Source organism: Numenius arquata, chromosome 1 (assembly GCF_964106895.1).
Source record: "Numenius arquata chromosome 1, bNumArq3.hap1.1, whole genome shotgun sequence".
Lineage (NCBI taxonomy): Eukaryota > Metazoa > Chordata > Aves > Charadriiformes > Scolopacidae > Numenius > Numenius arquata.
The window spans coordinates 134,782,836-134,854,695 of record NC_133576.1 but is presented as its reverse complement, the minus strand read 5'-3'; the positions used below and the strand labels follow the sequence as shown (position 1 = coordinate 134,854,695).

At 42.4% G+C, this 71,860-nt stretch overlaps 2 protein-coding genes across 6 annotated transcripts; one reads left to right on the top strand and one right to left on the bottom strand.

Annotated features, from left to right (window-relative positions):
- Positions 1–36,632: 36,632 nt before the first annotated feature.
- On the top strand, positions 36,633–47,868 carry HIKESHI (heat shock protein nuclear import factor hikeshi). Of its 5 annotated transcripts, none has more exons than XM_074152126.1 (6): positions 36,633–36,748; positions 37,155–37,399; positions 37,524–37,761; positions 42,996–43,147; positions 45,648–45,766; positions 47,622–47,862. In XM_074152126.1, the coding sequence occupies exons 3-6, from the start codon at positions 37,611–37,613 to the stop codon at positions 47,674–47,676; spliced, it is 477 nt and encodes a 158-aa protein (XP_074008227.1). In that variant the 5' UTR covers positions 36,633–36,748; positions 37,155–37,399; positions 37,524–37,610; the 3' UTR covers positions 47,677–47,862. The 5 variants fall into 5 exon arrangements, with proteins under 5 accessions (XP_074008227.1, XP_074008202.1, XP_074008219.1 ...); XM_074152118.1 differs by having other exon boundaries at positions 36,647–37,068; positions 37,155–37,263; XM_074152101.1 differs by lacking the exon at positions 37,155–37,399 and having other exon boundaries at positions 47,622–47,868.
- A 4,319-nt stretch (positions 47,869–52,187) lies between these two features.
- EED (embryonic ectoderm development) lies at positions 52,188–69,450 on the bottom strand. Its single transcript, XM_074153699.1, has 12 exons — positions 69,310–69,450; positions 65,762–65,914; positions 60,417–60,509; positions 59,466–59,531; positions 58,622–58,747; positions 58,422–58,503; positions 56,752–56,843; positions 55,682–55,815; positions 54,560–54,665; positions 53,661–53,819; positions 53,490–53,563; positions 52,188–52,517 (listed from the first exon to the last, which is right to left on the bottom strand). The coding sequence occupies exons 1-12, from the start codon at positions 69,436–69,438 to the stop codon at positions 52,391–52,393; spliced, it is 1,341 nt and encodes a 446-aa protein (XP_074009800.1). The 5' UTR covers positions 69,439–69,450; the 3' UTR covers positions 52,188–52,390.
- Between the last annotated feature and the right edge of the window lie 2,410 nt (positions 69,451–71,860).

Genomic DNA, 71,860 nt, shown 5'->3' with positions numbered 1-71,860 from the left:
GGCTACAAGGAAAGAAATTGATTGCTTCTCCTCACAAAATAAAAAATACATTTTGAGGAAAGACAAGCACATTATACCTCTGGTAGGACTCTAGGTGCTGTTAATAAATTGTTCTAAATTCACAATCAAAGGCCTGAACTTGTCATTATTTCTAGATGCCTGGATTTGCATCTAGACTTGAGCCAGATGAGTAGGTAGGCTAGAATACACAATGTTTATTTTTGTACAGGAATTAATTTACCTTATGCATCTCCATAGCATTTCTGGTTACTAGACTACAAGAACGTGGGTAGGAAAACATGAATCCCACACTCAGCATGTGAGCTACTCTTGATCAGGTGAGCCTGGGTAGTTGCGTGCATGCCCTTAGCAAATGGTGAATACAGGGTGGATAATTTCACATCCCCCAGTGAAAACAAGTTGGGCAAAATTGCATTAATCACAGACTAAGCAGGAGAGCAGGGACAGTGACTGCAGCTCAGCTAATGTACAATGACGTGTTAAGCCATTAATTGTCAACCATCTATCAGCATGGTGAGATGGATGGGGACATAGAAAGATCCACCCCCCCCCCCAAAAATAAAAGGGACTCCCAAATATGTCATTCTTCTCCTACCTCTTTTACCCAGCCTGACTTGTGTGTTCTTTCTGTTTTCAGCTACACTTGGTAAAAGCCCAGTTGTTTTATCCTTCTAATGGTCCTAAGACCTATTGTGGGTTTTTATGCTCAACATTTTGTTTATGAGAAAAAAGGAAGCACACCTGATACATATAAAGCCAAGAAACTACTGTTAGTAACTGAAATCTTACCCATCTAATCACTATTACTCCAGATCTAATTATTACAGAAAAAAAGAATACTTCTATGCAAAAAAGTTCCCATAATAACCATAATAATACAGTTAAAATTGTTATACACACATCTTAATTCCTACGCCTTTTCTTGATGTTATGCTCACCCTTATCCTAGTCTTCTGGGTCACAGTGTTGGTAGTTTCCTTCCAGAGGTGGGAATGGAGCTCCTTATGGTGAGCCATCAGCATCTGGATTCCTTGACAGGGAGGAATATGATCTTCATATTAATGGTTTCCTCCCTTTAGGATCCATTTGATTTTTGGATCCATTTTGTATGGTTATTAACATACTTTTACACCTTGCTCTTTCTTAATCTGTCTGCAGCTCCATGTCACATCTAAATTGATTATATATCATGTCTTTGAGGTATGTCAGATACTTGTTCCTTCTTACCCCTAAAACCAGGTTTGACTAGCTCCGGGTCTGCATTTCATTTAACTGAAATGTTTATAGCTGTTGGGTTCTCCAGTCTCAGGCTGTGCCCCATTTCATCATCATCTCCTGCCCATGCTCCTCTGTGCTGTGTCCTGTTTCTCCACTTCTCAGCTCTCCTATCAGGCTTATGCTTCTCTACCCTACATCAATACCTTGAAGTCATAAAACCATGGAGGTACAACAAAAAGACAAACAAAAGTAAAATAAATTGGCTGTGGACACTTGGTCAATTAGAAAAATTGCTGTTACAGCTACACTAAATAAAACAAAGCTCAGGCGGGTCATGAAGAGTTCAGACAAAGCAAACCTGACACGGCTTGGCCCTGCAGCCTTGCAAATTCAGCACAAAGCTTCTGGGCTGTTACTAGCAGAGGCTATAGCGTATCTGTCAGAACCCCGTGTAGAAAAGCAGTAAGCTCTAAACTGAGCACGTGTCAATGTAAGGCAATCTTCAGCCCCACACAGCACCGGTGAGACTCATTTAGATGGGTCACTTCGCAAAATCCACTGTTCTTCTAGTGAGATTCAAGGCCCCTTTGGTTGTTGATAGCCACACCATATCGTCTCTAGTAAAGATATAAAGTGAATCAAGTGAGAAAAGAATGAAAGGAATTACATGGCTCACTTTGATTACCTTGCACATTTTTACCATGAAGGATTTTCTATGGAAGAGGGAAATCCAACATGCAAGAATTAATGGCTCCAGGATATTAATACCATCTAGTTTTCGTTCTGTGCCATTTCCAGTCAATGGCTTCAGTCGTGCAAGCACTTACCAAAGTACTTAGCATCATATATTCAAGTGGTCCCAAGTGTAGTTATGGGCTCTTCAAACAAAGCTAATGAAAATAGCAGGATAAGGGACTTCATTCCCAAAGGCTGGCCGATCCTCAGTTCCTATTCCAAGACGAAGCCAGTGAGGAGCCTGATCCCTCCAGCTGGGTGCTGTGACACCATTCCCTTCTCCCAGAACTACTAACAGGAGTGTAAGACACGACAGATCTTGTCATCCTGTTTCAGAAAAGTCATCTAGACTCAAGAGACTGTTCCTGGACCATGAACCCGGCTGACAGAGCTGTGTGCTGGCTCGCTTGGGTCCACCACAAGCCCTGGCAGTTGCTAACACGAACACATTTCCTCAATATTCCTCTGCTCGGGCTGGCTCCTCTCTCAGCATTTACGACATTTTCTGTGGTAAATAAAGGGCACTACACAGAGTGTGAGGTATTGACTGTCAGAGTAAATTAAAATTAACGGGGCCCAATTAACACTTGTTGCTTTTGCTAGTTTCATTTCTGAACAAAGGCCACTAAAATGATGACAAACCTGTGCGTGCTGCTCAAGCAGAAATCAATACGGAGACAGAAAATGCTGTTTCTGACTGAAATTGCAGTGATAGCTTTCTTTCAGAAAAGCCTAGCAGAGGAAGTGTTGCTCCAAATACCTTACCCTTCAAACACAGCTTGAAAGCGATTGCACCTACCTGTGTATTCTTTTCCCAGGGACTTCTTCACCTCCTTGGTTAATACTTTATAACATCATAGTTAGTGCTTACACAGATCACTTTCATCAAGCCAACATCAACACTTTATCACGTCATCGTCATTATTGTACATCTCAACCTTGCACTTCATTACTAACCAACACCAACTTCAGCAGAGAACCCAGACATTAAAACTGAATTAAAATATCCTGCCTTCACTTTGCTTTTTAACCAATAACCGAGGTCACTTTAATCTTGCTGGAATGGGATGACTTCTTTTTCTCAGCATCCTAATGCTTTAATTCAAGCACATTTCTTTGGCTTAATGTTTTCCTGCCTGCATTTCTGCATAATTAAAGCACTTCAATGTGGTCAACAAAGTTAATAATATCCATTTATCTTAGGTAAACTGGCAAATGTCCAGTAATCACCCACTTGTTTCTATCAGCAGTTCCTGTCTCTCCTTCCCTTCTGTTTTCTCACCAAATACGCTGGAAGTTGAGCCTGGATTCTACAGCAGGTAGTAAAATAGTAATAAATATATTCTCAGGAAGCTGTGGCTGTAAGGACTCCATTGCCTACAAAGTCATTGTAAATTATGCATTGCTGTTTAGTATCCTTGACATTTTTAGTAAGTGCAATAAAACACCTTTATAGAGTTGGAAAGAACTGTATGTCAGCTCAAGGGAAAAAAAAAGAACAAATGAAAGACATAATTGTTTTATCTACAATAGATTTCTTTAGTAGATTACTACTGAGATGCAGAGACTTTTTCCTTGTCGGCTAGGCAGGATTAAAACCTGGAAGGCTCCATATGTCACTCAGCCAGCCATTAGACTAGAAAATAAGGTGCAGAAAGGAAAACCAAAGAAAATTGCAACTGCTAAGCTCAGACCTACAGCAAGGAGTTACATTTGCCACCGTTTTAAAAGGAAAGAGAGGGATAAGAGGATGAGCAGGTGTCCATCAGCAGCTCTCCAGGGCTCACCTAAATCCTCACTTTTTTATGCCAAAATCTAGGACTTAAAATTAGGCTTTGAGCAAGATAAAATATTACTTAGAACCAGAAGTAAGAAACAAGCTAACAGACAGACCTCAGATTTCTGTCAGCTCTGAAGCATAAGCAAGCCGTGCTCTGCTCTCCTCGGTGATCACAGTCCCAGGGACCTCTCGAACGTCACGGTCAGGGCTGCGGTGAAGTCTATAAAGTAGATTTTCATTTTTGTAGGCATGATGTGAGGTTGCATTTTCACACCTACTATTAAATACAGGCATCAATCTGACTGCATCATTTCCAGCTGCCTGGTAACAAGAGCAAAGTAAGCAGTTAGAAATCCAAATCACTGCTTTTCCCTTGTACTTAGGGTCCCTACAGTTGTGCTGACATTAGAGTAAAAGAAATTGTTAGATTATTACCTGTTAAATCAGTTCTCTGTATCCTTCCTGAACTAACTGTATGTGTACCATATCTTTGATGCCAGCCAGAAATTCACTCTTTTGGGCCCCAAAATAAATGTATAATAAGGTTCAAATTGTGAAACTGAACTTTAGCTGTACTAACAGAAGTTATACCTTGAAGATGTTTCCCCCTGTTTCCTGTATAGAAAAAATTACCCTGCCTTTTCATACATACATCCCTGCAGTAATTTCTTCTGCTCCTGAGGAAAACTTCTGGCCTGCACTCCTGTTCTGGCTTGGAGAACGCAGTCTTTGAGGCAGAACACTGTCCTGTCAAAAGAAAAAAAGATTTCTATATATCTCCCCCCCTACAACATTATTTCTCTTCTGCTTAATAACAAACAAAACCTCCAGACCTGAATGACACAGTACCACCCCTCTGAGTCTGCAGACAAAGTAAAGTGAAAGATTTCTATTGCAGCAGAATTCTTTCTGGTACCTGGGCAACAGGAATCCTGATTCCTTCAAGAACAAGAGCATCTTTTTAAGGTGGTGCCCATTAAAACATGAACCTTCCTACATTCTACTCAAAAGAAGGTGCTCACTGAAATGTCATAATTTACCTGCAATATTAAGTTGAGTGGGAAGGATGTTGTGAAATGTCTTGTGGATCATCTGCTTCAAGAGCGCTACCTCATCACCAGAAAGAATTCAGATGTGACCTGAAAATGTCTGCAAACACCCATCACTTGCTCTCACCACATTTACATCAATAAGAGGGACATTTATACAACAGACACACCTATTTCATGCTGCCCTCCGCCCCACACATCCATCAGGATTTAAAAATGCCCCAAGCAAAATCCCCACTTGAATTTACTTCAAAAGTCAAGGTCTGAAGGAGAAGTACTGGATCTTCTTGAGCTTCTGCTATATGCTGGTGACAACCTGTCTGCACAGCCTTTGCACAGATATGCACCCACTGCCTCCTCCTCTCCAGGCCAGAGGACCCAAGCAAGTTGCCACAAAGCCAACCCCAGAGCTCCACAGCCAGTGGATGGTTGTTTCCCACTGAAGCAAAGATGAAGTAAGCACAGGTCTCCAGAAGGACAATGCCAGCTCCTAACGTGAGTAATGGTCATAGCAAGAAGTCAATCTGCACTGAATTTTGCTGTTGGACTCCAAACCAAGCTGGACACATCAGTTTCCATTCCAAATATTCATCCTAATGCTTGTTGTATCAAACTAATCACCCAGACGGTGAATCTGTGCTTGTTCACATCTTCCTGGCTTGGCATTCCAGCCGGATGGATCCAGGCAGAGACCAGAGAAGCAGACTGAGCCTTGCCGGAGGCAGAGGCCACAGGCAGGTCTGAGTGCTCCCCTCCACTCTCCAGGTAACTGTCCATAAGAATGTGGAGGCTGCCTTCACATTAACAAAAACAGACCATAATCCCCCCCCGCCCCTCTTCTGCTGTAGCAAGATTAAAGAAAAATGACTCATCTATCATAGTTATTTTCAGAATCAAATAAATGTCACGCGGTCCTAACAAATGGCCGGCATTAAGTAGTCAAACCTGGAACATTAGATGTCTAGTGTCACTCAGCAGTGGCTTTGGTTTGTTCCTGTATTTTTCCCCTTTAAAAGGTGTTTGGATGGCCTGTGGATCTGCTTTTCTTGGATGAAATGAATGCCCTTCATTTTAATTGTCATTTCAATTACTTTAAGTCTGTGTGATAATAAAGAAAATTAAAAAAAACCCAGTTATTATTTAAATCATAGAATCATAGAATGGTTAGAGTTGGAAGGGACCTTAAAGATCATTGAGTTCCACCCACCCTTGCCATGGGCAGGGACACCTCCCACTAGACCAGGTTGTTCAAAGCCCTGTCCAGCCTGGTCTCAGTTTTTACTTCAGAGAAATGTGGTTTTCCTTAAAATAAGCCATTTGAAATTATGAATATCTGTACTGAAGTCTGAACTAATATAAGGAAATTAATTTCAACATGTACTGCTTAAATTTCTATAGCAATGCAAACTGATGAATTGGTTGGAGTTACCAACTTCTTACCTAAAACCAGAATTTTCTCGTTATAAAACTCTTTTTGACATTTGGACTCTCTTTTCCTGGTGCAATTTTCCAAAGTAAAAACAATTCATTCTCATTTAATCAAGTATCAGTTCAATAACTATTTCTTTCAAAATATGGATAGAAAACGTAGAACAGTTTCTCTTCTTCCTCTGGTTTTGGACAAAAGACACAATCAGAGCAGATGAGATCCAATATCTTAAAGGGCATGACGACAAAAAAATAACAAGATTTTCTAATTAATTAATGGTAATATTTCATTTATTTATTAAATGACGTTTTGAATATGAAACAGTTTTCATTAACTTTTTTTCCTTGATAGATCTACCTCACTGAAGGTAGTTTTATTAAATTAATAATTCAAATGTTTCTGTGTGTTTAATTGAATTTTATTCCCATTTAAATGCAATTTGACACAAATTGCATATAAAACATTAATCATCTAGTAGAAAGGAAATGTATCATTTATCATCTTATATAGTGAAAAAGTGAGACATAACGATCAGAATAAGTATATGTTAAGCTATTTTACTACTTAAAGACGTACAAAATCACACACGCATTGTATATATGGGTACAGATGTATGTTTCTGCATCCACATACCTATGGTGTATGTATACAAATATTGTCTTGGTTAGCAGAAAAACACCAGATTTATTCTAAAGATTTATTAATTCCCAAATCAAGTTGTTTTAATGGTTATTCATGAGTAAGGACTAACCTGCCATTTGTAAAATAATTATAATTATAAATTCAAAACCAGATTATAATAGATTATTTAAATCAAGGCTCCCCACTTACTGATTTAAATTATTATTAGGATTGGCAATTTACATCACTATGAATTAAACTAATTCAGTCACACAAGGACATTTTTTTGTCATGAAAGTGTTCTAAAAGATTTGCAGAAAATTGAATTAGAATGCTATCTACTCAAAAATTCACAACAAAATAACTCAAGTTATTTAGAATTAAGTATCTTTGTATTAAACATGTTGTGTAAATATGATTCATAATATGAATCATTTTGGTTCAAGTTAGCATATTCCAGAGCCAGGAAGTGTGGTGTTTCTGAAGACCCTCTGAGTCCTCCTTTGCCCTATGTGAGATGGACTATTTTCTACTTGAAACATTATTTAATATGCATTTTCTGTTAAAGGATGGATCTAAGGCAAAATAGGAGAATTTAGAAACTTGTTATAACCTGACTTTCCCCAGGCTGCAGTGGAATAGAATTATTCAAAATGAGAATAATCAATTGTGCCTGTATCCAAGCTCAGATCTGCAACAAGCAGTCAGGGCTTTAGCATCCACCTGACCTTCATTTTCATCTCTTGTTTCAGGAACTTTTCTACTTCAAATTAAACCCCATGACCAGCATCTGACTAGACTTGGTACCAGGGTTGTACAGGCAGGACCATCTGCAGGTCTTGGCTCTGGTGCAGCAGCAGCTCCCTTGGATGACCAAACTGGTTTTGGATGTTGACTTCCCCACTGCCCCCACAGCTGCTGTCCCCATCACATCTGGATTTTCAGCCTCTGAACAATGAAGGTTCTCACTATGAGCAAAAAAAGAGGCTTGTGGACAAAAAGGAGGACATATGCCATGCTGTTCAGCAAAGGTCTTGTACTACTCACCACTGCGAAAGACCTGGATGAAGGACAACAGAGTGTTTAATAAGCGTGTGACACTACGCTGGAAGGAACTGACAGTCCAGTGAAGGACAGGATTGTTGTTGAAAATCATCTTGAAAATTGGAGAAATGTGCTGGGAGGAAGAGAAAAGTCTGCTGTTCAGCAGGATGAGGCTCTTGGGCAGGAGTAATCAACAGCGTGCGCACAAAAGGGCTCACACTCGGACTGCGGTTCTGCAGAAACAATCTATGCATTGCAGCGAATTGGGGTCTGAAAATAAGCCAGCAACGGCATGAGCAAGGCAAACAGCAGCAGGAGACATCAGCAGGAATATACTCTCTGAGAACACATCCCATGGTGATACCTTCTGCTGGTCTGTTCTCTCCAGGTTTTCACCTTGTAACTCAGGAAAGATGTGGACTTTGGAAAAAGTGCAGAGGGCAGCAATAGAAAGAACCCAAGTTCGAGAAAAGAGAAAAAGAGTTGAGGGATATTTAGCCTGAAGACAAAGCAGGGTGGTAACCAGTTCACCCATCCATTTCTAAACCCATTGTGGCCTCCAGCGTCCTAGGAGTTACAGATACGCTGTCCCATCAGTGACACCATTCATTCTGTAACGTCTTGTAATTCTAAGAAAACTACCAAGAAACTAAGGTAAGATTTACCTCACCAAACACAAACATTGCAGAGCAAGCACATTGCAGGCTCTTTTGATACACAGAGGGAAATTCATTCCAGCCTCAGCAGAGGTCCATGCTTGTTCCTGAGAAGCGTGACTTACAAATACACTTCATTGACTATAAGGGGAACCCAGGGGGATTAGCGTGGGCATACGTTCTTAAATGGCAGATATCTACTGAGTAGAGACAAACCCCACTCTTAGTTATTCAGGAGAACAGTACAAGAGACTGTCTTCAAAATTACAGCTTTTGCAGAATTAGAGGTTGTGTCTGTCAAAGGAACTATATTTTTTTCTGCCAGTATCTGAAAAGTGTATGGTCGGCTGTGCTACCACAAAAAGCACTTTTCATATTCAATACAGCTAATTTCAGTGTAAATCAGCTAAATACAACAAATAAACAGAAAGAAACAATGACTTACTGTGGTGGGTTGACCCTGGCTGGACATCAGGTTCTCACCAAAGCCTCTTTGTCACTCTGCTCCTCAGCTGGACAGGAGAGAGAAAATACAATGAAAGGTTCACGGGTGGAGGTAAGAACAGGGAGATCACTCAGCAATTATTGTCATGGGCAAAACAGACTCAACTTGGGGAAATTAATTTCATTTATTACCAGTCAAGTCAGAGTAGGATAATGAGAAATAAAACCAAATCTTAAAAACACTTTTCCCCCACCCCTCCCTTCTTCCCAAGCTCAACTTCACTCCCCGTATCTCCATATCCTCCCCACAAGCGGCACAGGGGGATGGGGAATGGGGGTTGCAGTCAGTTCATCACATGTTGTCTCTGCTACTCTTTCCTCCTCAGAGGGAGGAGGACTCCTCACACTCTTCCCCTGCTACAGCATGGGGTCCCTCCTACAGGAGACAGACCTCCATGAACTTCTCCAACATGAGTCCTTCCCATGGGCTGCAGTTCTCCACAAACTGCTCCAGCGTGGGTCCCTCATTGGGTCACAAGTCCTGCCAGAAAACCTGCTCCAGCATGGGCTCCTCTCTCCACGGGGCCACAGGTCCTGCCAGGAGCCTGCTCCAGCACAGGGTCTGTGGGGTCACAGCCGCCTTTGGTCATCCATCTGCTCCAGTGTGGGGTCCTCCATGGGCTGCAGGTGGATCTCTGCTCCATCATGGACCTCCATGGGCTGCAGGAGCACAGCCTGCCTCACCATGGTCTTCACCATGGGCTGCAGGGGAATGTCTGCTCCGGCACCTGGAGCACCTTCTCCCCTCCTTCTTCAATAACCTTGGTGTGTACAGAGTTGTTGCTCTCACATGTTCTCACTCCTCTCTTTGGTTGCAGATGTCTGTTGCAGTTTTTTCTCCCTTCTTACCTATATTATCCCAGAGGTGCTACCACCATCACTGATGGGCTTGGTCTTGGCCAGCAGTAGGTCCGTCTTGGAGCCAGTTGGCATTGGCTCTACTGGACATGGGGGAAGCTTCTAGCAGCTTCTCATAGAAGCCACCCCTGTAGCCTCCCAGCTACCAAGGCCTTGCCACACAAACCCACTCACTGGGATTCAAGAAAGCACTAGGATGGAATACGCAGTTCATTTTCTATTAAGGAAGTACCAGCCAAGTACTACGAGGTGTGCTAAAATGAATGTTAGCTTAAGTATCTTCCAAGTTAATGAACTCCAGTGTTTCAGAGCAGAAAACCCTGGTCCTCTGGGAGTTAAATGGCAGTGCTTCTTATCTTGTAGACATATTGATAACTGGAACAAATAAGACGGTGCACGCAAGAAAAGTCAAAAAGGATCTGAAGACATTACAGAAATATTGGGCTTGCTGCTAAAGAAAACAAACCATACTGTCCTTCAAACATATGAAATATAGCAGAGATTTTAATCTTTTGGACCAAAATGTAACTTCCAGAAACCAGTTCCTCTGGAATATATAAATTAGTACCCCTTTCAGTGTCTCTTCTCTCAGAGTGACCAGAGCAGGTAGATGCTTACTGAAACCCAAAATCCAATATTTACTTATCAAAGAGTTTCAGAATCGAGAGTCACTTTTCATTTCTTAACTACTGAAGTGATTACATCCTGAAGAAAACAACACGATTTAATAATCTCATGTGATGAATAAGAATACCCTGCAGCATTTGCTTCCCTGTCCTCATTGAGGGTTAGAAAGAATGAGCCTGAAAAAGTGGATCAAATCCAATGACTGTAATAAGGGACAAGGGAGGACCTGTTTTGAATGCATAGTGCTATTAAGAACCTCAGATGAGCAATAGAGGGTCAGACACACGATCTTTCACTGAAAGTAGTGCAGATACTTAGAAAAAGACCTTAAAAAGCAGGGAAAATCTGTAGTTATCCTTCCCTAGCATACCTTCTCCACTTTGGAATTCCTTACACTTTCAGTGAGACAGGGAATTCTTACAGCAGCCTTTCCCTTTTGCAATGTGCTGTGTAACAGCCATCGAAGGATCCATTTCCTTTATCTCTTTTTTAATATTCTTTACTTGGCATCTAAAATAAGGCAATGATCTCCACGTTTTAGTTATGCACTTTGTAGAAAAGCATGTTTTTAAATCCACAATCTGGAAATTTTATTGGGTGCCCCTTTAACTCTTGTGCTGAAGAAGGCAGAGATTCATCATTCTCTAATCTTGTTCTCCTTTTCCTTCATTGTGGTATCCTCACTCCTTGAGTACTCTCTTTTGTTCTTCAGCTATGGAAGAAACTACATCCATTCAATAGTTTTGCCGTGCTTTCTACTCTTCTAGATAGCTTGTTTGACCCACTGTGTCAGTGAAAAGAATGACCAGAACTGAAACTATCACGGGTTTGTTTGAGGGCCTTTCTTCTTGTTTTCTTTGACTTCATGTTCCTTATCTTCTATTTGCCTTTGTACTAACACAAACATTTGAACTGACATGCATTTTTTCAAACTTTTCCTTTTCTCTATTCATCTGCTTCAAGATGTCTGTCTGCACTGAAAATTAAATTCAACTAATGAAAGTGACCTCAGCTGGGGATTCTCTTGTTCACTCTAAGGCTTTCGACATTTTTTCTTTGTGGTCCAAATGGAAAGGCAGACGCCTGAACAGCAAGTCTAAATCTATTCACATGGGACTTCACTCCATGGACCTTTTGGATTTAGTATGTTGGCACCAGGGTGATCCTGGATGAAAGTTGCTGGTGCAGAGGGTTAGTAGTTGTTGACCTGTGTAACGGATTTACACAATATTACTCTAAAGATATAAATAAAGAATAAAGATACAAACGAAGAATACAGACTGAAATCCATATGGTGTATCATCATCCTGTGTGCATTGGGATGCCTCCCCTGCCTGCAATACTGTACCTCTGAGACTTTGGTCACATGTGTCCACCTGTAAAGCTGCCCTTTAGCAAGGTCTGGTTGACTGGTGGGACAGAGAATCAGACACTTTAGCTGGTTTTACTTTTCACTTTGCTAAGTGACAGAAAGGTGCTGTATTCAGAAAGTCTTTATCCTGCTTGCTTAGAGGGATGATGACAGCAACGCTTATACCAGACCTGGAGACAATGAGACAAATAATTTCCCTGGCATCTCAAAGCCATACCAGTATCACCACTGTCTTTCTTTCAATCAAATGTGGCTTTAACTATACCTTTAACCTGGGCATCTTCTTTGTATTTGTCCAGAGCCACAGCAGTGGCAGAATCCAAGTATACTGCTCAGAAGGAACAGAATGGCTTGCTACAATATAAAAATTCTCTGTTTCCTCTGCCTTGCCCGTGGTGGTTAAAAATATTAACATCACACACTATTTTTTGGAAACGTGGATTAAGAGCATCCCAGTGCAGAACAGTCTGCCTCTGGAGACGCCTTCTGAGCATCCCCATTCACTGGATACAGCACAGCCTTAGCAGAACACCTCCCAAAAGCAGGCATGCAGCTTATCCTGCTGAACAACCATCACGACAGGTCTCCTAATAGATAGCTTTGCAAGTGTACCCAGCGCTCCACAATAGGTGAGCTGTGCCACACAAATTACACTGAGTTATGTTCTTTCTGCAGATGACTATAAAATTATATAGGGCTCTCTACATAAAGGACTTAACTTGCCTTCTGCAAAGAACACAAATGCGTGGCATGAATCACGAGGACAAAGATGAAACTGGTTCTTAATAGCTAATTGCTTCACAGGGGAGAGATCACCTTTGTGGGGGAAAAAGGGCCTGTAAATTTAATACAAAGCTGAGGCCTCTTAAAGCCTTCATATCGAACGGAGGAAAGAATTACTTTCCTCATACAGTATTCTGTGCCCTTTCTTCCTAATTCCTTGCATGTAAGTTAGCCAGCTGTTTTCCAAGCTCAGGGTGTATTCTAACTGTGTCTGAGTTTCTTCCAGGACACAGTTTTGTTGTGATGCAACATGAAGTCAAACAGCTCCAAAATTATATTTTTCTTCAGTATCTGTTCTTTTCCTGATGTTCTTTTAGGCATTTTAGGGAAAATCTGGCCACTGCTCTCTCGAGCTTGAGTGCTATTCATGGTTACCACTAGTGTGTCTGGCCATGTGAAAGGAGGGACATCAGCAGAGCATGACCCCAAGGGACTGTGACCATCATTTGAGACCTCCCCATTCTGCAGTCCTGTGTGCAGGAGGCAGCCTTAGTCACAGACCAAGAGAGAGGTCACAGCACGGTGGAAGGATCAACCATAATGCTACTTGCACAGGTCTAGCTAGACCCAGGCCTCCCTCTGAAGGTGGCAGGCTCCTGTCTTATCAGGACAAACTACAGAGGTCTCCCACACATACCTCAGAGCAGTTACTGTTAAAAGCCACAGAATTGTCCCAGGTCAGCCTGGGCCAGTGTAATGGAACCACCTCCTTGCACATCTTCCACCAGCATTGCAACACCAAAGGGGATTAGCTTGAGCTTTGCTTTTTCCATCCACTAAAGCAAATGGTGAGGACTGAGCTGTGCTCCCTTTCAACCCTTTCTTTTGCACACACACATGCAGAAATGCAAACTCTTGAGACCAGCTCATCCAGATCACACCAAATATCCCACCCACCCAAGCTGGTGCAGAGGGAGAGCATACGTAGGAGGCAGAAGAGCCTTGATCGTGCCTTATCTTCATCATCCACTGCTGATACATGTGAAAGAGCTGATACTTTAGGAAGACCTGCAGTAGCTTTCTTCTTCTGGAAGCAAAAAGGACTCAGACACTGAGTCACACTTCCTTTCCCATGTCCCTCTTGGCCTCATGCTGTTATAAGCCTTGGCATTAAAGAGTAATGCATTTATCATTATTCTTCTAGCTCTGGATGTCTGGTTGAGTACAGTACAAAGATTCCCATGTCCTCACAAAAATCAGCTGCTTCCTTACAAAAATCAATTTCTTTTAATGACCCATACTAAGACCTGACCTGAATTGATTGGTAAATTTATCAGACTTCTGAGAAATAAAAATAAATAACCTCAGATGTCAAGGAGTAGAGCAACTCCAAAATTCAGTATTCAACTTTGAAATGACGTACCATCTGCTGTGGCCAAAGATTTTTATATTTAATGTCTCTGAGTCAAGGGATATGGACTATGAGACCAGGGGAAGGAACAAAAATTATACATTGGAGAAAGCATTTCAGCATCTAATACCTTTCGATACCTTCTGGAGGAGACTGACACTGAACACAAACTTTCCCTTTATTCTTCCCTTCAATAACAGCAATTGCTGCCGTTCCAACTTCCCAAATGGCACAAGGCTGGGTATGTTGGCATGAATTTGCCTAATCATGGAAAATTTCTGTGTAATCAAGACACATGAGGGACCTGGCAGTGTTTCAGATTGTAGAGTGCATTTCTGAGAGCGGACTTTTATGGGAATCATCTGCTGAAAATTAAACTTCACAACTCCCTTTAACTGTAAGTGAAGAGGGACTATTCCCATTTTGGATGTGGAAGAACTGGAGAAGGATTTTAGTATAATCTGCAGAATCAAGAATCAACATTTTTTGCTTCTAGTGCAACTGTTCCTTTCACTGAAGACAGCTTCTCAAAGATTTTTACTACTTGCCATCACTACCAAGTCTTTGCTCAGTTTCCCGGTTGACTATTTTCTTCCAAGGTTCCTGATGATTTAAAGTCATGTTACTCCTTTCTATTTTCACATAGCCATTCCAGGAAGAAGAACATAAGCCTGTTCACAGTATGAACCTGCCACGTGTAGAAGCTTCTCTTTTGTATTTTGTGAATGGACTTTATTTTTTGTTCAATTCATTTTCTTAAATTGAAGAATGTTTCTGCCTAGTCTTGGATCCAGCATGAAAAGCTATTTGATCTGCAACTCTCCTTCCATTCAGTTGTGCGATAATATTTATTCATATTTAAAGACTCTTTTCTCTCTGTCCTGCCATACCTCTTTTCTTCTACTCTGATTTCTCCTTTGCTATATACTGGTGGCAAGTCTTTTCTACATTACTGACGTCACAAGTACTTCCATTTTGGTATGACTCCAGGGTGGCCAAGCTGGACCTGTGGGAATGGCACCAGACTTGATAATGGTCTCAAGAAATATTCCAGTGAAGCAGTAGCCAAACTTCATATTTGCCCTGAAAAAAAGTATAAAACCCCATTGTTTCAGTTCATTTGTATGTGTGCCCACCATTACATTTTAGCAGTAGTTTTAATTAAATGTAGAAACACATAGAAATCTGCATATTCCTTTACTACATCTGGATACAGCGTCTGCATACAAAGGTGACCTCTTCCTAAAATTATTTCTCCACTCGCCATCTACAGTGCTATCCTTCATAATTTTGTTCTATTTCACTGCCTGTGACTAGCAGAGAAGACCTCAAGAAAAACACCGAATTGACTGGAGAATAATCAGATCTACACTCTGTAAAAGAAATGAACGTTTAACCATTGCTATTTCCTCAAGAAAATTGAATTCTTTGCAGACGGATAATGTTGCAATACACAGCTACAGAGCTTGTTACTCATGAAAAGAATTATCTTACAAAGGAAACACTAAAGCACCATTCACAAAGGCGAAGCTTCATTTTTCGGAAGGTCAGTTTGCTCAGGGCAAAGTCACAAGACACTTTTCCAGCTTTTGTAGGATGATATACCACCACAGCACTCATGCATAGAAAATGTACAGTTAGGGTTTATGTGCTGAGGGGAGATAATCTAGCCAAAGCCCCATCGGCGAAACAAAACAAACCGGATAATAGCTCCAATATCTCCACAAAGCCTACAACCCTGACTGCTTTTCAGAGCTCCATAAAATAGACAGAAAAAGATCCTGTGACCAGAGAAGAAAAATGGGGTATGTGTGTTTTCCTCTGCCAGAGAAGATCAAGAAAGTATATCTGCTGATGTAGCATTTCAGTAAGTAATTTCTATGTGCAGAGGCAGGGGATGAAACACAGGTATTTAATGACAAAGGAGTACCTGTCTTCTTTTGTATATCAGCCAGAGCTGTGGATGTTGGGGTAGGACCTGAAATGAGGACACAGGTCCACAATGAATGGTTTGTGTTTTCTTTCTAGCGGTCTCACTGTCTCCAGTCTCTCCGTCCATAAACTAACTGCAAACAAATACACAATTCATGTAGAAAGTGATCCTCATCCTTTGAATTGAAGACAATAGGCTCACCATAAGATCCTCCAATAGCTGTAGGATCCCCCACTTCTTGAGGTCTCCATGAAAACAGAGTTCAAATTAGGAGGCTGCATTCAGCGTGTTGTTGGCTCAGTGCTGTTGCCTTTTGTACAGCCAGTTCAGGAACCACTGGCATAAATATTCAGAAAATGGAAAGTAAACCCCAACTTTGGAAGGCATTTGAAATTCTAGATTAAAGTCCATATTTAATATTCTGCACATATTATTCCTGCAAGTACTGATCAGCTGCCTAATTTTATGTGGACTCCACCACTTTCCATGGCAAGCTCAACTAAGCCTATCTGCAAATACGATGATTAGATAGTTGGAGACAATGCTTAGCCCTCAGAGCTTCCAAAACTATCTGTGAAGATGCAGGTGCTGGTCTTGACATCCTTGACAAAACTCCGCAAACACAAGGGATGAAACTCAACAACATTATTGCCCTTATAGCAAAAAGTTAGTTTTAATACTCTCTTCAGAGATGGACATGAACATAATGTGGGATAAGTCCAACACTGTTTTTATGTACGAAAATTCTGTGAAAAGGCTTTCTGAAGTTGGAAACACAGCCAAGGCAGAAGTCCAAGCTTCTCCTGAGGCTGTCACTTGTTGTGACAGACTTTGGGGGCCAATAGAGGCACAGGCAGTGTGATGTGGGTTTTCTAAAGTGTATTTGTCTTGTCAGTACCCCTGTGTGGGCTGAGAGCTTTCCAAAATGATCTTCCAAGTAGAAGCTGAGATATTTGCTCTCCAAGCCAAGAACGTCAAAACCTGCGATAATGTTCAATTATAGTAGCTTTATTTCCATTATGTCTAATGTCTAATGTAGATATAATTGATTTGTTTTCTGGATATTTATGCATGCAATGGCACAGTTATTCAATAGCTCCACTCTGCTTGGCTCAGAGAGTAAGCTTCTTGCAATACGTGCCTTGGACATTAAAGAGCTTCTTTATTTGAAGAAATATTTTTAAGAAGATAGGGATTATTTCTACATGTGTTTTTCAGAATCAGGTACTTCTGGTGCCCTTATAGCACCAGCTCAGAGCACGCTACATCCTGCACAGAAAACAGTCCCAGAAAATAACACATTTTGTCCAGATATTTCATAGATGCCATTTACACCTTGTCAGAAATGTCTCAACAGAGGGGTTTTGTCAGAAAACGATGAAGCATCCAAATCAAAACTTTTCACAACCACCTACCTGTTTTCATGAAACTTTTGGTCAGGAGAGGTTCCTCAGCTGCATGGCTGAGGTTTTAGATGAGGAAAAGGCAAAATAACATGTGTTCTGCCCGATAAGAGTTCTTTAATATGGTCAAGACCTAGAATTTGATCTTAGCTCACTTAAATGCCAAGCACATTTAACAGATACTGGAATGTAGCACTAAAGAGGACCAATGCATATTTAGTTATTCACATACAGTCAAGCAACTCCTGCTGAAGTTACTGCTAAGCAGGAGTTCAGAAACCCACAAACAATGTTTTCTTGCTTGTTCCTCAAATGGCAGCCTCAAACACTTGGAGAAGGAATCATTACTATCTTTGTCTGCAGACAAGGAGTAGAGGCAACAAGAATTTCCGTTGAGGGTTGCAGAGCACTGGAACAGGCTGTGAGAGAGGTGGTGGAGTCTCCTTATCTGGAGATATTAAAAACCCACCTGGATGCATTCCTGTCCAGCCTGCTCCGGGTGACCCTGCTTTGGCAGGGGGTTGGACTAGATGATCTCCAGAAGTCCCTTCCAACCCCTACAATTCTGTGATTCTGTGAATGCCCAGATCTCATTCTTCATCCTTGAGCACATTGCTGAGTTCTTTGCCCCAAAAGTGATTCCCTGTTTGCATCCACAACACAATGTGGACTGGAACCTCTCATGGGCTGCAGGTTAAATTAACCACCCATGCACACTGCTTCACTTGAAATGCTTTTTTCAAGCAACCAAGCAGGTGTTCCTGGAAGTGGAAGTCAGAAGAGCCCAGTGCCTACAGTACACTTGCAACACAGTATGGGTGGCCCTAGGTCTGCTCCTGTCCCATCCACCCTTGCTAAGAAAACATCAAGCAGAAATGACATCTTCCCTTTCAGAGATGCCAGAATATTTCATAGGAGGGCCTTGGGTTGTCCGTTACAAGGGCAGAAAATATTGACAGCCACTCAGACATCGGGTTGAGGCAAGCTGCCAGCGCAGAAACTAATGCTGTAGCTTGTAAGTGGTTTAGGAGTCAGGGAGCACGACAGCTATTGCATGCAAAAAGAAGAGCAGGATAGAAACACAGATGTTTTATATGGCCTGGAGGGTTGGCTGTGGTAACTCCACCAAAGCCTGTGAGGAAGTCACGCAGCCTAACCAACATCTTCCACGTCCGTGGACTTCACCACTACTCTTGTTCACAGACCCAGTTTCTCAAGGCTGACTCACATCCCATGCTTTCCAAGTAGCATTAACACATTAGAGAGCATTCCTGCTTTGGAGAGGACAAACGCAAGGACGGCACTAGAATCGCACTTTCCTCAACAGGAAAAGCAGTTTTTCCTAGATTGGGCAAAATTTGTAAATGTGGTATTCACCACTCTCCTACATATAGCTGGTGTTTAAAAGGGGCAGGCAGGAAATGAACAGCCAGCAGATCCTTCCAACTACTCTGGCTATGCCTTCTAAAGGGTCCTCTGCTATTTCTTAGCCATGCTCCAACTGCAGAGCGGGGCAGAATGTTCTATATAGATAAAGTGTCAAAAATTGCTCACAACCAATCTTCATATTCAAAGACATGTTTTCCTTTAATTTAGCAGTTCTGAATGGCCTCCAGTCACTTGAAGATGTTGAAAAGCACCACAGATGTAAAGAATTACAGCATTTGCTTTAACCATAGAAGCAATTAACTCTCCAGCAGTGTGGAAAACAGCTTTTGAGCTGTATTTATTGATGCATAGATTTCACTGTAGTGTGATATTTGAAGACAAATTGCTGTGCCCATAATTAAGACCGTTGAGGAATTGGCAAGTGAAATATAATGATGAAAGACCAGCTCAAAGGGCAAGTGAGTTAGATTGGTCAGGATGATACAATCTATATGACCTCAGTGCCCTATTCCTGCTCATTGATTTCCCAATTAAATATAACTTTTTATTCAATCAGTTAGAATATACTGCAGGTTATTGATGCACTGCTAGTAGGAAAAAGCAATGAAGTAAAGATAAACCAGTGGGTGAGCACTGTCTCATTTTAACATTTTATTAACCTTAATGGGGTCATGATGAAGATGATGTTATTCACTTGAATCTTTTTGTCCTTTTTTCATTTCTATTTTTTTCTCTTAAAGCAAATTTATTCGGACCAACCTGGGGCAGACAAAGCCCAGTCCTGGGAGGTGTGAGGCCCTTTTGCTCTTTATTCAACAATGCTAAAATTCCATCGTCAGTACTGCACCTTCACCCCATCTCAGCTAGAGAGAGGAAATACACAGAGACAATGAGAGATGTAGAACAGTTTCAGTGCAAGGAGAAATCGAATAGACTAGGACTTCAGCTTGGAAAAAAGCCAGAAGAATGAGACAATGATCATGGTCTATGAAAAGAAAAATTACATGGAGAAGGTGAACGGTACTGATTAGCCCTGCTGAAATTAAGGCATCATCTGCAGAAAGGAGCTGGAAGGACGGGAGAAGATTTCCAGAATGGGTATTCGGGATAATTTGGCTGGACCACAATGTTGCCAGAGGTTTGTGAGAAAAATGCTTTTACTAGTTTTCACTTAAACTATTATCAGGTTTGCATGACAACTTGTTTCTGGTTTATGCCGCTATTTGAATCAGACTGATCCATCATTATTTTTTCTAGGAGTAAGGCAGCAACTTTTATTTATTCACAGAATCATAGAATGATATGGGGTTGGAAGGAACCTCTGGAGATCATCTAGTCCAACCCCCCTGCATGTTCAAGTTTGTGCCCATTACCTCTTGTCCTATCCCTGGGCATTACTGAAAAAAGACTGTCCCCATCCTCTTGACATTCACCCTTTAAGTATTTCCAGGCAGTGATCAGATCACCCCTCAGTCTTCTCTTCTCCAGACTAGAAAGACCCAAGTCCCTCAGCTTTTCCTCATAAGAGATGTTCTAGTCCCCTAATCATCTTTGTAGCCCTCTGCTCTACCCTCTCCAGCAGTTCCCTGTCCTTCTTGAACTGGGGAGCCCAGAACTGGACACAGTGGTCCAGACGGGGCCTCACCAGGGCAGAGTAGAGGGGGAGGATGACCTCCCACGACCTGCTGGCCATGCTCTTCTTGATGCCATTGGCCTTCTTGGCCACAAGGGCACATGGTTATCCTGTTGTCCACTAGGACTCCCAGGTCTTTTTTCACAGAGCTGCTCTCCAGCAGGTCAACAGGTAACCTGTACTGGTGCATTCCTCCCCAGGTGCAGCACCATACACTTGCCTTTGTTGAATTTCATCAAATTTCTCTCTACCCAACTCTTCAGCCTGTCCAGGTCTTCCTGTATGGCAGCACAGCCTTCTGGTGTGTCAGCCACCCCTCCCAGCTTTGTGTCATCAGCAAAAATTGCTGAGGGTACACTCTATCCCTTCATCCAGGTCATTGATGAATATACCGAACAGGACTGGACCCACATACAAAGAAAGAAAGTCAGCACAAAACATTTTGCTTTCAAGCTTCACTGAGAAATAGCAGATCAACGGTTTGGAGCATGGGCAGAAGCCCCTTCATCTGCTAATGCAAACGCCATTTCCAGGGTCTTCCATTACGGACAATATCTTCTCCCAAAGCTGACTCACTGTCTAGCAGTGATATTTCTGTAAGACCCCATTTTCACAATAACTAAGAAACCTAACACGCATCCTAATATCTAATCTAAATCTACCCTCTTTCAGTTTAAAACCGTTACCCCTTGTCCTATTAATATACTACCTGATAAAAAGTCCCTTCCCCATCTTTTCTGTAGCCCCTTTAGGTACTGGAAGGTCTCCCCGGAGCCTTCTCTTCTCCAGGCTGAACAACCCCAACTCCCCAACCTGTCCTCACAGCAGAGGGTGCTCTGATCATCTTTGTGGCCCTCCTCTGGACCCAATCCAACAGGTCCATGTCCTTTTACATTGGGGGCCCCAGAGCTGGATGTAGCACTGCAGGGGAGTACTGCAGCCTGATAGAAAGCTCACTGCAGTCAATGGAAATCCTTTCGTGTCTCACTTTTCCATTCGTAAAATGAAGATAATAGCTCAGATTTATCTCATTGATATAGCTCAGAATTGGAAAGTCATGGATTCGATGGATGGACCACTCGGTGGATAAGGAACTGGCTGAATGGCTGCACTCAAAGGGTTGTGGTCAATGGTTCAATGTCCAATTGGCAGCCAGTGACGAGTGGTGTTCCTCAGGGGTCGGTACTGGGACCAGTGCTGTTCAACATCTTTGTCAGAGACATGGACAGTGGGATAGAGTGCACCCTCAGCAAGTTTGCCAACGACACCAAGCTCGGTGGCACGGTCGACACGCTGGAGGGAAGGGATGCCATCCAGAGGGACCTGGACAGGCTTGAGAGATGGGCTCGTTCAAATCACATGAAGTTCAACCAGGCCAAGTGCAGGGTCCTGCACCTGGGACGTGGCAATCCCAGGCACAAATACAGGTTGGGCAGAGAATGGCTGGAGAGCAGCCCTGAGGAGAAGGACTTGGGGGTGTTGGTGGATGAGAAGCTCAACATGAGCCAGCAATGTGCACTGGCAGCCCAGAAAGCCAACCGCATCCTGGGCTACATCAAGAGAAGTGTGGCCAGCAGGTCATGGGAGGTGATTCTACCCCTCTACTCTGCGCTCGTGAGACCCCCACCTGGAGTACTGTGTCCAGCTTTGGAGTCCTCAACACAGGAAGGACATGGACCTGCTGGAACGGGTCCAGCGGAGGGCCACGAAGATGATCAGAGGGATGGAGCACCTCCCCTATGAAGACAGGCTGAGAGAGCTGGGGTTGTTCAGCCTGGAGAAGAGAAGGCTCCGGGAAGACCTTATAGCAGCCTTCCAATATCTGAAGGGAGCCTACAGGAGAGCCAGAGAGGGACTCTTTGTCAGGAAGTGTAGTGATAGGACAAGGGGTAATGGCTTCAAACTGTAAGAGGGTAGATTTAGATTAGATGTCAGGAAGAAATTTTTCGCTATAAGGGTGGTGAGACGCTGGAACAGGTTGCCCAGAGAAGCTGTGGATGCCCCATCCCTGGAGGTGTTCAAGACCAGGCTGGATGGGGCTTTGAGCAACCTGGTCTAGTGGAAGGTGTCCCTGCCCATGGCAGGGGGGTTGGAACTAGATGCCATTTAAGGTCCCTTCCAACTCTAACCATTCTATGATTCTATGATAGTCTTACCCGTGTAAAATTGTCAAAAATCATGAGGTGGTAAGAACCATGGAGCTACAAATGCACAAATAAAATTAGTTATAGAGACCTGCATATTCATACTATGCTATAGAACCAATTAATCAAAAGCTGGGTAGAAGGGGAACAGCTTTCCTAAGAAAAAAGAAGAAAAAAAAATCTGCTCAGGGAACAAATTACAGTAACTTTTCACATAAAAAAATCACAGGACAGCACTCCACCAATGCCCTTCTCAAAATAATGGGAAACTATCTACCCACATTTTCAATTGCAAAAAAAAAGCACCCAGTATAGCAGATCCACAAGGACACTGGAGTGAAGCACTGAAGTTAAAATGAATAGCTTAATTACCTGCCATAATTTATTGGACATAGACAACTGATTCCATGGATCTCCAAAATTAATTCATGATGACCTTGAAACAAAGAAACTGTGTGAAGGACTCTCAGACTTTCTTCTCCTTTTTTCCATAGATAAATTTCCAAAAGTTTTCAAGATTTGCTAAACATTTTTTTATGATAGAAGAGGAGATAATCCTTCCCAGAGCCTCCAGATGTCCTAATCTGAAGCCCATCTGTTTAGAAAAGCACACGATCCATGACCCTTTTATCCCCCTTTGAGGATCACGATTAAAATATGTAAGTTCACTATATAAAAGATATTAAAAGACACTTGGGTTTCAGCTTAATTCACTTAACTGTAGATGTCTACTGGTTAGATCTCTATACCTGGGCTAGTCACCCAGGGTTAGCTTTGTAATAGGTGCAAAGAAACAGGCACTTTATCTTTGTGGGGTATCACATCCTAAGGCAAATATCTGGAACAGCTCAGATGAAAGCACATATTTCCTTCCCTTCGCTGTAAAGGCAGCCCAGTCGACTGAGTCCAGTGACTCAGTAGACGTCTGCATTTGGCAGTCGTGATGGACCCTGTGCAATTGCCCCAGGATTCACAGATGTCTCTGACAGACCAGGTAATGAACTCACCCCCCTGGACCCGCTCATGTTATGTTATCTCATTACTAACTTCAGAAGAGAAAATGCTTATGACACCTGTGACATTTCAAGATACTGTGCTTTCTTACTGAAGAAAAGTCGCTTCCCTTTTGAGGTAGCTGGGGAATACAGGAGGCAGAAAATTCCATAGAAGAAACACTGTGACACAGAGAAATCTTTTGGGAAGACATTTCAGAGATACCCATCTGCAAAATGGGTTCTGGAGGAAACCTAGTCCTTCTGAATACTTTTTTTTTCCTTTAGTCTGTTGTCTGAGAGGAATTTTAACTAGGGTGTCCTCAGTTCAGAGCTTGGCAGTATGAGAAAATTGTCCAGGAACACAGGGCCAGGGCAGCCACATCACTATGGAGGTGGAAAGAAGCAGTGCCACTACTGCATTTTGTTGCAGAGTTTTCTGACCCTCTGTAAGTACAGGCCAGTCAAAATACACAGGTGGATGATTGCTCTGCTGTAGGATCTTCCCTCGTGGACTCCTTATTCCAAAATAAAATTTCCTGTTCCTGAAAATTGATTCTGTTGTGGGAGCAAACCAAGTAATGCCAGACACCAATATAGGTTAGGGGTGGACCTGCTGGAACGCACTTCTGAGGAGAAGGATCCGGGGGTCCTGGAGGATAGCAAACTATCCATGAGCCAGAAATGTAGCCTTGTCACCAAGAGGGCCAATGGGACCCTGGGCTGCATAGGGAAGAGTGTGGCCAGTAGGTCGAGGGAGGTCATTCTCCCCCTCTACTCTGCACTGGTGAGGCACAACTGGAATACTGCGTCCAGTTCTGGGCTCCCCAGTTCAAGAGAGACAGGGAACTACTGGAGAGAGTCCATTGTAGGGCAACAAAGATGATTAAGGGATTGGAGCATCTCCCTTATGAGGAAAGGCTGAGAGAGCTGGGACTCTTTAGCCTGGAGAAGAGAAGGCTGAGGGGAGACCTTATTAATGCTTACATGTATCTAAAGGGTGGGTTGAAGGATGATGTAGCCAGACTCTTTTCAGTGGTTCCCAGTGACAGGATGAGGGGCAACGGGCACAAGCTGGAACATAGGAAGTTCCATTCAAATATGAGGAAGAACTTCTTTATGGTGAGGGTGACAGAGCCCTGAAACAGGCTGCCCAGGGAGGTTGTGGTGTCTCCTCTGGAGATCTTCAAGACCCACCTGGATGCAGTCCTGAGTAATGTGCTCTAGGCAATCCTGCTTTGGCAGGGGAGTTGGACTAGATGATCACTAGAGGTTCCAACTCTGACAATTCCGTGATTGCGTGATTCCATGATATGCAATGAAATAATTTCCACTCTGAAATAGAAGTAACCCTATAGCGATCTATTCTGGGATGACTCCAGAGGGAGAACTGTTCTGTTCAGGTTCCCCATTCAGTCATTTTCCACCGTGTCTGTGCTGAAAAAATATTCCCCTCTTCAAATGAAAGCTGAGCCTGGGATTCTCTGATTGCTGGCTAAATCTTGCTCATTCTGTAGTGATTGTGCCAGGACGTAAAACAGATAAATGGTCTGTGATTACATTGGTCACACTTTTCATATTTTTTGTACCTGTTCTCATTGTTTGTGGAGAAAAACGGTTCATGTGCAGCCTTCTCAGAGATGCAGCATCCTTCTCATCTGTTAAAGATTTTTCCTTGATGCCAATGGAGCTTTCGAGATTTGCGTCACTTAAGAATCTGCCTATTTGTGTTTTGCATGGGTCAAAATAGTGAGATAATAAGTCTGATATGAGTCAGGTTTTTTTCCCCGTGCTCAAGTGAGATCATTTGAAAACTCCCCTGACTGTGGGCTCAGTGAGACCTGAGCAGTTCCTCTTGCAATGGATAAGCACTCTTTCAAGGGAGTCATCTCTCTGAGGGGATCCTTGCTTAAATTATTTCTGTCCATTCTTAATAGCTCAGCCACGTCACATCGCCTTTGCCTTCTCTGATTTGAGTGTGTCACCTCCATGCAGGGATCAGCGTGATCGCCCAGTCTGGGTTCCTGCATAATGATCATCTGCTGAAGAGGTTTCTTTCCTAAGGCCGGTACTCATGGCTGAGCTGCAGCACTGCCTGCGGAGAAGTGAAAAGTCTTGCTTTAAAGACTTCCATACAAATGATCTAACACAGCCCCTGGCAAGGTATTCCAGTAGCTAAGGGATAAAAACATGCTCCTTATTTCTCCAAAAATACTGCTTATGCAATGTTTGGCTGCGTTGGGTAGAGACCATGATCAAGGCACAAACAAATGAGCTTTACACCGCTACATGGTGTTCTGATTTTCCCTACAGAAGTTTCCTCATACGAATATCAATTTTTCACTGAATCCCCTGTATCAGCATTCCTAGAATTGGCTTAGCTTTACATTTCTCTCCAAATCCCTTCCTTTAAATAGCTGAGGCTCATATATCATTTAAGGAGAATAAAACATTACTCCTTGCATTCATTTATTTGATTTTACAGCCTTGCTTGTATGTTAATCAAACGCATAAAGTGCTGAGGTGCAGAGGTGCCAAGTAAAAGTCAATATTTTACTGTGAACCTCATTTATCTACATTAGCCTGAAACAAGGTAGATCTGTAAATTTGGACATTATTGAATTTAATGACAAAGATCAATTACAACATCTTCGACACGACAGGGATTTGTGAGATGAGGGGGGAAAAAGCATTACTTCTTCCTAAGGGAGCTTATAAACGCTGGCTGGTTGGGACTGTCCGTCTCTTCCAGCGGACAGATGCATGAGAATGCTTAAATAATATTACCTGTGTTTGAAATACAGACCCACAGTTTAAAAGGAGTTTAAGAGAGCTAACTTATAGTGAGCTCTCTGAGGGATTGCTCAGCAGGATTGGCTGGAGTACAAGAAAAAAAGGACTAGAAAGTGTCTTTATGGGAAAGATCCACAATTTGGCTGGAAAACTGAAAGCAATTCTGAACTCAAGCTGCTTCTTTCTGGGTCCGGTACACAAATACCAACTATAACTGGTTTATGAACATCGTGGTAGTGCAGACTGTTAATTACAAAGCTCCCCAGAAGCACAAGCACTGCTTTTGTGAAGGAAGCTTGGGAAAAGATGGACAATAACCTGCCACATTTCGCTGAAGTCAACATCTAGGGACATGTAAAACTTCCTACCCATCCTTCAGCCCCATGCCCTTTCTCCAGCACTGGGTAGGAAGCATTAGTCTCTCCAAGTTACTGATACACCACCCACCTGGTAAGATGATGTTTGCCAGCAGCCACTTACAGCTTGGCCTGACTGGAAGGCAGGTGAGGTTTCCCAAAGGAAAAAGGATATTTTTTTTCCCCCACTGATTTTCCAGACTTCCATCCAAGGGTTGCTGGGTACCGCCACAGCCTTTGAACTCACAAGAAAATGAAGAACTTCAACGCATCTCTGGACTGACTGTGTATCTCAATATGTTTTTCCAAGTCATAGAATGGTTAGAGTTGGAAGGGACCTTAAAGATCATCTAGTTCCAACCCCCCTGCCATGGGCAGGGACACCTCCCACTAGAGCAGGTTGCTCAAAGCCCCGTCCAACCTGGCTTTGAACACATCCAGGGATGGGTCATCCACAACTTCTCTGGGCACCCTGTTCCAGTGTCTCACCACCCTCACAGTAAGGAATATCTTCCTAATATCTCATATAAATCGCCCTTCTTTCAGTTTGAAACCCTTACCCCTTGCCCTATCACCATATTCCCTGATAAAGAATCCCTCCCCATCTCTCCTGTAGGTGCCCTTTAGGTTCTGGAAGGCCACTATAAGGTCTCCCTGGAGCCTTCTCTTCTCCAGGCTGAACAATCCCAACTCTCTCAGCCTGTCCTCATAGCAGATGTTCTCCACACTTCTAAACATCTTTGTGGCCTCCTCTGGACCCATTCCAACATGTCTCCATGTTGGGGGCCCCAGAGCTAGAAACAGTACTGCAGGTGAGGTCTCACAAGAGTGGAGCAGAGGGGCAGAATCACCTCCCTTGACCTGCTGGTCACGCTTCTTTTGATGCAGCCCAGGATACATTTGGCTTTCTGGGCTGCCAGTGGACATTGCTGTGTCATGTTGAGCTTCTCAGCAACCAACACGCCCAAGTCCTTCTCCTCAGGGCTGCTCTCAATCCATTCTCTGCCCAGCCTGTATTTGTTCCTGGGATTTCTGTGACCTGGGTGCAGGACCTTGCACTTGGCCTTGTCGATCTTCATGAGGTTTCACAGGTCCACCTCTCAAGCCTGTCCAGGTCCCTCTGGATGGCATCCCTTCCAGCTTGGTGTTGTCATCAAATCTGTTGAAAGTGCACTCAATCCCAACACCCATGTTGCCAACAAATATGTTAAACAGCAGCAGCCCCAATACCGACCCCCGAGGAATGCCACTCATCACTGGTCACCACTGGGACATCGAGCTGTTGACTGCAACTCTTTTAGTGCAACCATCCAGCCAATTCCTTATCCATTGAGTTTTCCATCCATCAAATCCATGTCTCCCCAATTTAGAGACAAGGATAACATGCAGAACAGTGTCAAATCACAGAATGATAGGGGTTGGAAGAAGTGTGTGATATTTCTGTGTGTACAGTATTTCTGTAATATCTTGAGATCCTTTTTGACTTTTCTTGCATGTACCGTGTTATTTGTTCCAGTCAGAAATATGTCTTTAAGATAAGAAGCACTGCCATTTAACTCCCAGCAGACCAGGCTCTTCTGTCCTAAAACACTGGAGCTTATGAACTTGGAAAATACTTAAGCTAACATTCATTTTAGCACACCTCATACTAATTGACTGGTACTTCCTTAATAGAAAATGAACCACGAATTCCATCCTAGTGCTTTCTTGAATCCCAGTGAGTGTATTGGGTTTGCATGGCAAGCAGTGTGCCCAGGTGGCCAAGAAGGCCACCAGCATCCTGGCCTGTATCAGGAATAGTGTGGCCACCAGGACTAAGGAAGTGATTGTCCACCTGTACTCGGCGCTGGTGAGGCCCCACCTCAAGAACTGTGTTCAGTTTTGGGGCCCTCACTATAAGAAAGACATTTAAGTGCTGAGGTGTGTCCAGAGAAGGGCAATGAAGCTGGTGAAAGGTCTAGAGAACAAGTCTTATGAGGAGCGGCTTAGGAAACTGGGGTTGCTCAGCCTGCAGAAAAAGAGGCTGAGGGGAGACCTTCTCACCTTCTCACTCTCTACAACCACCTGAAAGGAGGTTGTAGTGAGGTGGGGGTTGGTCTCTTCTCCCAGGTAATAAGCAATAGGACAAGAGGAAATGGCCTCAAGTTGTGCCAGGGGATGTTTAGATTGGATATTATGAAGAATTTCTTCACTGAAAGGGTTATCAAATGCTGGAACAGGCTGCCCAGGGAAGTGGTTGAGTCATCCCTGGAGCTATTTAAAAGATGGGTAGATGTGGCACTTAGGGACGTGGTTTAGTGCTGGACTTGGCAGTGCTAGTTAACGTCTGGACTTCATGATAGTAAAGGTCTTTTCCAACCTGAACAACTCTATGATCTACGAAAAAGCTTTTATAGGAGGAATGATGAACATCTACGGTTGGGGAGAAGACACAAACCTGTGGAGCCAGCACAGCTGGACCTAGGAAAGTATGTTTGGACAATACCTTTGGTTGTCACCCATCAAAAAAGTCCAGAGAATGAGTGTCTCATGCTATAAATCAATCCAAACTTTTCCCCTAAGCAGTTGTATGCTAGTTTTTATTCATGTATACAGGAAGGAGATGGAGTAACTTTAGATGAAATAGAATTAAACTGATGTTAATAACTTTGGGGAAGCCAGACTTGGCTGTTTGAAATGTTTAAGAAAAGCTGTGCTTGGAGAGACACTCAGACAGTGTAGGTCTCAAATGGGCTTGTGTAACTTAGAGGATTTTACATAACCAAACAAAGATGTCTTTAAAAAGAAAAAATCCTTAGACAGTGATCTACAAAAAAAGAATTTTGCTGTGAAGTTGATTTTAAATTCTAAATGCGGAGAGAAAGTTAAGCACTGGGATACCACACTCAGAAAGGGTTGGTTTGCTTGTGACCCAAACCTTGGGGTGGGGGGGTTACATATATCTCTGTGGGTGTGTGGCAAGAGGGGACTCAAACTTCTTGGGATAAGTTGCAGGAGGGTGTCTGGAGCTTTAGTAACATTCCGTAAAGGTTCTAGCACTACAGTTTCTCTGTTGTATCACCAGTTTTGATCATGAATGTATAGTTCACTGGTTGCCAGTTATTACATATCATTAATACATTTATAAACTGTTTCATCCCGATTACGGTTTAAACTGAATTGAGCAGGTTTTCCCCTAAAACACAGTGAGTCAGTCTGAAGTTCTGACGCCAACAGCTGGTTTCAAATATGTCAAACCCTGGTGCTTTATCACCATCTGCTGGAGACAACGTGTCATTCACTTAAAAGTGTAAATTCAGCCTCAGCCCCTAAAACTTTTGACTTCATGGACAAAATAATCCATACATCTCCATAAAGATTCAAAGATCTTAAAGGCAGCAGGGATGTGTGAGACCTCCATGAAACTCAAGTCCCAAAAAGTCATCTGAGGAACAGACAGAAATTGAAGAGTCTCCTACATTCCCTGACAATTAATCTGTTCTGTCATTGCTAAATCTTTCACTGAACCATAGTCGGGTGCTGCCAGACATCACTGCCATGACAAAGGCTTCAAGGTTGTTGGTAGGTGAAATAAAATAGCAGCACAGCACAGATACCTATTTCCTCTGTCACTGGAAAATAAAAGATCACACAAAGACAGTAAGCCAGGCATTTTTTTTACCACTGCAAGACCAGTAATCATCTCTTTCAGTTGCTCAGAGGGTCTTAAAACTGTTTCTCAAACCTCAAAGAAAGCAGCACTACTAAAAAATAAACTATATTCTTCCTCCTTCCTGCCCCTTGCTGCAACATAATGCCCTTATGGCTTCCCCCAGTCTCACTATTCCTTCTTTCCTCTCTTGTACCTCCTATCACACCTAAACACCAGCACTGGGACCTGCAGAAATGTCTGGATTGATTCCACTTAAATTCCAATGGGGCTCCTCAACTAGAAGTTTGTACTGTCAAGATGTCTTCTGTAGCTACTGGCAGCAAAGATGCTCTTCTAGAGGACAACTTCTGGCTTAGATGAGCCACTATCTAGAAAGAACAGAAGAAAACTGTTTTTAATTTAGGTACTTCCTTCAGGTTGTTAAATTGGGTGAGAAGTCCTCGGTACTCCCTTCTTGGCTTGGTGCTCAACCTAGAAGCACCTACAGAGGAACTTCTGCAGCCCCCAGTGAGACCTGTTCAGCATGGATGGAGTCTGTGGTGCTATTGTACTGGTTCTAAATTTCTCCTGAGCATGTACCAACTGGGATTACAGAATCACAGAATGATATGGGGTTGGAAGGGACCTCTGGAGATCATCTAGTCCAACCCCCTTGACAAAGCAGGTCCACCTAGAGCAGGCTGCATAGAAACTTGTCCAGGCGGGCTTTGAATGTCTCCAGAGAAGGAGACTCCACCACCTCTCTGGGCAGCCTGTTCCAGTGCTCTGCCACCCTCAAAGGAAAGAAATTCCTCCTCGTGTTTAGATGGAACTTCTTATGTTCAGGTTTGTACCCATTTCCTCTTGTCCTGTTGCTGGGCACCACTGAAAAAAGACTGACCCCATCCTCTTGACACTCTCCCTTTAAGTATTTATAGGTGTTGATCAGATCCCCTCTCAGCCTTCTCTTCTGCAGACTAAAAAGACCCAAGTCCCTCAGCCTTTCAAATAGTTGATCCTATTGAAGAATCAACAGCATTCTTCAAATAGTTCATAAATAGGTACAGGCAAGCTTATTTTCATGGCAACATTTCTGGCTCAAGGGTACCTGCCAACAAATTGCAAGTCCCTCCTTTACAACATGAAGGAATTAGGGCTTCTGAAAGAACAGGTCATCCAATTTTAATTTTTTTTAACTTGAGCAGAATAATGTGATTTTTGACCCATGTCTTGGAAACGACTGAAATATTCTGGCTGAAACTTTTACATGTATATATAAAAAATATAACCTAAGGCATGTACTTAGTGAAAAGAACCTTGGTCCCAACAGTTAAAGCTTGGGAAAGTTGAGAAGCAGCCAAAGAAAGGTTATGATAATGGCATATTATAATGGCAAATTAAAATCTTTTAATAAAAAACAGTACCACTAATTGCAGTTGTGTTCACTGTCTCTGGATTTTGATTGCTTTACATAGTTACTTGAAGAGACCCAAAAGCACATAGCTAGTCTGCAGTTAAGTTGGACACTTTGGCTCTTCCTTCCAGTCTCCCAAGTAAATATTCCACCTCTGCAGATTTATCTGGTAATTTTTCCTGATCGCTATCTCTGTAAACAAAACATTCGTTGGCTCCTAAAGGGTGAAGATTAATACCAGTTGGTCAACAGCACTGAGGAAAGCAGCAACACAACAAATAATCACAAGAATCTCTTTCTGAAATGACCTTAGGGTCACCAACCCTAAACCTCTCAACATTGCATTCCTGTGTGCTCCATTTAGCCTTGTTCCTCCCCTATCCCATGAGGCAGCTCCTTCTTCACTGTTGCCTTCCTTCCTACCACATATTTCCATTACCCCGAATGCCCTCAGCACTATTACCTGCTGGCACCAGGGTGTTTCTCCACAACATCATCCAAGCTCTCAAGAAGCAGAGCTCTGAGATACCTCAGCTACACAGAGGAATCAATTCTTGAAACATCCCAGGCCTGTTAATTCAGGGGAACAGTTCAAGAGTCCATTCTTCAATATTATCTGATCTCGACCTTTGTCTAGTCAACAAAGAGAGCTTTAGCACATTCCCGAAACCAGAGAGACACCCACCTGTGGGCAGATCTGGCTAGTGTCTATCTGACTGCTGACAGCTGGAACTGGCTGGGAAATGGACCACAGGCAGCTTGCTCAGCCTGGATCTTGTAGAGACATAGTCAGGCAGTCGCAGCTGCCTGAAACACTGTGAACATCAAGAAGAAATTCTCTCCAGTTCCTTCCTCACTTGTACAGCAGCAGAGGAGGAAAAAAATCTCTGTTCCTGGAAAAGCAGATGCAAAGCCCCAACTTCCCTGTGACCAAGAAATTACAAGAAAAATTGAAAATATGGAACAATTTCTGCACAATAAATGACTACATGGGCTAGGACTCCTCAGGCTGGAAAAGATGCAAGTTAAGAGGGATGTGACATAGGCGCATGAACTCGTTAATGGCCTGAAGACCAGACAGACAATAGAAAACTACACCAGCAAACCAAGGAAAAAAAGGCATTTAGAGAAGGAGGAAAGGAGAACAACAAAAAAAACCTACACCACCAGTCTTTTACAAGCTATTGCTGCCTTTGGAACTGTGACTAACTTGAATAGACCAAGCTCATAGTACGAGAAAATTATTCTTTATTCAGGAAAAACATCACTGTTCACAGGTGTTGCTCATCCAGCGTCCACACCTCACTGTACTCACATTCAGGTACCTGTAGATGCTGCTGGTCTGTGTGTTCAGGTGGGATCCCAGTACATATTCTGACACACCACCCACCACTGTATGGGTGAAGTTTTGTATCAGTCTGGACTCAACTTGCCTGAGGTTTCTTCCTCTTATCCATGCCTTTGCCTCACCCAGGAACACCCACTTTATTAGAGGTTCTCTACACATAACTCTTCACTGTGTTGTGTCAATATTTGCTAATATTGAATGGGAAATACTTTCACTTATTGCACACAGAGAACATGACGGCTCTGTATGACCTTCTTTACCTAGATGGCATAAGCCACAGGTCTTAGTAGGGGCTCAAGTGCAGATCAAAGTGTCACAAGTACATTCTAGGGCTTCATCATAACCAGGCTGAGATTAGCTTTTGGAAGGGGAACTGCAATAGCTCTGCTGCTGTCCTTGCTCGGAAAGCTCAACAAGTTTTAGGCAAATACTAAAGAATTAGGTTTAAATTAAAAAAAAACAAAACCTCACGCCTCAGCAAGAATGCATGAGAGCCCTGCTGAGCTCAGGCCTGCAAGATGGGGTTGCCCTGTGCCTTTTAGACATGGTGTAATCTCAGAGGTCTGTAGTAAATGGGCAATGTGAGACTGGCTCTTGCCTAATTAGCAGATTTCTCGTTGTGCCTCAGTGACTGCACTGCAGAGTTTGGCGACCCTCCACTAATTTGCAACATCTCGAGTTTTAAAACACTTTCTTTCATTCCAGTTCATCAGGGCCAGCTGGAAAAGCACCTGCCAAGTGGAGAACTCACTTGCAAAGGTTCACATCCAAAATGAGGTCTGGGACTCGGGCAGTTCTGCACCAGTGCTTCAACACTTCTCACACCTGGGCCTCTTGCTAAGTCCAAGCGGTGAATCAGGCAGAAATACTTATTCCATTATTCCCATACAAATATGAGTGGGCTAGCACCAGGATTTTTAATAGATCTTGCTCTCATAATTCCCACATATAAAGACATTGCAAAGCACAGGTTGGTTACTCCATCTGGTAGCAGGAACCGGGGTCTTAATTTTATCTTTTTTAAAGTTTTTAGCATTTGGAAAGTGCCACCCTTTGCTAACAACTCTACTACTGCAACATGGGTGAGAAAAGCAATCCTGGGAGCTTCCCCCAGTGATAAGTCTCTACCATGAGCCATAGGTGCAGTGCCCTGGGCCTTGACAAGGCTGCAGTGGGATGGCTGAGGAGCCTGCCCAACAGAGGAAGCCGGGCTTCAGGAAAGTCCCCAACATTTCCTACAGGGATGAGTCCAATCATAGATTTCAGAGCCCAGAGCAGCACTGGCCCAGTAAAAAGAGGGACATTTTATAGAGATTTGTAACAGAAATACTAAAACAGGTATGATTAAGATCAAAGCATGAATGAAAATACCTGTGTGAACACCAGAAGAAACAGCAGAACAAGATTTTAAAAAATGGCTCCTGTAGAAAATGCCGAACACTGTTCCCAGTCAAATTGAGGAATGATTTGTCTCCGTCTCGCCCAGACAGCCTGGGCTCTGATACCCAGGAGAGGGCGAGCAATGAAGCACAGGAGCTTCCCTGGACCAAAAGAACATGGTTGCAGTTTAAAAATAACTTGGGAGAGAAGTGCCCCAAAAACAGAGATTGAAACTCAGTCCCTATGTCCTGGAGCTGTTCTTTCTCACCCCTCCGAAGCTTACACTCTGCTCACTCAGTATTTTATTTCCCATCAACAAAAGGTGGCTATCAATCCAAAACTTGACATTTGTTTTATTTAAATATCGCTATCGTGCAAATACTACAAAATACATGCCTATACAAAAATCTCATTGTCAGTCAACAGTGATAACTAGCAATAAGTTGTATTACTGACCATATTATTACAGCATTACAAATTCAAAGAATGAACTAATTCCTTGCAAGTGAAAATATAAGAGGTGATGTGCAGGATCTAGGGGCCTATTTAACATCTCATATAATATTCTTCACTTCAGTTTTGTTCATATCTCATTTACATAACTTGCAATACCTATACCTTTTTGCACTTGTCCTGTAGATGGATCATCTCCAGAGTGCTAAGGAATTAAAAAGAAAGCTGCTAAGTTTTAGGTATCAGGAGAAAGGCAGAGAAATATCACATGCCGATTTCAACCCATACATTCTTGGTTCTGCTTTGGATAAATTATCAGTGGTCTCCGTAACACGATACAGTGGCCTCTTGTGTCCAAGCCAACAGTGAGGTAATATTTGCAGCTAAATCACCTTGGAACTAAACAAGACAGGAGCTGATATCTTTGCCAGGTCACAAACCTGCTTTCCATGCTCTGAGAGAGGAAAGTCAACCCACCCGATTTAAAAAGGCAGAATGCAACACCTGATACTGACAGAGAAGCCTGTAGCCATCAGCTGCCTGTAACTGTTTTGTCCTGTATTTTTCAGTGCCCAGGGACCACAGGAACAGGAGGGATGACTGACTCAAGGCCACAGGCTCCAAAGCCTGCTGATGCCGCATGAGGGATGTTGCAAAAGTTTCTCCTGCAAGAAGGAGAAAAGGCAAACGCACAAAGCTCTCGGACGTTACCTTTTCTTTCAGTGTTTCCCTGAAAATCATCTACTTTCTGCTTCTTCTCCAGTGAGGCCTGTATAGGTCCCTCAGAGGTGGATTTCACAGCTGATGTAAGTGCTGCCTTACACCACAGGCTGCAAACAAGATGAAAACACAGGTATAGTATGTCTGAAGGACACCACATTCTCTCTGCAGCTTTCATGAATTAGCTTGCTGTGCCACAGAGGTATCTTATTACCGGGCTATGCCCTGCTGTCAGTCAGAATAAAAAGAAGGGGGTTGTTGGAAAGAAAAGAATCCCTCAAAATGCAGAGTAATGCACCAAGGGAAATCAGTCAGATCTCCCACTGTAGGCACCACCCCTGCAAATCAACTCACCCGCCCCAGTCCTCAGGGTTACAACAGAAATTTCTATGGGTAACACTCTCTAGGAGCTCTGATAAATTAGCATCCTGAAGGCCTTACCATCAGGGGTGAACTTCTTGAGTGCTGGAGACACGAACCTCCTCCTATCAGTGCTCAGGCCTCCCATCTTAGTTCTACCCTCCTCTACACCTAGCAGAACCACCGCCCAACACTATCCCACTGCCTCCCTTTGCCTCTTCTTTCACACTGCAACACTTGGACATCAAGCTGTTGACTGCAACTCTTTGAGGGCAGCCATCCAACCAGTTCCTTACGCTCCACACGGTCCATCCAGACTGACTTTAACTTCTAGGTACAGAAGATACAAAATTTCCTCTGCTCGTCAGTCCTCACAGAAAACCGGTCACGTTTTAACCCGCGGATGGCAGCGCTGGTGAGCCCCGGATGGCAGCGTGAGGAGATGTCTCCCTTTCCCAGGAGGAAAAATCTTTCTCAGGATCTTCGTTGAGTGACGCGCGCGAACTACATCTCCCGTCAGGCCCCGCGCCGCCACGCCACGCCCCACCTGTTATGTGGGCGCGCGTTGCATCACGGGAGTTGTAGTCCGCGTGTGCCTCCCCACACCCGCGGCCGCGCTCCGGAAGTGACTGGGTGGCCCCGGCGTGTTGATTTCTGGGAGACGGCGCTCATGGAGGCTCTGGAGCAGCGAAGCGTCTGAGAGGGTTCGGCAGCCGCCGCCATGTTCGGCTGCCTGGTGGCGGGCAGGCTGGTGAGCGCTGCCCGGGCCGCGGGCGGGGCCCTCAACCCGCTCGGGGCCGGGGTGGAGCTGCCGCAGGGCCGCCCCGCGGGGCTCGCCGTTCCCCAGGCCGAGGGGGGACCTCGCCGTCCTCGTCACGCCTGCCCGGCGCCTCGGCTGGCTCCTGCCCCTCGTCCCCAGAGGCAGCTGCACTGTAGAGCCTCGCTGCCGGGAGGCAGTCGCCATCCCCTCTGTTGGTGGAGAGGCTTGGGCTGCTCAGAGACAAGCTGCGGGCTTAAAAGAAGCTTTTTAAGGCTAGATTGTGCGTTGGCTGCAAGGATGTGGCATCTCGGGTAAAGAGGAGGGTATCTTTTGCTCTGGCATTTAGCCATCCTTCTGCTGCCTGTCTCAAGGTCTATTGTATTTCCTATGTGAACAGGTTTCCATGATCCTGGGGTTGTGCCAGCCAGGTGGTCAACAGCCACTGCTTATAGACTTGGCAACCTCTTCTGCACCCTATTTTCCTCCTACGCACATGGGGAGCGAAGGTATTCTGATCCTGTAGTCCCGGGTGGGATATATGTTCAGTGCAGGTAGAACAAGACTGTCGTGCCTTTTCAGTAATATTTTTTTGCAGTTGTTCTTCTGCTGTGTTTGACTCTTATCTGGCTATTTGCTATTTAGGTTAGTACATTCCTCACTTTTTTTGTTATGTTCCACTTTAGGTGTGTTTCTGTAAAAGGAAATTCACAGTTACAGTCAAAAATGAAAAATACAGTAATACTAATAAAGGTTTTGTTCTCTTTAGGTACAAGCAGCTCCCCAGCAAGTGGCTGAAGACAAATTTGTATTTGATTTACCGGACTATGAAAACATCAACCATGTAGTGGTCTTCATGCTGGGAACGATACCATTTCCAGAAGGAATGGGAGGATCTGTCTATTTTTGTTATCCAGACCAGAGTGGGATGGCAGTGTGGCAGCTGCTGGGGTTTGTCACTAATGAGAAGCCAAGTGCCATCTTCAAAATTTCTGGTCTGAAATCTGGTAAGACTGGTAAAATGTAGCATGAGTGAAACAGATGTATTCCTGCATGTGTGAGGGGATAAATGTTTGAAGGTGGTTTTGAACAAAAAGCGGTTTTGGGTAGACCCAAGTAGATGTAGTACTAGAAGCAGTCTGTCAGCTCTGTGAAGTCTGTCTGCATGTTAACGTTCCTCGTGAAATTTCTCATTCGTCTTTTCTCGTATGTGGTGTTGGTCTAGAAATTCCTTTGAGCAGGCTTGGCACGTGTTCTGGTGCTTCTGCGTCGAGAACCTGAGGAAGGACGACTCTGTAACTTCCATAGCATGGGGTTTAGGCACTTGTCTAGACATGTCTGCAACGTTTTCTTTCAGCTTCCACTGGCAAGTCGTTTTATTCTTTGTAGCACAGAGACAGGCTTTGTCATGAGTAAAGTCTGAGGCAGTGATTTCCAATAGCCGCTTCCCATCCGGGTGCAGCTGCGCTATATAATTCTCCAGTAGATGGTATCATCATTGGAAAGCAGTTTTCCAAATGTTTTAGTAATTTTGGTATAGACCCAAGTCAGAGAAGTCTGACCCAATGGGGTCAGAGAATGCTGTTGCTACTTGAAGTAGGTGTGGGCGTGTTTTCCTAAATATATGGCGGTTTTGCCGTGCATATTATAAAAATGATGAAACACCCCAATGGCGCACTTTTACCTTATTAAAGGGACAGATGTGGTCAGACAAGCAGCTTCAAGTGTTTTGGTGATAAAGTAATACGCATCTCTTATAGGCTTTAGAGTAGTCTACAGCCTTGACTTGAATCTGTCTTTAGGTAAGCCTTGAGGTTGCTGTGATAAAATGTATTAATTCATAACATGGTGTGCTTTCTTTTGAACCAGTCCCGCGTGGTAGTGTGACATGAGATGAGAGCTGTCAAGGTGCAGAGCAAAATGAATTCTGATCCCATATGTTCCTCAAAAATTTGGGCTTTCTTCAGAAGAGATAAGTCACAGGAAGAGTTTTGGGTGTGTGTTTTTGTGTATTCCACAGTTGTGTTGATGGTGAAACAATAAAGTGTATCACTAGCTCTTTTACCAGCTTTTACAGTATGTTTCTCATGCTTGAAAGACTATTGTGTATGCTTTCAGACAGCTTCGTAGGAAAATGCATTTTCAGCTGCTTTTTGCACGATTAGCCATAATTTCCAAGTAAGGGCTCCTCTGGAGGAAGAGCTCTGTGCTATGGTTAAATGTGTTTGCAATCTGTGAGGCAGTGCTGGGCTTGATCTGAACAACAGAGGCCTCTGCCTTTCCCATTGTTGTCTACAGCTTCTCTCTGATTGTAGAGAGTCAGTATAAGCCATACAGCCTTGGCTTCCATGACCACAAACAATTATATGATGGAGAAAACTATGAGGCTGTAGAAAGGGGAGACCAGAGAGGGATTAGAGAGAGCTGGAATCATGGAGAGACGTTGCTGGCTGTTCATAGAATCATAGAATGGTTAGAGTTGGAAGGGACCTTAAAGATCATTGAGTTCCAACCCCCCTGCCATGGGCAGGGACACCTCCACTAGAGCAGGTTGCTCAAAGCCCCATCCAGCCTGGCCTTAAACACTTCCAGGGATGGGGCAGCCACAACTTCCCTGGGCAACCTGTTCCAGTGCTTCACCACCCTCACAGTAAAGAATTTCTTCCTAATATCTAATCTAAGTCTCCCCTCTTCCAATTTAAAACCATTACCCCTTGTCCTGTCACTACACTTCCTGACAAAGAGTCCCTCTCCGGCTCTCCTGTAGGCTCCCTTCAGATATTGGAAGGCTGCTATGAGGTCTCCCTGGAGCCTTCTCTTCTGCAGGCTGAACAATCCCAGCTCTCTCTGCCTGTCTTCAAAGGAGAGGTGCTCCATCCCTCTGATCATCTTCGTGGCCCTCCGCTGGACTTGTTCCAACAGGTCCATGTTGAAATCTGTGTTTTGATTTGACTACCACAAGCTAATTTTTTGAACAGGCCATATGTTTCTGTGAAATGGAGGGGGAAGAAGAGGACAGGTGTCAATGGCATGTCCTTCAACAAACATTGGGGTGCTGAGATGTCTCCTGATTCAGCGTAGCAGGGCTGTTCCACAAAGACATTATGAGTAAAGAACGTGAAGTAGAGTTTTATCCCCTGCGTAAGTATTAGGCAATTATGTTCGTAGCTTGGCTATTGAGGCTTCATTCGTGTAAAATAGCAGTTTAAAGCTGAGTGGCTCCGTTGTCAAGGTGTTTTCAGCCTTGTCAATTTTTCTGGGGATGTTGTGTGTAGCAAACCTGTAGGTGAGGCTTATGAGAAACATGGAGGTTGCACAGATATTTCTAATTAAGTAAGTGCAGGCTAATATGAGAACACTGAGGGCTAATTTGGAGAATTAATAGCACATGAAGTTGACTTGGGCTTTGAAAAGCCTAGTGTAATAAAGAGGCTGCCTGTTACTTTTATGAGCTGGAACAGTGTGGAGAGCTTTTAAAAATGTCTAGATTATGTCAGTCTCTTATTAGGTTATGTCAGGAATACGTACATTAAAAATTATGGGAAAACAGGTAATTTTTGTGACATGGATAGTATTTTGTGACATTGACTTGTTTGCTGGGGATATTATATAGTTGTATTAATAGCTGTGGAAAATATTGTGGAAAAATTGTGGAAAATATTGTGGTGTGCTGTCGTTGCTTGAACTTAATCTCTTGTTGAGAGGAACAAATCTGTGTCCCTGTTTGTCAGGTCCCTGTGATACAGTGGTTATAGTTGAGTTTCTTTCTTGTGTGATGAAGAGGGCCAGTGTGTTTCTTATGTGGACATGAGTGGCCAGCTGAAGTGGCACAGTAGCATAGTGTTTTATTACACAGATGTTGGGAAAGGTTGACTATATCATTTGTAACCCTTATGTTAAGTTTATCTTTAGTGTCTGAAATGCCCTGGAACTGTACAGGTTGAGTTGCCTGTTGCTGTGTGACTCAAGTGACTTGCAGCTGGGGTGTAGAAAAACACATATATCATATTAATCGTTGTTTAGTCTTGTGTGCTTGACAAGTAGAACGTATGTGTTAAGAAAACACAAGCCTGTGATAGGGTGCCTCCGAGTCTGACGAACATGCTTGAGAATCCTGCCTTGCTGTTGGAAAGATCAAAGCACAGCGGTAAACTATGCCTGTGTGAATCCCCAATATACAGGCGAGAACAGCAGGCTCAGTAACACTCTCTCTAGCAAGGATGGAGCTTCGCGGTGCCTCCTTTCCTGTTTGCGTGCCTCTGCCCGGGTGCTGCTTCGGAGATCCCCCAGTTCGCGACGTATCAAGATTAAATTTACTCTTTGCATTTCATCCATGGCTTTGTGGTTGTTCCTGCATCCTGACCCTGTCAGCTCACACGTGTGTTCTCTGCATTTGTAAGGTTTGGAGTGTTAATGGCAAGAGCCCAGCATTGAAAACGTGGAGCGTATTTCAGTTGGTGTAAGGATGGCAGGGGATGCTTTTCTCTCACCCTTTTTAGGCAGATGTCTTTCCAGGAGAGTGGCTCCATGGGATTGCATGCAAAGTGACAGAATGGATGTATTTCATTATTTAGATAATGAGTGTCTCTTTGAGTAGTGATACATTCTGCTGGAGCCTGCTGCTTGAGGGTGTTACGTTTTTATTGTAAATGTACATCTTGTCAGTCACAAGATGTAAAACTTCTACCAGCTCTATTGCTATTGGGATTTTTAATAATGAACTTGTGACATATTTGGTTTCTAATAGCTTTTCTCTTTCTTAATACTGTAATAAATTTTACCAAGCAAGCATCTACCTACAGTAAAGGCTGAGATCATACAGCAATGGTGTTTCACAAAAACACTCCTAAATAGCACTTCGGGAGATGAACTCTCTTCTCGTTGGCCTTGTGTTAAAGTAACACTTCAGTAGTAAGTGCTTTACTCTTAAATGCAGCACTATATGCAGTTGTAGGGTCTGGAGTGAGGAGTCACACTTGGCTTCAGTTGAAAAGGGTACTGGGTTTTCGAATGTGCTTTCCGTATGGATTGGATGTTGGCTTCTTTGTGGTAATGCCTTGTGTATCTGCAGAAGAATGGTCAAGTGTCTGAGATACTCAGTCTTTGAGCCTCAGTTCCGTTCTCAGACTTGTGCTGGTTTTGCTGACTGAGTTTTTGACCATGGAACTGAGTCAGGTGGTGCTTTAGATTTCAGTCGGTCTTTCTCGCAGCTCAAGATAGCATCGACTGGTCTGTAGGACAGCTCTTGATTAGCTTTGCTTTCTCCTGCTAGTAAGAGGCCAGCGTGTGCTACTGAAACATCACGTCTGTGTTAAGATGGTGCTTTTCTATTGTGTTTGCTCAAACTTAGGTGGAGTATTAGTAATTGTTTAATAATAGCACTGTGGTCCCCCAGACCTTTTCCCTGTATTCTCCTTTCCAGATGCTGACAAAGAGGAGTGTGTGATTTAAGCGGCTCTAGATGCCTGTCACTGTTTGCAGAGCCCTAGCTGAAGCTGGGACTGAAAGTACTCGTTAGTGCTCAGTTGAGAAAGGTCAGAAGCGATAGCAGAGGGCTGGGGTGATGCCTGTATGACTGGTGTGCAACTTGGGGGTGGTTTTCTGCCTGATCCATTGTTTGCTCTGTGGCTCTTGCGAAGTGAGAGGCCTTTCTGTTCCATGGCTGTTCCTTTGACCTTTGCTGCTGTTGGTGGTTTTGAGCAGTTCAGACCAGACCTGGGGCTGCCCAGCCCTGCACGGGGACAGCTTTGAGTCAGAGCGATCTTGAAGTAACGTTCTCTGTTTTTTAGTGCACAAACAGGCTCACAAGCACCTGGTTTGAATGAGTGAATCAAACAACAGTGCAGCAGTGCTGCCTGTTTCCTGTTTTTCTGCTGTTGTTACAACATGAATTAAAGGCTTTGTCTGACAGAGAAAGGTTCTACTGTCTTTTACTCACAGATTGTATTTCCTGTTGAATCCACTTACTTCATAGGGAGCTTTAAAATGATATATTCCTTTTTTTAGAAATTTCCTGAAGATTTGCTATATTTCTAAATGTACCTGTCACACTGTTTTATCTGCTGTGCATGTGTGTACTTGTGTCTGTGCTTGGACTGTGTGATTTTTTTCTGTCTTTTTGAGACAGGGAGATCTCTCTAGTGGGAGTTGAGGAATACCTTGTGCAAAGAAACATGGTAATTTAAGTAACACAGTCTTTACATGTGTGCCAAATCTAACGTGTGCTGTTTGATCCTTTCAGGGAAAGGAAGTCAACATCCCTTTGGTGCCATGAACCTCCCCCAGACGCCAACGGTGGCCCAGATTGGAATCTCGGTGGAACTGCTGGAGAACCTGGCCCAGCAGACTCCTGTTGCAAGCGCTGCTGTGTCATCAGTAGATTCGTTCACAGAGGTAGCTTGGACGTTCTGTTTTCAGAAATTCTCTGTACTACTAAAGTCTTAAGAATTGAGTCTCTGAAGAACTAATTTAAAAAAAAAAAAAAAGCTGCTATGGATGGCTATAGGATTGTAACCAGCCTAATCATTGTCAAATCGTTGGGGTAGATGCTTTGATATTTTGAAGTGAACTTTTTCTTACACTGGAAAACCGTGTCTTTTGTAAAGGATTGGATTTTGCGTGCTCAGACTGTAATAGATTGTAATATCTATAATAGAGTTTACTAATAAATAGACTATCAATAGACTGTAAAAATACTTACGATACTTCCTTATAGGAGCATCTATGACTAAATACATGTAAGAAACGGTGGATCTCTGGTGATTTGTAGGTGCTGGAATTCTGGCGCATAGACTTGCAGGAATGGTCAAAAATTACTCAAAAGTCAAGTCAGATATGGGCATGGATGTAGATAAATATTCAAGCGTACCACTGACCCTTGCGAAATCCTTCTGATGTAGTTCTGCAGAAATACAGAATCGTGCCCTCTCCTGTAGAAAGACTTGTCTCTTTTTTTTTTTTTTTTTCCCCTAGTTCTTTCCCTGTGGATCAGGCTTTGGGCTGCAACACTTCCCATTTTTCAGAGGTCAAACCTCTGGAAATGCTCAGCAGGCGCTGGCAGTTAGTGGGCCATCTAACAGCAGTTCAAGGCAAGCTAGATCTGCATGGCAGATCTTAATTTCCCTAACACTGACAACTCTGGCAGGAGTTGGTGAGGCTTTCTTGAGGCTTTTTTTTTTTTTTTCCTTGCTTTCCTTACAGACTCTTGCTGAGGTACATTGGTAGTTAAGCCCTAATCCTTATAGCGTAGCTGATGTCCTTTGGCAGTTTATACACATAATAGCTCCAAATAGGTGTTGTCTCTTGGAGAACGTTATCGTGACTAGGAGTTGACCAGCAGCTATTTTTGTATACTGTGGTTAATTGAGGTTTTCTGGAGTTGTCAGGGTCAAATGACATCTAAATAACACTTCTGATTCCACCAATTTTTGTAACAGCAGCAAAGTCACGAGGTGATAATGTGCCTCTTCAGATCATTTGCAAGGTGGCTGGTGGAGTTTTCTGGCAATAATATTTAAAGGGGGCGGGGAAACCACCTAATAATTACACAACTTTTTTTTTTTACAAATGTTATTTCTAGTTAGGTGGATTTTTCTATTAAAAGAGAGTCACATCTGAACTGAAATTGCATATTGCTTTCAAGGAAGGCAGTTGAGCCAAAGGTTGAAGTCATAGTTGAAGGAAACCTTTGAGGGAGTAGGTGGCAGAGGAAGGGGATATGACTGGGAGCATGTTTGTGAATGACTAATGGCTTTTATTAAATACTTATCTCTTTGGAACTGCTACATTATAGTGATAAAAGTATTTTTGTTAAAGCCAAAATCATGTGTTGCTACTCTAATGGGTTGCTTTCCCACTATATTTTTAGTAAGTTTTATGAAGCTTTATAATTGTATGTATTTTTTATAGAGTGGGTTATATTATTAAAACATAAAAAATATTATTATATTTGTATGGAAAAAGGTGGGACAAAACCACAGAGTTCTGCATGTGAGTGGGATGACACTGAGGGTTGGCTTCTGGGTTCTGGGACATCGGTTCTTCCACTCCTTTTGTCAGTGCAGGTGGAGGGAAGCGTGAGAGTGTGCACACATTGCCCCGGGCTCTGTCTTCCTCCATCATTTCACTCTCTGTGAAAATGGCTTCTTCTCCCACCAAAACAATGCATACTTTTTCTTAAAATAAAAAGAATAGGGGAAAGAAGGAGGTGCCATAGGCTTATCTCTTTGTAGACTGGCTGGGCATGTCCTGAAGCCTCATCCTCTCCATACAGGGCTTACTGCTTCTTGGCCTGTCTTTTACTCTTTTTATTTCCTTATTCCTACAGTTTAGAAGTTTCCGATGCATCTTTTTCATGTTGTCCCCAGCGAGATGTTGTGGCAGAGGATGATAGGATGGCAGCCCTTCTGTGGTGAAAAGTAAAGGAAATTTCCCCATCACTGGAGTCTGGCAAGTTGTTACGAGGCAGGTTGCAGACTTCTCAGCTGGTTTAGCGACTGGTGTTTTGCTGTGAGCTGGAACGGCAGCTTTCACCCAGTCTACAGTTCTTCTGATGGTTTAATACGGAGGAGAGAGACAGCTCTTGTCTCTGTATCACTGTCACAAGAAGAAAATGTTCTTCCCAAAGCTGTTTCTCCAGTTGGATGAAACTGGGCAGGGAGAGGGCGAGTGAAGATTATGAAAAGGATTTCTGGATGGATCTGAGGGCAAGACTGAGAGTTAGGACGTTTTGATCAATTTAAACCAGACATCCTCAGACCTTGGTTCTTTGTGGTTTAGAAGGCAATGCTAATTTTACTTCACGTAGGAGTTGTGTATCTGCTAAACTTTTGCAAAAAAAAATCAAATTGAAAAAAAGCTTTAAAATGTCTCTCTTTTTTCTTTTTTATTTCAGTTCACTCAGAAGATGTTGGATAACTTCTATAACTTCGCTTCCTCATTTGCTGTTACTCAGGCACAGATGACCCCAAATCCTTCTGAAGCTTTCATTCCGGCAAACGTAGTTCTGAAATGGTAATGGCAACGATCTCTAGTAACACGTCTTCTTTTTTCCAGGCATTAAACCAGCTGATTTCCGAGTACTGAACTGTCACACTATTCAGTGAGATGATGCAAAAATGTTTAAAAGTGTTTGTTGTTGTTTATCTCAAGAATAGAGATGTTCTGTGCACTGGCTTTGTGTTTAGTTGACCTGGTTCTATCACCAAGAGCCTTGAGCACAAATGCCAAAGTCTCTGAGTTGTTTTCCAGGGATTGGTTTAAGAAATAACTATCAATCACAGAATGATATGGGGTTGGAAGGGACCTCTGGAGATCATCTAGTCCAACCCCCCTGCCAAAGCAGGTCCACCCAGAGCAGGTTGCACAGGAGCGTGTTCAGGCGGGTTTTGAATGTCTCCAGAGAAGGAGACTCCACCACCTCTCTGGGCAGCCTGTTCCAGGGCTCTGCCACCCTCAAAGGAAAGAAGTTCCTCCTCGTGTTTAGATGGAATTTCCTGTGTTCAAGTCTGTGCCCGTTACCTCTTGTCCTTGATGGGGAAAGCCTGTATAGTCTGGAGATAAACAGTGAACTGCCGGCAGCCCTTTAGGATGTCTGAAAAATTCTTTCCTACAGTTGATCGCTTTAGCCCTCTTTAGCCTCTATAGTATTAACCTAAACCTTTTTTAAAACAGTGTTTTGGGCTTTCTGAATACAGTTCTATCATTAGTTCAGATCTCATGAATACGCAAGCAATTCATCTAAGCAATAGATTTTCTTTAGCAGTGTAATTTGATGCAGATCTCTTCTACTTAGAACACTCCACAAATATATGTGGGTAATGTCTTTGACGAGAGAAATCAAAGGGAACAGGCTAAAGCAGCAGGGTAAGGGCTGGTCCTTGCATGGCTGATGCTGTATTTGCTTGTGGTGGTTGTTCAAAAGCATCGTGAGGTGAAGCATAGCTCTAATAAATGCATTTGTGTGTAGAAATCTGTTAATGTGATTACAGTCACAGAAAAAACAACATTTTTTGGCTCTGTTCTTATGTTTGTGAGTCATTATAATGTGTTTAATTATAGCTTGTAATTTGTAGAGTATCTTAGGTCTATGAAATGGGCTGGCTACAATGGAAATTCAATAGTTTGGCTTAGAAATTCATTCAAAAATAAGCCTTTCTCTAATTTGAGTGTGTTTAAAACCCTTTAGAGTCTCTTTTCTCGTTTGAGTTGGCTTAGCAACCGTGAGATGTAGGAGAACCTTTTTTTCATTTTGTCATTGGCAGTACCAAGCAATAGGACAAGAGGAAGCAGCCTCAAGTTGCACCAGGGGAGGTTTAGGTTGGATATTAGGAAAAATTTCTACACTGAAAGGGTTATCAAGCACTGGAAGAGGCTGCCCAGGGAAGTGGTGGAATCACCATCCCTGGAGGTATTTAAAAGCTGGGTAGATGTGGTGCTGAGGGACATGGTTTAGTGGTGGACTTGGCAGCGTTAGGTTGACGGTTGGACTCAGTTCTCTTAAAAGTCTCTTCCAACCTAGACAATTCTATGATTATGAGGATGACGGGCAGTCTTAGACTCGCGCTTCTAACTGCCCAAATGTTGATTTCCTGGCCCAAAAAATGTTATGCACAAAATAGCCACTTTAAATTCAGTTACAATTTGACTAAGCTTGAAAGAGCATCCTGTGAGATACCACTTTAATGAAATCCATACAGTTGTTAAAATATGCAAGTCTCGCTGTGGATATTCTTGATCTGGAAGCAGAAAGGAGGATTTTTGGATTTACTCACATCCTGGTGTGGAGTAGATGTATGTTCTCTGCATAGATTAAAGCCATCTTATTTGCAGCAGCTTTTGGTTTCTTTGTCTGTTTTTGTTTTTCTAGGTATGAGAACTTCCAGAGACGTCTGACACAGAACCCTCTCTTCTGGAAAACATAAGCTTCAATTATGTCATTCGAAGCGCTTTCTAAGCAGTGTTACCTGGAAGACGCATCAAGTAACTCCAGTGAAGAATTTTGGAGGGGGGAGGGGGGGGCAGAAATCAACGATTAGTCTGAACAGACAAACTTGTAACTTTTATATTACTCTTGAAAATTATTTAAAATTAAAATCCATGAAAACTACTTGCCTACGTGTGGTGGTGGTTTGGTTTTTTTAATCGAAGTATTTGGCTGCAACAAGAAACTCTCAAAACCGCATTTAAAGCGGAAGAAATGACAAGATGAAAAATGGCAGCGCTGTTTCATACTTGGTCTGATGTTTTGGGGTGTTTAGCTGTAAACAAAATAAATGTAGTTTTTCCCTTCTTTACCTCATTCTGAAGGACGATCAGGCAACTGAGAATATGCTGATGGTTTTCCTGCTGCTACTTACACTGTAAGTTCTGTCACTTTGTGGACAACCAATGTTCCTGTCTCCAGCTCAAATAAATGGTGTATTTTCCCTCTTTTGGGCATGAAGACACCATTGAGTGTGATCTCGGGGTACCTGTCTTTAGCTGGGGCATAGTTTCTCTTGTTTGAGAGGAAGCCCTTATGTTCTGCTTTAAGAAACTCACTGCAGTGCAGTGAACTGAAGCTTGTTCTGACTGTCCTGTGAGCTTCTCTTGGTCTCCTTTGAACTTTGTGTGTCCTGGTTGCGGCTGGGATGGAGTTAATTAGTCACTAGGAAGAAAATCAACTCTGTCCCAGCTGAAACCAGGACACTGTGATTCTACTCAGAACTTCCAACAAAGTGTCTCCATCAAAACAAGGAACGTTGTTCTACATTCTTCTGGAGGGGTTGAAGGAAGCTGATGTCCCTTCAGTTTGGTATGAGAAGGTATCTTTTCTTCTGTAGTTTCCACTATTTAATGCTCCTGGTGGCGCAGCGTCCCTAGAACCGCTGTGATGAAGAGACAGCTTTGCAAGCACTCTTGGCTGTTGTAGATGCTTTGCTTGATGTTGGAAGTTGTCCTGCCACTGGTGTTTACTGCAAAAAAGGATAGAGAATACCGAGGGTGACCCTTGACCTGCTGGCCATAAGTGGGAGAGCAGTCAGTGCCTGGATGAAGGATTTGCCCAAAGCCAGGGAAGAAGGCTGTCCTTGCCTCCACCGGCTTCTCTGTTGGTCAAGAGCTTGTCTCCTGGGTGAAGCTGTTGAGTGTTGCGCTTGCAGAAAGCACAGCAGTGTGACGACCTGGATCAGTTCTCAGTGGTGGTGTCTCTGCTTGTTGTGAGGGGCTATAGTTAATGAAAGAGCTTTCTTGAAGAGCTTTGGTGAGGCAGCTGCTTCCGTTTAGCAGTTGAAAGGTTTGCTGCCTTGGGTGGCAACATGGCTGTTGCCTTGGAATTGTCTCGACTGTCTCTGTCCCTGTTGCAGAAGAAGAAAGGGATGATGAATTGGGCTATTCCCCAGGGAGAAACTGGAGCTCCTGGCATCCTGTTTCCCAGGTGAGTGAGGCTGCTTCTGTCACCCATGACTGACGATGTGAGCAGGAATTTTCTGCCTCTTGTGAGGTTATTTGAGAGAGACTTACTCACAGGACGCTCCACACTTAGCTCAGATTGAAAGATGTATCATATTTTTGTAAGTTCCTTTCCATCACTAAGAATTAGGACTCGCTCCTAAGACCACTGGCATGAAAACAAAAAGTTCTGTTGGGTTCAGTGGCTTGGGAACGAAGCCTTTAAGGATTTCTTTATCAAGTAAAACCCTTAGGAACAACTGTCAGGAGAATGGAAACACACTTCTGATGCCTTTGAGACTGCTCCATGGCATGTTTTGGGTCCCTTACCACAAAAAAAGACATTGAGGTGCTGGAGTGGGTCCAGGGAAGGGCAATAAAGCTGGTGAGGGGTCTGGAGAACAAGCCTTATGAGGAGAGGCTGAGGGAACTGGGGGTGTTCAGCCTGGAGAAAAGGAGGCTGAGGGGGAGACCTTCTTGCTCTCTACAACTCCCTGAAAGGAGGGTGTAGAGAGGTGGGGGTCGGTCTCTTCTCCCAAGTCACAAGTGATAGGACAAGAGGAAATGGCCTCAAGTTGCGCCAGGGGAGGTTCAGATTGGAGATTAGGAAAAATGTTTACATGGAAAGGGTTACTAAGCATTGGAATGGGCTGCCCAGGGAAGTGGTTGAGGCACCATCCCTGGAGGTATTTAAAAGACGGGTTGACACAGTGCTTAGAGACATGCTTTAGTCATTCTTTTTTTTTTTTTTTTAAATCAGAGTTAGGCAACTCGAGGAAGAAAACACCCCAATAAAATACATACACAACTTCTATCTTCACTTGTGCTGTATATTGAAGATATTATTAGTCCTAAAAGCAGATGGGGCTGACCTCCGTAAAGGAAATTTTTTTCTTCCCTGTGGCTTGCTCCAGCTCTGCTTTTTCCAAGTTCACATTCTCTAGTTCTTCCCTTCAGTAACACCTTGAATCTGATTTCAGCTCCATCCAGGTTTCTGAGGGCTAACCTGCTGCAACATTTGTCTGTATTTTAAGAGAACAGTCTTCAGCACATTCAGAAGTTAATACAGAAGTTAAAGCTGCCCCTAATTGTGTTAGGCCTCTCTCAAATCCAGCACCACCCTTCCTTTCCTTCCTCTCAGAAACAGAACAGTGTATTTATCAGAACACAGCACTTATGTACCAAAAAAACCAACCATGGCTGAAAAAATCCCTACTGCTTGTGTATCCCATTGGATTCTCCAGCCTGGATGTGGGCAAACGCAGGAGACCCAGTCCAACAGCATCTTACCATGAAGTGCTTGGAAGGGTTAACGGTACCAGCCTCCAACCCAAGCATTCTCCATATAGTTCAGCTCACCCGAGTAAAGCAGTTTCATAGCATCATAGAATGGTTACAGTTGGAAGGGATCTTAAAGATTATCTAGTTCCAACCCCCTGCCACGCGCAGGGATGCCTCCCACTAGAGCAGGTTGCTCAAAGCCCCATAGAGGCTAGCCTTGAACACCTCCAGGGATGGGGCATCCACAACTCTGTTTCCTTGAAGGTTGTAGGAAGTCTAATGACTTGGGATTCTACCTGGTTCTGCCAAACTCCGTGGTTTTACAATTGGCAGACGATGTCCCCACAACCAGCCAGTCACAAGCACCCCTTCCGATAATGAGCATCCTGCCCACTTGGCTTATGCAAGAAAAAGAAGGTCCAGAATCCAGCTCAATTTAACACTGGTTTTGGACAGACTTGTGCTACAAAGCTATTACTGCACCTCCCCAGTCGTAAGGACAAGGATTTAAAAAGGATTAAAAAAAAAAATGGGGGGGGGGGGGGGGGAATGACACAAAATCATATATTATAGAGTAAGACTTGTAAACTACTTGCCAGCTCTGGATCTCATTTTTTGCAGGCTCCTAAGGACACAAATCAAAACTGGCTTAGTCATATTACTTCAAATTGAACATGTAGTTTATCTGAACAGAGCATTTAAAAGCCTCCCAAACTGCAACAAACAGGAAAAAGCAATATCCTTAAAGATGAAAGTCAGATACGCACTTAAGAAGTCAGCAGCAACGAGGACTACTTTACTTAATCTACTGATCAACGAAGCACTGTTATGTTGCCAATGACAGGGTACTTGTATTTATACAATATTCTAACACATTCTTTTCAAGTAACATGTTATGGTGAAGGATAAGAGCCCAGGAGGAAAAAAAAAAAAAAAAGTAAATGGTTCAGGTTCAGTAAATGTTATTAACCTTCTTCCTCCTTGAGGTACACAGAGCTGTTGTGCAATGTCTTGGACCAATTCCTAAATACAAACACAAACATTCCAACTATATGCTGACAAGAAAGACACGAGTGTTTTGAGCACAGATTATCACTGTTAATGATGTCTGCTGTCTGATCCATCTCCCCCCTTTCATTGTATTAACTGTACATATTTTAAATCTATATGAAATAGCATTGATTTTAGAATTCGTTATTCTCAGGGCAAGTAAAACATTGATGAGGCTATTTGGGGACACTGACAACAGAGGCAATTAAAATATATTTCCAGTAACTAACTTTGATTTAAGATAATTGCAGTAACTGAACAGCCAGAATCCAAACAGTAGAGCAATGTGATATCTTCCCTTCCCCCCTAAAAAAAGCCAATAGTTTTTTTTCCTCTAATCAGTAACAGAAATGGTGAAAAGCACATCCCGATTTCAGGTTATTAAACTTAATCAATTTCAACGCACAACTAACTTAAGGAATGAATCTGAAATGTTTTCAGCACTTATTTATACTATATTCCTACATGTAGTATTTCCTTTATGTGGTCCCCAGATAATATTCAATGGTTTCATGAGGTTGTCAGTCAAAAAGGCAAAAAACCAGCTGCAAGCATTCACATACCAAACTTCTAGTGAGTTACCATATATTTATGTGCTAGCTGTATGCAAAATAATTTCATAGGCCATAAGTGAAAACTCACTGTGGGAAATAATTAAAGTGGACAATTCAGAAAGCTTTACAAAAATACTTCTTTTTATTAAAAGCAGCAATTTCAAGCAGAACAATACACAGAATGTAAACATCACTAAGTTCGGCTCCAGCCTGCCGAACCTTTGAGAAAGTCTACACTAAATGCATCTACCGTACTAGCGAGTTAACAGACTATATTATAATTTGAAAATATATTTTCTACTTTGAATTAAGAAAAAGTAATTTATCGTAGTCTGTCCCAGCGCCAGATACTGGCATCGTCACACACAGCTATAAGGATACTACTATCCCTGCTAAAACTGGTTTGTCGAATGGCAGCAACACATTTAGGATGAGTAAGAGTCGTACACCTATAAATAAAAGAAAATTATTCAGCTGCGATGTTAAATCTGCACTTGCTACTACATTATGGAGCGCTGTTTCACCAACCTCTTACTTATGTGACCTAGGAGGAACTGAAGGGCAACAACATTATGCCCTTCATGGTGTATTTTGTATTCCAAATGTGGACTTGGGAAAGCAGGAATTTCCTGTTTGCTGCCACTCCTCATCCACCCGATTTTCATTGAAGCACTGACTGAAAGCTTATTGAATCACATTATTTAGGACTTTATAATGAATGTTCTTTCACAGTGGTTAGGAATAAAATATCATAATTGGGTGATTAAAGACCAGAGCATTTTCAAGAAGTTCACGTGTTATGTATATATATGTGCACAGACATATTTATATAGAATATATCTATAAAATATATAAATGTAAGCATATATAATTTATTATATAGTGCATATACATGTAGAATGCATATATTAGTTATATACACAGTGTATATACATTTTGTACACATAATGGGTTTGGAGCGGTTCTTTTAGTATTTGCGTGTTTATATTAAGACATGCAGATGAGGAACTGGAAAGCCATACTGTTTCCTCCACATGATGCTCACAGCCAACCTTTACATTCTCACTACCCTAGTCCTTTCACCTATTTCTCCTTTGTCACGTGCTACACCCACCCAGCACATCCTAATCCCACCTAATTAGTTTGTAAGTTCTTCATGGAACAAATTGTCTTTTACTATATCTATCTATGGTACCCGGCACAACCTCTTGGGGCCTCTTAGCACTACTGTAATAATGTAAGTAATAAATCCGTAAAAAATAATAAATGTTTACCTTCAGGTGCTCAGAATGTTTACTTACCTAGTAGTTAAAATGGAAAAATGACTAATACTATTAAAGAATTTCTACAGTTACTAGTAAAGGAAAAAGGAAAATACCCCAACTCCCTGTCTCAAATAAAATTAAAATAAAAGTACTCACTTGGCTTTATGAGGATCCTCTATTTCTAAATCCCAAACATAAAGTTTGCCAACCTGATTGCCCAGAGCAAGCATCTTCAAAAGAAAGCAGAGGATACCAAAGTTTTAAAATACTGTCTCAAAGAATGGAAGTCAGAATCTTCAGATCAGCAAAGTCAAAGCTCACACATACCTTTTGCCAGAAATCCATTGAGAACCTCATGTACCATATATCACACTGGCTGTAATCAAATCTCCCAAGTATGGTCACATTCGACTCACTGGGCTTGATTTTATCTATATCATCTTCCATTTTGCCAGGCTTCCAGCACACAATGGCATTTTCACAAGACTGGGGTGAAACAATGAAAAAAAAAAAATCACTTATAATTTATACTGCACATTCAGTTTAACTATAATTATAACCAAACACTTCATCTCGCCTCTGTCTTTATATCACAGCCACATCACCAACAACACGTCGCTGACCATCGCTGGGAGCCTTCTGCTCTCACAGCTTTGGCAGGTAGCAGGACGGCAGGAGCTCTCCCTCACCCGCTTCAGGGGAAGTCAACCAGATGTGCTCAAACACGCTTTCCTGAGCGGTTTCCATTAATCTTCGTTCAAAGATTATTCACCCAATTATTCACCCAGTCAACCAACAGGACCATGCCCGCACCAATATCCGGCAACGAGGCAGCTGGGCCACCCAGTTTAATATCTGCAAGCCAATGTGGACACAACACTAATCAAAGTTACTCCATCATGGGAAGCCTCATCTCTCCCTTTAGCAGCAGGATCCCTCATCAGCATCTATATATTCTCTTTCTGTGCATTCCATGCAGGTTCTGGTTAGCTGGTATCCCTGTACTTTTAGCATAAGTACAGCTGTAGTAATAATTTTACTTTTTAAGTACAAGCTGCTTATCCACACATCATAACAGCTGACAAAATTCACAATACACTCCATAAAATCATTTGACACAGCATAGTAAGTTAAACCAAGACCCAAATTCTAGTAAAACTTCTACGGTTTAAGATCCTCAGAACAAACAAATGTGAGTAATATAGCTGAAATAGCTGCCACTTTACCTTGGAAAGGATTAGATCTCCCAACCATCGTACACAGTCAACATAGTTTCTATGTATGTCTCTCGTAGAAAAGTCAGGAAAGTGAATTTTCTGGGAAATAAAAGGCCTACAGAGAAAATTGCCAAATGAGGTCCAGAGAAACACAGAAGCACACGTCAAATTTTTAATGGCCAGTTTTAAAATATGTTGACGATAAAAGAACAACCCTGTCTTTTTTATTGTTTTAAGAGCTTTACAACAAAGTTGATTTTGTATGTTGTATGATTGTTTTTTTTACATATTGGGAACAGTCCCTGTTTTCATTCTCATTCCCTTCTGCAACATCTGAATTTTTAAACAGATGGGATTTTTTTAGTGTTGTTTTGGTTTTTTGTTTTTTTTTTTTTTTTAAGAAGCACACTAAAAAAGCATCATTTAATATTTGGTGACATTACCAAAAAAAGCGAGAGTATTTTCACAGCTAGCCTCATTACTGAACATGTTCAATGTGTTTTAGACTCTTCAGTTCTCTCAATGGTTTAACTGGAAGATTAAAAAGGTGATTTGATGAACTTCATAAAGGAGGATTTATCTATCAATGTACCTATAATTGCTATGTTTACATGACAATTTACTGCTATCTAAGGTCAGATCAGAGAATCATGAAAATTAAGGTTATTACTACATAAACATTTTTGTGCTCACCCCAAATTCAGATAGCAGATACAATAATTGTAATAATTACCCAATATAAAACCATTTGCTGTATTTAATTTCATTGATTTGATTCCTTCCTAGAAATTTTGAGTTGAGAGAAAGAAAAACCACTGACATCCCGAAACACAGTGAAATACAAGCTTTAATTAAGAACGATAGAGATAATGCTTCCAGACATTTTCTATTCAATCAGATAAGAAAGAATCAAGATATTTAAAACAAAAAAGTGTCAGGACTTTGAATCTGAATTCCATAAAATTCTACTGAAGCAAAAATCAGTAAGACACATCATCTAGAGAGATTATGTCTCATGCAAAATCCCCAGGTCACTCACTATCCCCAAGAACTCCCAAATTGGGTAGGAATTAACCTGGGTCATACCAGAATATTCATATTGCGCAAAGACAGCCAAGAAAAACTACATACCTGTTGGTTTTATTTGGGTTGTACTCATAAGACTCTTTAATGGCATTTATCATTCTCTTGGAATTAATTCTCCAGAGTTTTAGAGAGTGATCCATCCCACAGGACATGATTTTTTCACCAAGAAGATCATAATCCTATGGATACGAAATAATTTTGAGGACCCCCAGCCCAAGCTGCATTTTATCAACTCAGATTTCATTCCATCGTTTCCAACAAAACAGCATTTTCAGCTTAGCGAATGCACTACAACTGCGTATTTCAAATAGAAAACTACTAACAACTTAATCCCGCTCACTGCAAAGCGGCACAGTATCTTAATAATTATATTTACTCTTTCTCAAGAAAGAGAGGCACATTAAACAGCACTGACAGGCAATGAATCTATTGCTAGTGCTCTCCCCTTAGTAAATTCCCTAGGTTTCATTTTATGGAGCAACTTTGGCAGAATTCCAGGTCTACCACACGGGTGATGACTATTTACAACCGCAAGAGAATAATAGTGTCAGGTTTCATACAGATGCACCCCTCACCTTTCAGGTCACACAATAGGAATCGAAAAAAAAAAGTTCTTAAAAGCAGCATATTAAAAGTCAACTACTCTACTTGGTATTTGCTGGGTACCAGTGTCTGTTCACAGCCACTGAAAAGCAGCATAACTCACCTGAAGTAACTTCTTTTCTTCCCTACCATGTCTCTCAAGCTTTATTTGCTCTTGCTGCTTTGGCGTGATAAGACCTCCAGAACTTCAAAAGTGGGACTATCATGAAAACTTTTTACTCTTTCTAGCCCCACTGGTTTATTTTTTTTTTATTTCTAGGCTGCACTGTGAGAAAACTAGCTACAGAAACACAGAGAGTGAACACCTGTCCTGTACATTGAGAGGTGGCCAAATCAATCAAACCATCTTAGATTTAAACTTGTCTATCCCCTTAAAATGGTATTTATGCACTTCAGGATTTTCCTAAATAGGTATAAGATTAAAAACAGTGCACAAGAGGACAAAAAGTTGCATATTGTAAGCTTACTACCCTCTGTAAATCTAAATCACTGCCCCACAGTCTTCCACTTACTGCACTTAACACCTCATCCCTGTGCCCTTCTACTCCTCCAAATATTGCAACCAGCGTGTCTGTCTGGATGTTCCACAGTCTCAATGCATGATCTATAAAGAACAAATAAAATTACATGCTGCTTTTTATACGTACATATGAATAATATATTTCAGCTTAACCACTTTCAATAACGGGTGTTCATGTAAACATCAAAAAGGCACTTAATTCTTCTTCACTTGTTAGAAACAACAAAACTGCATTAACTAAAATTGCCATTACAACTAAACTGCTGTCAGAGTAATCTGGAATTCAGAAAGTGCACCCACTCCCCCGAGGCCAGCTTCTAGCAAAAATATACTTGGATATTTAGATCATCCAAAAAAGCAGAGTTGAGCCTGATTTTGGACAAGTATGGCTTTTATTCAGTCTTATCTCAAAAATAATTGTATATATCAAAAAACACTAGAATTCCTTTCAGCCTTTCTTGCATCAACAGAGTCGTGATTTTCCATTTTTTTAATCTTTTAATATTATATTAATATTATTCTTTGTGAACCACAGACTGTAGGGATGGAGAAACTGTTTCTATATACTATGTATTCCAAAGTCAATTGGTCTAATCCACTTGTTTAAAGAGAATTTTAACAATTTCTAATGAAGAACCTCTACTGTATTTCCCATTTGGAAATGGGAACCTCTAGTGTATTTCCCTTTTGGATTCCACAAGTACACTGAATTACAGCGACACCAACTGGAAAGCCACTCAGTCCCAAATATTTCCTTCTTTTTCTACTCATCTCTCAGTCAAGCAGTTCTGAGACTCTAATATTCTACTGTCTCACACCCTATTGGAGATAGTACCTGGTCTAGAGATTGTACATTAAAACTTGTAGTACTACCGCTGATGTCAAAATGTTATTAAAAAGAGAACCTAAAAAATATACAGAACTCAAGAAATTCAACATGACAGACCCACAGCACAAACTTGACAGTTGCAAGAATCGGGAGAGGTTCCCAACTCCTATTGTCGTGTAGCTTCATCAGAAATATCAAATATGATAAAGTCAAAAGTCCCCTTATTTGAACGTTTCCAACTCTAGCATTCCTGAAGGCCTGCTCTTGTGGCAGATCAAGTATCCCCTTACTTAACGAAACACTCAAGGTTAGGAAGTTGTGACTGTTGACAAGCCCATAACAGACTATACCAATAACTCACTTCTCCCTTCACTAATATGCTTTTTACACAAAGTCCAATTAAAGTCAGTGCTGCTCCTAAGCAATAGAGAATCAAAGATTTCCCCTTGAAAGTGGTGGTGAACGCTGGTTGCCACATTAAGACATCCCCACTAGATGGCAACGTGATTCAACAACTGAAACATTTAACTGTTGAAAAGGAGCGAGCAACCCCAATGCTCATGTTTCTTCTTTCCTAAAAGCAGCACCACTCAGCATCCCTTTGCAGCACAGAGGAGTTGTGTTCATTGTAGGCCATGGATTTAATATGTACAAGATATATAGTCATAAAAGAGCATGATTTGCTCTAGACTTTCAAGGTAAACTTCTTCAGGGCCATTCATAAAAAATTCATGGAGATTTTGGCCATCTTCAAGACCAAAGTCCAATCCAAAGTATCCTGATTTATATATATATATGTAAAAAAAAAAAAAAAAAGAGTTATTTTTCCTCACCTTTGCTTACAGATAAAAGAAGATTTGGATCTCTTGGATGGAATTTCAGTTCATTGATTGCATTTCCATGGCCCACGTAGTGCTGGGATAGAATTCAGAGACCAAGTTATCATTTCCCCTCACGTTTACATGTATTTAGAGGACAAAAGTTTCATGCCTTACTGAAACACAGGCTGTATGTCGAAATTTGGAGCACTCACCTTTATGCACTGCATTGTAATAGGATTAATTATCCTAATAATACCCCTGGACCCTGCCACAGCCAGAAGAGGATGGCTTGTATTGCTATCATATGTCCACGCACAGGTATAGAAATTTTCATCTGCCTATAACATCTCACGTTAAGGAACACAAGAAAAAAAAAAAATCTCCCTTTTTTTAAATTTTTTTTAAGTAAACTTTTTGCTATTTTATGCTCAGGAGTCTCTGCTGGACCCAGTAAGAAAAAGATACATACTTGATTATCCATCTGCAAATACAACCAACATCACCTTTTCTGTAGATGCCAGTTTCCTCACTTCTGCTCCATAGCATACAAGGAACACCTGCTCTCTCTCGGCATCACTGTTCAACCTCTTTCTCCAAAACATACAAAGATTGGGAATAAAATAAAAATGAATCAAGATCAAGTTCGCAAGTTATCGACTTGTATACTGCAAAATGATCAACACAAGTTATTACCACTTCAGAGCATGAAACGTAATTTTTAAGTTTTAAACCCAGTTCTAATTCCCAGAGAAACAAGACCATTGTAAAGCAGTGAAACATTACACAAATATTAGTGTTGGAAAGATTAAACCGATGGAGAATTAATTTTCAAATATTTTAATAAAGCATGGTCCATGAGTCTGCATTTTTAGTATTTTTTCAATAGGAGGGAATCCAGGATGTGGAAAGAGGCAAGACTTGGACCTAACATAAGGAATGTACCACATAAGCAAAGTATTAAATCACAGACAAAACCTTTATGTGCTTTTTCCTACAAAGCCTCTTCATTTTTGATAAAAAGGAAGCAAACAAGTGGCTTTTTAACTTAAAGGATACATCAGCATCCACATAGGACTGCAACAGACGAATTTCTCCTTGGGAATGACATTCATATAAAGTAACCTGGAGGAAAAAAAAAAGTAGGAGAGATTGCTACTTACTTGTGATATTTCAAAAGGAAATCACATGCACCTGTGCTTCCTGGTGGGAGAGATAGTGTGCCTTTATGGTTTAGATCTCATCCATCATCTGTTTGTTTCCAATGGGTGGAAGTGGTTTAATAAAAGAATGTTCACAGCAGCCTCAGTAAAGCACTATTCCAGGACTCGTCAGCAGTCCTTCCCAGATACTTAAACCTAGTATTTGAATTGTCTTAGTAAGATTAAGCTCTATTTGGAATTAGTTACCGCAGCTATCTCTAATGTGAGTTGGTCTTTTAATGAGCCATTGATACCTTGTTTAATCTTAGTTTAGCACTTTTGGTAACCGCCAAGTGGAACGAACCTGGAAATGAAAGGCTTCTTGTTTATTCACAAGACTTGCACAGAATGCACTTCAGGAGTTATTTTCAAGACTGAAATGACATAGATCCTTGCCTATAAATTCACTCCATACAGGCCATTAATTTAGCTACTGAGCTGCCTGGCATCATCGCAGACATTTCCCTTCCCATTTTAGAGCATATGACCTTTTGGAAACAATAACATCGAAGAGTAGCGAGAAGATACATTTATGCACCTCTCTTGCTTATCCCGTATTTGTACTACTGAAGGATTTTTTTCTTTACTTTACTATATAGGCTAATTCCCAAATAGCTAGCACATGACTTCATAAAACAATCCAGAGGATGCAACTCTCCCAGATAACAGATGCTACATATCTCAGAAATAAAGCTTTCTATATGAAGTATCCCATGTCTGTACTAAACACGGGTAAAGGGATTGGTTGAAAAAAAGAACACAAGCAGAACCACACGGAAGGGCTTATGGTTAAACACAAATTACTCACTCTGTTGCTGCCTACAGTGGCAAAAACGAGAGGATCACCTTCTTTACTGTGCCAGTTAAACTGGACTCCAAACAAAGGCTGACCATGGTCCTCCTGTAGATGTAAATTCAGATTAGAGACCAAAAAAATAAAACCCACAGGCATATTATTTCTGTGAAATTCAGCTGTGGTGGTAAACAGTTTAATTGATACGTTTTCCTCGTCAAACTACTGGGTTCACATCCAGTATAATTTCAGATAGTGAACGGTTAAAAAAAACAGTTTTGTAACATCACATTTTAACTTGGCTGTCTTAAGGGAGAATTAAAGGAATATTCTGACACCCCCCTCTTTCTTTCCCCACCAAGCTTTTAAAAAATGAAGGGGAAGAACTGCTGTCTCTTAGTTATGGCCAGAAGCTGGCAGAACTCCTGAGTTATATTTGCAGCTCTGCTACTTTGTTTTGCAATTTTCAACAAGGCATCTAAGGCCACATCTATATGCATTTTTCACTGTTACTATTACTTCCACACAAAGATTTACAGCTTCACAGAGAAGAAGGTATCCAGGTGGAGAGGGGCCACACTGAACTATTACAGCATATCTTGCAATTCTATCACAGACACGACGAACTCTCTCCAGCATGTCAGAAAGCTGCTGCAAAGTTCATGTCTACAAAGTGTTTTCAGATCACCCTCACAGTCACCACAGAAATGCCAAGTATTATTTTTATACAGCTTACATCAGTCTAATAGAGAAAAAAAAAAAAAAAGAAGCAGATATGTTTATGAATTGTGATGAATATGGTGGTGCTTGTTAATAATTGATAACAGTATTTTGGCCTGCCCTGACAGGATGTTTTCAGTAAGAATAATGTTCATTAAAGTGCCTCCCCACAGGGGACTGTCTGGGACAGCGTGGGCAGGAAGGAAGTGTCTCATGATGGCTGTTAAGCAGCCTTCAAATGGCAGAGCTTCAGAGGCAGCAGGAGAAATATTAGCCCTGGCAGCTCTGCCCTATCCACGAACCAAAGAATAAATTTGAGGAGGGGGTATGGGTGGGGAGTCCAATGCTACTCAGAAAAAGAAAAGTACGGAAGTCTGGAAGAATTTAAAATAGCATTATTTACTGCAAAATGCAGTATCTGTTATCAACAGATACAGCTAAAAGAGCTACAAAGAGACAGGAGAGAATCTTTCAGAGATGAAGGCTCTCCTGCAATTCTCAAAGAGTCCGTAATAACTTTGGAAGCTGAATACAGATTAAAAAGCATTGTTCAAAGTTTAACTTGAAGTATTACACATCATAAGATGAAAGTACAGACTAGTGGCTTTATGTGATGAGGGATACGGTATACTAGCAAAGGGAAAAGTAGCAAGATTGTTAGTGACGCCAGGACAGAAGAAAAAAATCAGGTATTCAGCATCTGTAAAGCATTATATTTAGAGATGAAGAATGAGGAAAAAATACATGCCACAAAATTGCATACACAAGGCCATGATTTTTAGTGCCCAATAAAGTTATGAATTTTGCTTTCTAGGCTTATTTTTTGAGTGTATTTAAGTCTTTCTCAAAGAGAATGGCCGAGAGGTCAACTACAGAATACTTCAAAAAAAATTTCCACTAATAATTAGTTGGGTTTGAATTTCTGTGTAAAAGAGTTCATGCTGGTGCATACTGAGGGCTTTTGACATACCACATGAAGATAACACAAGTAAAATGCACGGATTACACTGCTTTATTACAGAGACACATCAGCAGGTTTTGTGCTTGTTTTTCTGGAATAACCGTGTTCTTTGCCATATGCACTGTTTCCGACAAATTTAGCAAAATGGGAAAAGTTAAGAGGAAGATGTTTTTCTCCCTCAAGATAGGAAAAATTCCAGCATAAGCTGTGATAAATTTGTGATTTTCTAGGTAAGACCAGACTAGGGTAATACGTTATAAGTAGAGAGAGACGATGGAGAGCTATACTGTTTCTATATTTATATATTTGAGCACATACCTAAAGTATTTAGTAAGCTTTTTCAAAGATGACTTATTTCCCTGGAAAAATTACTCTGCAAGACAAATGTCTTTAGACTTCTTACATCATCTGCACGACATTCCTCACACGGAGTGCTACAACCTCAAAGAGCCTGACCATACAAATCCAAGTCTTTCTGGTGTTTAATGGATGAAGGAGTGAGGCAGAGGCTCTTCAGGAAGTCACTAAGGTATCGGAGGAAGTTATGTTCCCCTCATTTAAGCTACCATCATCCTCACTGGTCAGAGAGAGCACATAGCTATTTTGATAATACCTGTCCACTCTAATTTTTGTCCCAAGTGCTAAACAATGAAGCAAATTTTTAAAAATATTACACTTTCAGGTGCTGCACATTATGGTTGTCCTAAGATGCCAAGGACGTCACTCAAATCTGACCACTGGTTTGTACAGACAGAAGAGTTTGACACAGATGCTGGTCCAAAAGTAGAATTGTGAAATGCCATCTTGATCCTGGTACAAATAAAGGGCACAACCCCCAAAGTACTCAGGTTCTTCACACACCAGAGAAAGAAAACAGAGGAAAAAATAGACCTACAATTGTTACAAAAGCAAATAAATAAATAATCAATGGTTAGTTCTGCCCTTATTCACTCAACGCCAACTCAGGTTCAGTCAGAGAGTAAGACTAGACCTATTTTTAGACTGAAGGCAGTGAAGTAAATACTATGCCAACACAAAAAATAATCACCTGCAACGACATGAACATATTTTAATACCCTGTCACCCACACTGCCAGCAGGGAACCAACTGACCACACATGCATTTCCAGTTCCCAGAAGTGGAAGCAAGTCCCACCTCAGGGGACAGCCAGTAGAAGCAAAGAGACACCACCGGGCTGCTAACAACCACTGAGCTCCCCCCAAGAAAGAGCAAAGGGTAGGGCAAATAATAATGTTGTTTGAAAGGGAGCACATCAAAGCAGAGTATCAGTTCTTTGCTGAAAGATCTCTAAGCAAAACATACACGGATGTATGTGAGGATGTGCATCTGTTAGCTGTATACGCTAATTTATACACGACATTTCCATCCAGCCTACAGAGCAATGATTCTCAGTACACCTTACAGTAACTCAGTACTGCAAAAAGAAAAAAAAAAAAAAAAAAAGGCAGCTCTTTATTTCCTGTTATTTTCCAAGTTATGTTTTTGTTTTCCTGACACTTAAATTTCACCCAAAATAACTTCCACAGTAGTGTTTAAAAAGCATATTTAGCAAGCACTGAGTTTTTCAGGCTGAATCATAACCATTTAACATTCAAAGCAGACGGTAATGGCCGTATTTCTTTGCTTCCCCAAGGAAAAAAAGTAAAAAGCAAACTAAGAGGGAAAAACAAGAGTAGGAGAGTGTAAAACCACATAATTTATACATCCCTAAAGAATATTAAAATGAATTTCCATATCTTTAAATCATGGTGATTTTCCATTAATTTCAGTACATGCACCTTATAGCATAGTTCAAAGACATACAAACTATGGGATATATGAAGTGATATCCAAAGAGTCACAAGTGTCTTTCTGAACCCATATATAACATTCAATTGTTAGAATTTCTCTCCGCAGTATCTGCAAAATTAGTATGGAGTAGGAAAAAGAAAAGAGAGGCTTCCTCAAACATGAAGTAAAACGGAGTTACCAAATTTGGCTGCTACCTAGTCTTTGTATTAACATGCACATTTATTATTACTAGCATTAATTTCAGTTCAAAGAGAAATGGGGAAAAAAATATAATAAAAATATCCCACTTTGCTGAAACGCTACATTTACTCTCTCACAGCTTGACTCCACTTGCACAGGAATCTGTTCCCAGGCCCTGATCCAAATCCACAGAAGTCAGGGATTGCTTAACTTCATAGGGTCACCCTATAGTGGGGCCTGGGTTGAAGCTGGGGTGAGGGATTGTTCTGTTTTCCCAGAAGACACTTGAAAAGCACTAACTACTTTGGAATATTTGGTCTGCAGATAGAAAACAAATACGCTTAGCAGAACTCAGAACTTGTTAAATGTTTGGGTGCCGAAAGGACTGCGTCTGTATTTGAAGCATGACTGGAAGCCACAAAAAGCACTGCCTGCGGGGGCGATTCACGCGAATCACAGGAACAGCTGCCTACCTTGGTGAAAATGAAAGACCTTCCCTTCCTCCTACACCTCGAAAGGACTGGAGATAATTTTCATACCTCAAAAAACACATTAAAATCAACTTATTTCCCAGATACTTTTGTCAGTATAACTTCATATCACGGTTTCTCCAGTGGCAAAGCTCCTTTATGAGGTTTCCACGCTCCAAACCTCTCATCCCCTCCCACTCGGCTACCCCAGCATTTCAGTGAGACCGTCTGAAGCCAAAGTTCAAAAACAGCTACATCAGCAGAGTTCAACAGTTAAGCGTGGGGGAACAGCAAAAACCTCTCAAAGCAATTCTACAGAAAACATCCACCATGAAACTGCACACATCCTCTCATTAGCTAAGTTTAACAGAACTCCCATCTTGTTCCAGACACAATCTTTATTTAGAAATCTTATAAAAATCAAATCAGATGGCACATTTACAGCTTCTGCCAAATAAATATCCCACACAAGGCCAGGGAATGAAAGAACAACATCCTGACAGCGTAAAAGAATCAAAGAGAAAATTCATTCAGTTCACCATAGTCTGTCACCAGTGCAGAAGAAAACAATAATACCCTAAAACACAGGAACAGGGAGTAAAGACCATGAATCCACATCCCTTAATACCATCAGGTGTTATGTGGGAAGATAAATATGACCTAGATCTGATGCAAACACATAATCACAGTGCTCAAGACAAATTAACCGAATTGCACTATAGAGCATTTATGGCAACTGTCAGAGGACAGAAACTATCAGATCAGACAACTGAGGGAAAAAAACACTCCAAGATTGTTGGGTTGGGGTTTTTTAAATACATTTCAACATGTAAAAAAAAATCTGTACAGGTTCTGTGCATCAAGTTGTCACAGGTTTTGTTTTATTTAAATTTGTTTATCTGGTTTCTTACCTTTATCTCAAGCAACTACAGCTTCAATGAAATACATAATTACAACACATCACATATAACTTTGTAAACCTGTACAAAAATTGGGTTACCTGCAGCATTACTACTGTTTCCTATTTCTCAGTATCCTTCTTCTTCAAAAGTTCAGCTACTCCAAATAAGAAAAGTACTTTCTTCCAATGGGCATGGAACATAATTGTATAGAGATATTTAAAAATATCTCTCTTGACACTGCCTCACAGCCATCATCAAGATTACTGCTGGCAAGTGGCACCCAGCATTCCCATGTTAAAGCTTACACATACCCACCTTTAGGCTATTTACACATTTGAAGGAATATTTGCACTTCTTTGACTTCCATTTTCCTTTCCCCCAGCTTTTTCTTCCCGGCGCATTTGGAGTGTTTGTTGGTGTATCAGGGCGTTCGGTGTTAGTACCGCTTTCAATACTAACGGCATCATCCTGAAAACATTCAAATTATACAGAATGTAATAAAGATATCATTAACTGCTGTATAAATTCAACTCGTTTTGCAGCACTTGGCCTTTTCACTTTTCCTTCTCCTCCATAAGAACAGAAGATCTCCTAGGACTTGGTGTTATTTAGATTCACATATTTAAATCTACTCCTAACATAACAGCATTCCTCCGTGGAAACAGAACATGAGTCACATGAGGACTAATCCAAGAGGGAGAGACGTGAACTGTGATCTAGTGAAGTTTCTTCAGAATATGGGTAGCTGCTCTTAAGAAAATGGCTAAAGATAAGTGGTTACTCTCCCTAGGAAACATCTTTGACGTAGATGAAATGAGTACTTTAGAAGTACTCAAGGAAGAGGTTGTTTGTGCAAAAAACATTATGCTTAGCCATACCAAGAATCTAACTGTTCCGACACTTCTGTACACCCTCAGGCACAGCACAGTTCTGCAATGTCAGCACTGCCACTAGAAGAGCAAGTCCCACCTCTCCCTCCTGCTCTTTCCTACAGATACCTGCTTCAACTAAAAGCTAAATTAAAAGAAAACAAAAACAAAAATAAAATTAGCTTGCTGTCTGATCAGCTAACTCATACAACAGGCCCTCCAACTGTCAGCAGCCAGAGTTAAGGTAAGAATGTAGAGAAATGAAAAAAGGGGGTGCACAAAACAATCCACCCAGTCACTGAGCAGCTTTAGATGAACTTTGGACAATTAACAAAAAGTACAATTTCATATGGCGTTTGACTGCAGAACACTATTCAGAACAGCACTTCTATTCTCTGCATCACCCATCACGGTGCACTTCAACTTCCCCTGCATCATAACTGGCAACCTTGTGCTTCCATATGACTAAGTTCAGCTTGCTAAAAGTTGCTTTTTAAAGCAACTTTTTTTTTGTTTTTCTGGCAAGCTAGTCATTTCGGTTTCCATCAGAGCAGGGGGGGAAAGCAACTCATCCTGAGGCCATGTGATTTCTAGATCTGAACTAAGGGAGACAGAGGCAGACAACAGCCTGTCACTGGAAGAGATTAAGCGTAACACGAAACTGCATCAGGAACTCCACCAGGGATATGAAATAAGGTCAACTATAAACATTAATACACCAATTCCCACCAAACATTTATTCTCTGTCCCAGTTTTATATCTGTATCATCAGAAGCCGGTAGAGGCGTACTGGTCTTTGTTTGCCCAACAACTCTGAAAATCAGGACACCGAGAGAAGAAAAAGGAGGAGACACAACACACAAGGCTGTAAGTGAAGTGCCCAAACCTGGAATCATTCCCTTCCCGTTGCACTCCTAAAAGAGCCAACCCTCCCCTAATACGCATAAGCGCGTTTAACAATTTTTACGTTTTCCAGTTTCTTCTCCTTTACCCTAGAAAATTTCAGAGCTTGCCAAATTCTCATCTCCCAAGCACGGTTGCTAGAGACGTACTTCACAAGACTGACGTTTTCTCTGGACTAATCAGATATTGTCAATATAGGAATACCTGGTACCTGGTATGATGCAACTGCACTGACTACCTGCAACTAGCACACAACCAACAAACTTGCACCCAGGACACCTGTGGAAATACACCCTTTCTCCAAATCAACACTATTATTCCAACTTTTAAACATAATCCCCATCTTTCAGGAGCAGTGGAGTCCAGTAACAAACTCCTGAAATGGGAATCCTCTCACCATTGAGACAGGTCACATTTTCAATAACCAGACAGCCCACCTCCTGTGGCCACTCATAGGCTAAAACAGGCAGCAAAGCAAACCTGAATGTCTTTGTCACTTGGATATACAAAAGCTGCTGAGCAGTAAAAAAAAAAAAAAATCAGTAGCAGCAGTATGGGGCGCCTTGAACCTGTCTGTCACCTCACAAGCACTTCCACAGGTTATGGGGGATACGGTCCAGATCTCTCACTTTCTGGGTAAGTGCTCTAACCAGAAAAAAAAACCCACAATGCATAAAGCCAATACCCAAATAACATCCCCCACTCATAGAATCATAGAATGGTTAGAGTTGGAAGGGACCTTAAAGATCATTGAGTTCCAAACCCCCTGCCATGGGCAGGGACACCTCCACTAGAGCAGGTTGCTCAAAGCCCCATCCAGCCTGGCCTTGAACACTTCCAGGGATGGGGCATCCACAACTTCCCTGGGCAACCTGTTCCAGTGCTTCACCACCCTCACAGTAAAGAACTTCCTCCTAATATCTAATCTAAATCTCCCCTCTTCCAATTTAAAACCATTACCCCTTGTCCTGTCACTACATCTCCTGACAAAGAGTCCCTCTCCGGCTCTCCTGTAGACTCCCTTCAGATATTGGAAGGCTGCTATGAGGTCTCCCCGGAACCTTCTCTTCTCCAGGCTGAACAATCCCAGCTCTCTCAGCCTGTCTTCAAAGGAGAGGTGCTCCATCCCTCTGATCATCTTCGTGACCCTCTGCTGGACCTGCTCCAACAGATCCACATCATTCCTGTGTTGGGGACTCCAAAGCTGGACACAGTACTCCAGGTGGGGTCTCACGAGCGCAGAGTAGAGGGGTAGAATCACCTCCTGCCACTACATGACTGCTACAGTAACTACATGACTGCTAGGTATCTCAGATTGTCTTTTAAGTATCAAGCTCTGCTGTATCAATCACATTACCTTTGTTCTGAACACGAGACTGTAGCCTAACTTAGAGATTGGAGCCCTCAGCCCCTGCCACCGCCTTCTGCTGACAGAAGCTCATGAGCACTATCCCCTATTCCTCATTCACCAAAGGGCTGCACGTATAAATTTACGCTGCACGTTACTCTGAAACGTGATGGTGAAGACACATGACACAAAACTGCAAGAAAGATGGATAAGTTTTCTTTTTTTGCAGAAAACAAACAAACAAAAAAAAACCAAAAAAAAAAACCAAAAAAAAAAAAAAAAAGAGGTCTGACATTTTGAAGTGGATTTCGAGAGCTTGGGCCTCAAATTCACCCTCACCCACGTGGAGGAACAGTGAGTGTCTCACCCACAGACCCACACCGGTCGCTCCCACCGGGGCCTCCCGCCTGCCTGGAGGGGCGGCCACCCAGCCGAGGCGGGCGGGCTGACATCCTCCTCCCCCTCTTCGCCCCCAGCCCCTCTCCCACCCGAGATGGGCCCCCCCTCGCCCCGCCGGAGTCGCGGACGGGATCCTCGGCCCGCGGGACACGCGAGGGGGATCGGGCACCGGGAGGTCCCTCACGGGGTGGGGGGGGGGGCGGCCCCGGGACGTCCTCTCACAGCAGGGCCCGGCGGTTCCCCCTCGCCTCAGCGCTCCCGCCCCCGGCGCGAGGCCCCGTGCGCTCCCGCCTCACCGCCCCTCCCCCCTCCACCTCCCACCAACTCCCCCGCCCCGGCCTCACGTTCTCGTCGCCGGACAGGTCCCCGGGGTTGCTGTTCTCGTCACTGCTCAGCTTCTGCTTCTTCGCCGGCATCTCACCCCCCGCTCCCGCCGATGCCGCCGCCGCCGGGGCTTCTCCCCGCTCAGACATCTTCCCCGCCCCCCAACCCCGCCACGCAGCCGCAAAGCGCGGATGGGGAGGTCGAAACGCCTGCCGTAAAGCAAACCCGGGTCCCCTCCGCCGGCCGAGCAGCGGTGGGCTGCCACACTGCTGAAAAAGCGCTCTTCCCGCGCCCGGCGGCGGGCTGAGGGGGCGGCACGGTTCCGCCGGGCCGCGGCGGGGCTGGGCGTTAAATTAACCGGTCGTATAACAGCTAACGGCACTTTATATCGCTGCCTGCATCGCGGCCGTGCCAGGCAGGGCTGGCCGAGGACGCCTGTGAGGTAGAAACAGGCAGTCCCTGTCGCCACGGGTGTTAGCGGTCCCTCTGTCCATCTTCGCGTGGTTCTCGAGTGCTGTTTCTTTTGCCTAAAGGTTGTTTTTTTTTTAATTCTTGTTCTACAGAAGGCCTTTAGGCTTAAAATAGCGTTGCTGGAGAAGGAAGATAGCTTCTGTTCTGCTTCCTTCTCCTATGCTCCCTGGCAAGTTCCTACTATGGCTAGAAATGAAATAACAGCAGTTGCCAGATTTTTATTTATTTATTTATTTATTTCAGAAACCACAGGTCCCAGAGTCATCATAATTATCAACAGTAAAAAAAAAAAAACCTCTACCAAAAGGGAAAAGTCATCTGCCCACAGGCACAGCGTCTAACCTGCTTTTTGCACAGGGGCAGAAACAGGTCTTTCCTCCCCGAGGGAGACATTCCAGTCTCAAAAAGCCATGGCTTTGAGGGCCGTGACATAGGTAAGCCGTGCCCTGTACGTAAAATTTAATCTCGCTTTACCTTTGGAGGTATGCTTAAAATGGTGAGCATACTATAGTGGTTTTATCCATAAACAACCTCTCTTTTCTTCTGCTGAACTGTAGGTTCCAATGAAGCATTACATAATATACAGCAAAAGGTTGTAGTTTACAGCTAATAAAAGCTCTGCCCGGGTCTGTGCCGGAAGATCAAGGTTGTGATAAAAGTGTTTGTGGGAAAATACACAAAGAAAGAATAGGCTTGTTTTTAAAATACGACAGGATGTTTTTCGACTGGCATCATAATTAAGACTAAATCACGACTGTGCTGTGGATCTGTTGAAAGAAGGGCAGACACAAAGTTTTCAGTGGTGAGAGTTTTTGACATCTCCCCGTGGGTGCCCTTGAGCTACTGGAGAGAGGACAGCTCCCCTTCATTTTGCAGCTGTCAACTGATGTCCTCCAGATGGCCAGCTACGCATTCAGCTCCACCACATTTCACTGGCTCATCCAAAACATAAGGAAAGTGAAAGCCTCAGCTCGCCTGTGCTTCTTGGCCTGCACACAGGAAGGTTCCCCACCCACACCCAGAGTCAACCAGTTCAGTCTCCCTCTTACTGGGTTCAAACTGGTCTATGCCTTCTCCTCCCTTCTGGATGCTAGAGGACTTCCTCCACCAGGTGACAATCTTGCTGACCTCTAGACAGTTCTTAGTCTAAGCCACTTGCCTTTTTTTTCTTTCTTGGAAGACATGAAAGGCCAATACACCAGGGGAGGTGCATTTCCAAAAGTCATACTGCACTTCATCAAGCTTATATTTAAATAATTAGTTATGTAGTTAAACACAAGCTTGAAAGTTCAGAGAACTTGCTTCAATTTGTGCTCTGCCAAGATTCTCTTTGGAAAGCCCCTGTGCTTTTCTGTACCTCAGTTTCTCAGCTGTATTATGGGAGAAGAAGCATTTCTTACATTCCAGGGGGGCATTATGAAAAGATATAAATAGTATAGTTCATGATTTGTTTAATTAGTATGGTACTGTTATATAATTACCCTACATATATTAACTAAGAAGTAATAGGGCCCTTGACATGGTGTACAGAGTAAAATGGGAGAACAATAAAATATTTTTCAAAAATATTTTTTAAAACTGCATTCAGTTTCAAGTAATGATGATTTAGTGGTATTTTAAAAGCACACGGTGGCTAGATTTGATATATATGGGAGGGTTTTGACACATGTGAGTTCTCATAGGATTGCAATAGTAAATGTCAAAAAAAAAGAATTTCCGGAATGCCTTGAAGACATGGGATCTTAAGACATGAGCTGTTTTGTTGTGGGTTTTTTTTCCACATACCAGAGTATTTCTGGATCACTCAGCGCCATTGAAATACTTTTTATATATGTGAGTTGAAAGTAAATCAGACTCACTCCTTTCATTCATCCTCTTCAAGCCATATTTCTTCACAGAATCACAGGATCATGTAGCTTGGAAGGGACTTCCAAAGCTCATCATCTCTAACCCCTGCTCCAAGTAGGGCCAGTTAAAGCCAGTTCCTCTTGTTGCGTCCAGTTTTTAATATCTTCAACGCAAGAGATTTTGCAGCCACTGTGGTCCCGTGTTTTCAGTATTTGACTGCCCTCATGGTGATCTTTCTTTTTCCTTGTAATA

What these genes read in the sequence shown, in the direction of transcription:
- HIKESHI (XM_074152101.1), top strand. Translation starts at nt 36,719, where the DNA reads ATGTTCGGCTGCCTGGTGGCGGGCAGGCTG. An exon ending in AATTTCTGGTCTGAAATCTG is followed by an intron (nt 37,762 to 42,995) that starts GTAAGACTGGTA and finishes TGATCCTTTCAG; the next exon opens with GGAAAGGAAGTCAACATCCC. An exon ending in GCAAACGTAGTTCTGAAATG is followed by an intron (nt 45,767 to 47,621) that starts GTAATGGCAACG and finishes TTGTTTTTCTAG; the next exon opens with GTATGAGAACTTCCAGAGAC.
- EED (XM_074153699.1), bottom strand. Translation starts at nt 69,438, where the DNA reads ATGTCTGAGCGGGGAGAAGCCCCGGCGGCGGCGGCATCGGCGGGAGCG. An exon ending in ACCTGTCCGGCGACGAGAAC is followed by an intron (nt 65,915 to 69,309) that starts GTGAGGCCGGGG and finishes GAATGTTTTCAG; the next exon opens with GATGATGCCGTTAGTATTGA. An exon ending in AATGTGTAAATAGCCTAAAG is followed by an intron (nt 60,510 to 65,761) that starts GTGGGTATGTGT and finishes TTACATCTACAG; the next exon opens with GAGGACCATGGTCAGCCTTT.